Below are 72089 nucleotides of genomic sequence, written 5' to 3' on the forward strand. Positions count from 1 at the left end.
TAAATGAAAACAATAAGAATTCACAAAGAAAACAATGAATTTAAATTTAAACTACAATCTGAATCAGAGCCCAACCAGAATGGATATTTATTTACAATGAGACACAAATTGTCTCAGATGTATTATCAGAAAACATTCATACAGGAATATGAATTCAACTTTTCCATGTCATAATAAAGAATTCAGAATAAAACCAAGCTCACTGATTAAACAGTGGAGAATTCCAATGACTTAATTCAAATGAAAATGTATTTTTCAGATTTAAGGGGGACATGAAGGTAAAGGGGATACAAATCTCACTTTTTGAGCTTTTCCTTCTTTTACCAGCGTGTGTGACATGTCTGTGAGCCATGCACATGTTATGAGCGGTCTGAAAATGAAAATGAGTCCTTCCGTGAGCCATTTTAAATTTGACTAATTATTGATGTAACTAGTTCGCTCTGTCCTATCAGTCAATGGTCCCTACATGGCTTCAGACTGCCTCCTCCTTCCTTGTACATAGGTAGAGACAACGCTAGCGAAGACACATTTAGTTTCAGCACATCAACCACATCAACAGGTAAAGACCTGCTGGTCTGTTTCAAAAACTTTTCCCTTGACTGTTTGACCAACTGTGGCCAATACGATGCTATTTTTCAAGACACTGTGAGATAAATAGAGCTTTTATGGGTCAGCCGTATGGACTGATGTAGCTGCCGTACTCGTACTCTAGCCACATGCTGAACTGTTGCCGAGGCAATCATGAGATTCTGATTAGTTTGTCAATAAAGTTGTTAGGGGGAGCTAACTGACGTACCAGCCTATTGCCAAAAGTACGCACGCAAAACACCCGCGGGCCAATTCTGATATAAAATATTGTCTTGAACGAGACTAAACATTTCTGGTAACTGCTGATCAGTGGTCTACAGCAGCTTGGAGGAATTTTAGCCCATTCCTCAGAACAGAACCACTTCAGTTCTGAGATGTTGGTGGGTTTCCTCACATCAACTGCTTGCTTCAGGTCCTTCCACAACATTTCTATTGGATTAAGGTCAGGACTTTGACTTGGCCGTTCCTAAACATTCATCTTGTTCTTCTTTAACATTCATGTCGACAAAACAACAATTTTTATGATCACAATACAGCCCAGTACACATCTATAATGATCCTGTTTATCTCTAACTGATCTGATTCACTGGTAATATCTTCAGTGGGACTTTATCCCCATTGTTAATGTATGGAAACATCCTCTCAGTGAAAGTGTTTCTGAAGGTTTTTATGTGTTTGTTAGTATCAAGATTAGAGAACGACAGATTTCCTCTGTTCCAGTCCAGATTCACTCTGATCCTCTGGATCTTCTTCTTTACTGAGAGATCAGTGGAAGGAGATGGTGGTGACCATGTTGAGTATTTACCTTTAAGGAACATTATTCCCCACAATCCAGACTCTATGTCTCCCTTCCTGTGGACAGACTCTGCTAACACACCCAGTGCCCATCCTGCGTTATCTCCAACCTCAACATCCCAGCTGTGAGTCCCTGAGTTAAAGCCCTCAGAGCCCAGGACAGATAGGTACTGATCAAACCTCTCAAGATTATCAGGAAGATGTTGTTCATCTTCTCGTCTCACACTGGTCAGATCTTCAGACAGGATCAGTTTTGGATGAACAGTGTTTGGATCCAGAATGACAGGAGTGTAGGAGACCATGTCCTTCATGTTGTTCCAGATGTTGAAGGTCAGGTTTCCCAGATGTTTGGCCTGGTCTATCAGAGCTCCTGAGGGCAGCTGTGGATCATCCAGCAGGAGGCAGCGCTGGACTCTTTCCACTGCAGCCTTGAAGTTGTCCAGGAATGAGACGTCTTCAGCTCTCAGCTCCTCCTCTGTGGCTCTGACTGTGTCTGAAAGAGCTGCTATCTCTCTGCTCAGAGTCTCCATCTTCTCCTTCACCATCTGACTCTTCTGCTCCTCTTCCTCCCTCAGTGCAGCCATCCTGGCCTCCTCTTCCTCGTTTAGAAACTGGTGAAGCTTCTTGAACTGCTCCTTAATCTGCCTCTCTGTGTGTCGGGCCTGAACCTTGATGTGTTTTTCTGTTTCATCAAACTTCACTTTAACTTCTTCACTAACCTTTAACTTCTTTTTTAAGGGCTTCAGCTTTCCCTGAAGGTTCTTCTTGAGCTGTCGTGCAGCTTCATCGATGGGGCTGAATCTGTGGTTGGAGTGTTTTTCTGAATCTCTGCAGACGAGACACACTGGCTGGTGATGGTCCAGACAGAAGAGTTTGAGTTTCTCAGAGTGCAGACTGCAGAGAGACTCTGGAGATCTCTGATCTATCTCCTGTAAGAAGGACTCACACAGGTTCCTCAACACCAAGTTTAAAGGTGGATCATCTCTAGAAGATCTTCTGTTACAAACTGGACACTGGTGTGTTGGTTTATCTCTCCACCAGTTCTTCAGACAGACTTTACAGAAGCTGTGGCTACATGACAGAAGAACAGGATCTCTGAAGACGTCCTGACAGACCGGGCAGCAGAGATCCTCCTCTGATCTGGAAGATCTGGAAGATCTGGAAGCCATTTAGTCTCTGAGTGAAGCTGAAACACAGCAGACACAAAGTACAGTCAGCCATGGCTCTCCTCCATCTTCTACTAACTTCCCTGAAACTTCCTTTGACTTTGAGTCCTGTTTTTGGTCAAACTCACCTTCAGTGTGTGGAGAGTCAGCAGCTTGAAGCAGCAGTGTTGTAGTTTTCCACTTTTCTCTCCTGTAGCTTGACTCACTCAGAGGAAGGTGTTAGTTTGGTCTGAAGGTGAATCTGATCGTCTGTGTCTCTCTTTAGTCTCACACAATAATAAACTGTTTCCTGGTTTGTCTCAGATAAATCAGGTGTGGGGGCGGAGGTTTATCCGAACTCATCTGATAAATGTTGTTGGGCCGGCTGGTCAGGGAAGTGTTTCAGTCTAAAGTATTTTATCTTAGACGAAACGTCAGTTGAAGGTATTTAAGTTGTGTATTGAGATAAACAGCTGCTTAAAAGTTTTTGCATCCTTCAGCGTTTTCTAGATTTCTTCATTAAAATGTCTCAAAACATTGACCACAACAAACGAGAGAGGGCTGCTGGCAACCGGCTTCGACTGTGACACATGAAACACTGGGTGGTCTCATGGACAAAGAGAGAGACATCTTGACAGTCATGGGATTAATGATCTTTACTATGCGACAGGGGCCAATGAAACGATGGAAGAGCTTGCTGGAGTCAGTCTTGAAGGAAATATTTGTTGTGGAAAACAGACTGACCTACTGTGTACTGCGGGGCAGGAGTCCTGTGATGGTCTGTAAGGCAACGATTGTGGTCAGTAATGCGTAGAAGGGCTCATTGGGTCATCCTCCACATGCGATGACGATGAGGTAGATAATGCTGAACTGAAGGCACCGCAACGTCATCTTCCTGAGAAAGGAATGGGGTGTTAGGTATTCCAGAGAGGCTATAAAGAGATATACCTGTGGCAGTGGGGGACACCCTCCCCCACCTGGCTGTGCCTAGAAATTCTGTCCAAAACAGTTATGAACAGAACCGGTGACAAAGGGCAACCCTGGCGGAGTCCAATCGGGAACAGGTCCGCCTTACTACCAGCTGCACGCACTCCTTTGGTACAGGGACTGAATGGCCATTCACCCCATACTCCCCGAGCACCCGCCAAAGGATGCCTCTAGGGACAGGGTTGTAAGCCTTCTCCAAATCCACAAAACACATGTGGACCGGTTGGGCAAATTCCCATTTCCCCTCCAGCACCCCAGCGAGGGTAAAGAGCTGGTCTATGGTTCCATGTCCAGGATGAAAACCGCATTGTTCCTCCTCGATCTGAGGTTCAGCCATCGACCAGACCCTCTTTTCCAGCACCCTGTCATAGACCTTGCTGGGGAGGCTGAGGAATGTGATCCCCCTATAGTCGAAACACACCCTCTGGTCCCCTTTTTTAAAGATGGGGACCACCACCCCGGTCTGCCACTCCAGAGGAACTGCCCCAGATGCCCACGCAATGTTGCAGTGGCATGTCAGCCAGGACAGTCCTACAACATCCAGAGCCTTGAGATACCCAGGGCAGATCTCATCCGCTCCCAGAGCTCTGCCACTGCAGAGGTTGCCTCTGCAACTTCTGCATCAGAGATTGGACGATCCAGCCCCAGGCCCTCTGGCTCTGTTTCGTCCATGAAATATGTGTTGGTGGGATTGAGGAGCTCCTCAAAGTATTCCTTCCACTGCCCAATGTTATCCCCAGGTGACGTCAGCAGCTCCCTGCCCCCACCGAAAACGGTGTGCCGCCCACTTCCCCAGAGGCGCAGACAGTTTGCCAGAACCTCTTCGGAGCTGATCGATAGTCTTCTGCTGGGGTCTCCTCCCATGCCTGAGTTTTTGCCTCAGTGACTGCCCCGGCTACCGGCTACGGATCACCTAGCCATCCGGTACCGGTCAGCTGCTTCAGGAGATCCACAGACCAACCATGACCTGTAGGCCTCCTTTTGCAGCTTGATGGCTCCCCTCACCTCTGGTGTCCACCAGTGAGTTCGGGGATTTCCGCCGAGACCAGCACCAGCAACCTTGTGGCCGCAACTTGCAACAGCCACCTCAAGAATGGCGGAGCCGAACATGGCCCATTCTGACTCACTCGGGTTCAAATCAGGCAGGTCATTCCTCCCAATCATGCCCTTCCAGGTCACGCTATCATTGCCCACATGTTGAAGTGCCCCAGCAGGACAACGGAGTCCCCAGTTGATGTGCAGTCCAGCGTCCATCCTAGGGTCTCCAAAAAGGGCGGGTACTCTGAACTGCTGTTTGGCACATAAGTGCAGACAACAGTCAGGACTTGTTCCCCGAGCCGAAGGCGCAGGGAAGCAACCCTTTCGTCCACCCGGGAGAAGTCCAACACGCAGGCAAGACAAGACAAGACAAGACAAGACAAGGCCTTGCCATTTCATTTAATCTTGTGTAGTTCTGGTCTAGACTAATCTAGTCTATCCTGGTCTAGTCTAGTCTTCTCTAGTCTAGTCTAGTTTGCTCTGGTCTGATCTGATCTAGTGCAGTCTAGTCTGGTCTATTCTCGTCTGATCTGGTCTATTCTATTTTAGTCTAGTCTGGTCTGGTCAGGACGTATCCTGTTTAATCCTGAATATATGACAATAAGAAACTTCAGTAAAGAATAAAATGTTTAATTTCAGTTATTTTATTTTATTTTATTTTATTTGACTCAATGACAAACATTTTATTAATGATCTGACTAAAGATTTAAAAGTAGAGCGGAACCAAAAGTCAGCCTCGGTTCTCCGCCGGACCGTGACGGCGGGACATCCGGCGGAAGTGTTTCGTTTTGAGGGGCCGTTAGCTGTGTTGTGTTTGTGTGTGTGTGGACTGAGCTGGAGGACGTTGTGTCGTCGTGTCGCAGATAAATCTCTGAGCTGTTGAAGGAACGATGTCTTCAGCTGAGACAGAGACGTCCAGGTCCAACGCTCATGTCCTCAAAGGTAACATTAGCGCTAGCATTAGCCGCTGTTAGCCTAGCCACGCTAGCCAGTCTGACTAGTAGAAGACAGAGACGTCGAGCCTCCCCGTTAATACTCGGATTGTTTCTGTGTCCGTGGACCATGAAGACACTGTGACAGTGTCAGGACCCACGGGGCTGTCACATGGATGAGTCAGCTGACTGACCGGCTGCTAGCATCATGCTATGCTAGCTTGATGCTACAAGACGCTCCCGGGTCAATTTCTGGTCTGGTCTGGTCTGGTCTGGTTTAATCTAGTCGAGTCTGGTTTAGTCTAGTCTGGTCTGGTCTGGTCTGGTTTAGTCTGGTCTGGTCTGGTCTGGTCTAATCTGGTCTGCTTTAGTCTAGTCTGGTCTGGTCTGGTCTGGTTTAGTCTGGTCTGGTCTAATCTGGTCTGGTTTAGTCAGGTCTGGTCTGGTTTAGTCTGGTCAGGTCTGGTCTGGTCTGGTTTAGTCTGGTCTAGTTTAATCTAGTAGAGTCTGGTTTAGTCTGGTCTGGTCTGGTCTGGTTTAGTCTGGTGAGGTCTGGTCTGGTCTGGTTTAGTCTGGTCTGGTCTATTCTAATCTGGTCTAGTCTGGTGTGGTCTAGTCTAATCTGGTCTAGTCTAGTCTAGTCTGGTTTTGTCTGGTCTAGTCTGGTCTGGTCTGGTCTAATCCGGTCTAGTCTGGTCTGGTCTGGTCTATTCTAATCTGGTCTGGTCTGGTCTGGTCTATTCTAATCTGGTCTAATCTAGTCTAGTCTAGTCTAGTCTAGGTGAGTCTGGTCTGGTCTGGTCTAGGTGAGTCTGGTCTGGTTTAGTCTGGTCTGGTCTATCTGGTCTGTCTGGTCTGGTCTAGGTGAGTCTAGTCTGGTCTAGTTTAGTCTAATCTGGTCTGGTCTGGTCTAGGTGAGTCTAGTCTGGTCTAGTCTGGTCTGGTCTATTCTATTCTAGTCTAGTCTAGTCTAGTCTAGTCTGGTCTGGTGGTCTATCTGGTCTAGTCTGGTCTGGTTTAGTCTGGTCTGGTCTGGTCTGGTGTGGTCTATCTAGTCTAGTCTAATCTAACCTAGTCTGGTCTGGGTGAGTCTGGTCTGGTCTAGGTGAGTCTGGTCTAATCTGGTCTGGTCTGGTCTGGTCTGGTCTATCTAGTCTAGTCTGATCTGGTCTGGTCTGGTCTATCTAGTCTGGTCTAATCTAGTCTGGTCTGGTCTGGTCTGGTTTAGTCTAATCTGGTCTAGTCGGGTCTGGTCTGGTCTAGTCTAGTCTGGTTTAGTGTAATCTGGTCTGGTCTGGTCTAGTCTGGTCTAGGTGAGTCTGGTCTGGTCTGGTCTGGTCTAGGTGAGTCTGCAGATGTTTTTAAAGTGAGTACATCGGTTCCACAGAGACCCTGACTCTTGTCATTGTAAATAGTTTTATTAGATCGTAGTGAAGAGGTCCAGGAGCAGAGTCCTCCTCTCCTCTCTGAGACCCGGCCAGCCTCAAGCTGATGGGTCTGACCCGGTTCTGAAGGTTTCAGACTCTGTTTCAGTCCTGAGAGTAGACAAATAGAACCCAATAGAACCCAATAGAACACATAAACATTAGACTAAAGTGAGCCAATATTACATATCAGTTCCTCCTTGTGTCCAGTATCAGCTGTGACCTCCTTGTCACTAAATGTTTCTGGTAACTGCTGATCAGTGGTCTACAGCAGCTTGGAGGAGTTTTAGCCCATTCCTCAGAACAGAACCACTTCAGTTCTGAGATGTTGGTGGGTTTCTGTCAAAGGTTCTTAATTCTTAACGTGTCCCCCAGAGACGTCACAGCATCACAGTCTTAACGTGTCCCCCAGAGACGTCACAGCGTCACAGTCTTAACGTGTCCCCCAGAGACGTCACAGCGTCACAGTCTTAACGTGTCCCCCAGAGACGTCACAGTCTTAACGTGTCCCCCAGAGACATCACAGTCTTAACGTGTCCCCCAGAGACGTCACAGCGTCACAGTCTTAACGTGTCCCCCAGAGACGTCACAGCGTCACAGTCTTAACGTCGACTCTTTCCTGTGATAGAAATAATAGAATAGAAGAGGAATGTTGTTGTGGAGGAACGCTGTAGCTGAGACGTGTTTAGTGTTCTCTGAGGAAAGGTTGATACCACTGAGACATTTATTTAGTTTGACACGTTCATGTTCTGTCTCTTTGTTCCTCCAGATCTATCACAGCAACATGTCTGCAAGGAGGAGGAGCTTCTCAGTGACCTGGAGAGGAACTCCAGTCTGGACCAGGAGGAACCAGAACCTCCACAGATTAAAGAGGAACCAGAGGAACCTGGACCTCCACAGATTAAAGAGGAACCAGAACCTCCACAGATTAAAGAGGAACCAGAGGAACCAGAACCTCCACAGATTAAAGAGGAACCAATTCAGAAGAGTTGTCACAGTAACAACGTAGACATCTCTCCCATGTCAGAGAGTCAGTGTGATACTGACTCAGGTAGAAAGTCTGTAACATGTGACGTCTGTGGAAAAACCTACAAGCATGAATACACACTGAAAGTCCATCGCAGAACCCACACAGGTGAGAAGCCGTACTCCTGTGGAACGTGTGGGAAACGATTCAGACAGAGTCGTACGTTGACCGCCCACACGAGGACTCACACGGGAGAGAAGCCGTACTCTTGCAAAATATGCGGTAAAAGTTTTAGTCAACGTGGGAATTTGAGTGTCCACGTGAAAACTCACTCGGAGGTGAAGCCGTACTCCTGTCAGACGTGTGGGAAACAGTTCAGCGTCAGGGAGTATCTGACTGCCCACATGAAGATTCACTCAGACGAGAAGGCGTTTGGTTGTGAAACGTGTGGTAAACGTTTTAGATCAAAGTACGACTTGAAGGTCCACGGGAGGACTCACACAGGTGAGAAGACCTACTGCTGTCACATGTGCGGGGAAATGTTTTTTGACTGGTCAGTGTTCACGAAGCATAAAACCATCCACACAGGTGAGAAGCCGCTCTGCAAAGTATGTGGGAGAGCTTTCAGTCGCATCAGTAATTTGATCCCACACATGAGAACTCACACTGGAGAGAAGCCTTACTGCTGCGACACATGTGGGAAAACGTTTCGACAGAACGGCCAGCTGACGCTCCACATCAGGACTCACACGGGTGAAAAACCCTATTTCTGCAAAATGTGCGGGAAAACGTTTAGGCACATGCATTCCTTCAAAATTCACGGGAGAATCCACACGGGTGAGAAGCCGTACCTTTGTAAAGTCTGCGGGAGGAGGTTTTCTTATTCGTCATCGATGAGAAACCACACGAGGATCCACACGGGTCTGAAGCCGTACCGCTGCGGGACATGTGGGAGACGTTTTACTTTTTATGGGACTGTGGTCGTCCACATGAGGACGCACACGGGTGAAAAGCCTTATTCATGTAAGACGTGTGGTCGAAGCTTCAGCCACAGCTACGCCTTGTTCCAGCACATGAGGACTCATACGGGAGAGAAGCCGTATCGTTGTAAAACGTGTGGTCAGAACTACAGCCGCAGCTGTGCTTTGCTGCTGCACATGAGGACGCACACGGGCGAGAAACCGCACTGGTGTGAACGCTGTGGTAAAAGCTTCAGGCAAAACAAACATCTGACCGTCCACCTGAGGACTCACACAGCTGAGGAGTCGTGGTCCTGAAACGTCACTGGTCAAATATGATGAGTAAAAACTGGAAGCTGAGAAAAAGTGCTGGAGTCACTGATGTGAACATTAAAGGACATTTAAAAAACATTTTCACCAGCAAATACAAGGAAAACTGATTTCATCCTGAATGTATGACAACATGAAACTTAACAAAGAATTAAATAATAAAAAGTTACATTTCTGCTCAGATACATTGTGTGCTTGTTTTTTTATGAAGTGACTCAAATACAGTGACTTTACAAGGAGAGCTGCAGAGGACTGGAACAGGTTCCCTGTGGAACTCCAACATTTGTCTGGGAAACCAGTCACCAAGGCATGCTACATATCAATGCTAAGCTGCTACATATCAATGCTAAGCTGCTACATATCAATGCTAAGATGCTATATATCAGTGCTAAGCTGCTACATATCAATGCTAAGCTGCTACATATCAATGCTAAACTGCTACATATCAGTGCTAAGCTGCTACATATCAATGCTAAGCTGCTACACATCAATGCTAAGCTGCTACATATCAGTGCTAAGCTGCTACATATCAATGCTAAGCTGCTACATATCAATGCTAAGATGCTACATATCAGTGCTAAGATGCTAAATATCAATGCTAAGCTGCTACATATCAGTGCTAAGCTGCTACATATCAATGCTAAGCTGCTACATATCAGTGCTAAGCTGCTACATATCAATGCTAAGCTGCTACATATCAGTGCTAAGATGCTAAATATCAATGCTAAGCTGCTACATATCAGTGCTAAGCTGCTACATATCAATGCTAAACTGCTACATATCAGTGCTAAGCTGCTACATATCAATGCTAAGCTGCTACACATCAATGCTAAGCTGCTACATATCAGTGCTAAGCTGCTACATATCAATGCTAAGCTGCTACATATCAATGCTAAGATGCTACATATCAGTGCTAAGATGCTAAATATCAATGCTAAGCTGCTACATATCAATGCTAAGATGCTACATATCAATGCTAGGCTGCTACATATCAATGCTAAGCTGCTACGTATCAATGCTAAGCTGCTACATATCAATGCTAAGCTGCTACGTATCAATGCTAAGCTGCTACGTATCAATGCTAAGCTGCTACATATCAATGCTAAGATGCTACATATCAATGCTAAGATGCTACATATCAATGCTAAGCTGCTACATATCAGTGTAAAAGTCTCAGTAAAACATGGCTGTAGTGTATTATCTGTAGTACCACCATCAGGCCACTAGATGGAGACAAAGGACTATGAATGAAACTGAGGCCCAGGTCTCAGATTCAGGTTAAAGTCAAAATTCTTATATATATAATTCATATACTGGTCCTAATGAATACAGATCAATGCCTTGATGAATAATTAAATAATAATGAGAATTCTGTTTTTTGTGTCAGAACTGAAAACTCCTTTTTTTCCTTTTGTATGTGGAGGAGGATGAGCGATCATGTTAAAAGTCAGGGATTACAGCTGACTTCTTTGAATTGAGAGGAAAAAAATCAGAAAACCTTAATGGTCTTCCATAGACCACTTCTATCTTTTGTGTTTTTTTTTTTTTGTTTGTTTTTTTTGTGCACAGTTTAATGATTACATAAAAAGATGAGCGCCACTTAAAAACAAAACAAAAACACAATTGACGGTTATGTTTGACGGCAGGCGTTTTGCACAGTCACTTTAACTCTGCTGTATATTGTTGCGTTTTCTATTGCGTATATTTCTATTACTTTATACTTAGTTAATTTTATTCTATTTTTTATACTTTTACCTTTACTGTGTCTGCTTCTTCTTCCACCAGGACCAGGGTAACTCATGTTGTTCCACCTCATGTACCAACATGTGTTGAAACGACAATAAAACTCCCTGAATCGTTGGAAAAATTAAACATAAAAGACTTTTTTAAATTTAGATTCGTATTTTAAAAATAAAATATGAAATTTTGACTTTAATTTTAGAATTCTGACAAAAGTCTCAAATCAGAGACTCGATTCAGAATTCTGCTTAAGATTTTTTTTTTTTATAGTGGCCCTAATAAAGAACAAATAAATAAATCAGAATCTGACTTTTAAGTATTTCTCTCATAAAATGTCAATCTCAAAAAACAAACAACAAAAAAAATCTAAATTAAAAAAAGATCTGAAAATAACTCATAGACCACTACAGGAAGCGATGTACACAGTAAAACATGGCTGTGGTTTATTATCTGTAGTACCACCATTAGTCCACTAGATGGAGACAGAGGACCATGAATGAATCTGAGACACAGGGCTCAGATTCAGGTTAAAGTCCTGAATAAAAAGTAATAACTTCATTTTTCTTACACTGGTCCCAATGAATACAGTTTAATTCCTTGATAAATAATTAAATAATAATGAGAATGCTGAGAAAAATTATGATTTTTATGTCAGAACTGAAAAAAGACCTTTTTCCTTTTGTATGTGGAACAGGATGAGGAACCCTGTAAAATAATGGAGGCTATGATTATGACTGCTTTGAATTCTGAGAAAATAATCCACTTTTATCTTTTGTGAGTTTTTACACAACATAAAACAATAAAGGCCTGGTGTGGTGGTTAGCACTGATGCCTCCCAGCCAGAAGGTTCTGGGTTCTAATCCAGGTCCACTGGTTCCTTTCTGTGTGTAGTCTGCATGTTCTCCCTGTGTCTGCGTGGGTTCTCTCCAGGTTCTCCAGCTTCCTCCCACCGTCCAAAGACATGCTGGTTAGGTTCATTGGTGATTCTAAATTGGCCGTAGGTGTGAGTGTCTCTCTGTGTTAGCCCTGTGATAGACTGGAGACCTGTCCAGGGTGGACCCCCCCTCTAGACCAATGACAGCTGGGATAGACTGGAGACCTGTCCAGGGTGGACCCCCCTCTAGACCAATGACAGCTGGGATAGGCTGGAGACCTGTCCAGGGTGGACCCCCCCTCTAGACCAATGACAGCTGGGATAGGCTGGAGACCTGTCCAGGGTGGACCCCCCCTCTAGACCAATGACAGCTGGGATAGACTGGAGACCTGTCCAGGGTGGACCCCCCCTCTAGACCAATGACAGCTGGGATAGGCTGGAGACCTGTCCAGGGTGGACCCCCCCTCTAGACCAATGACAGCTGGGATAGACTGGAGACCTGTCCAGGGTGGACCCCCCCCTCTAGACCAATGACAGCTGGGACAGGCTCCAGACCCCCATGACCCTTAACAGGACAATTTTTAATTCTCAGAAAAAGCTGTAAAAAGTAAAATATGAAATTTTTAATTTAATTTTAGAATTCTGAGAAAATAAAAGTCACCAATCAGAGACTAGAGTCAGAATTATTTCAAGGAGTTTTATTGTCGTTTCAACACATGTTGATAAATGAGGTGGAACATCATGAGTTACCCTGGTCCTGGTGGAAGAAGAAGCAGACACAGTAAAGATAAAAGTATAAAATAGAATAAAATTAACTAAGTATAAAAAAAATAAAATAAAAATAGACAAGTAAGTAATATAAACATATAAAATAGAAAACACAACAATATCCAGCTGAGCTGCTTCAGAATAATCTTTTATTTTTTAACAGTGTCCCTAATAAACAAACAGTGAAGAAATAAATCGTAATTCTGACTTTTTACTAAAAGTATTTCTCATAATTTTCCCAGAAAGAAATGTTAATTCTAAAAAAAAAAAGGCTGAATTTAAACAAATCTGAAAATAACTTTCATATTTATATTATATTTATTTATAACTTTCATATTTACATTTAATTTATTTTCTACAGTGCTCCTTGTTTGCGTTTAATGAAACTAAAGTAAAGTAAATAGATGGTGTTCCAGTGACCCCTCAGCAGGTGACTGTGGCGTCTACTTCCTCCAGGACTCCCTCCTCCCCCTCCTCCTCCCTCCCCCCTCCTCCTCCTCCCCCCTCCCCCCTCCCTCCTCCTCCTCCCCCCCTCCTCCCCCTCTGAGGCCCTGTGTGGGTCAGACAGGAACAATATGGCGCCGGGAGGAGCGTTAGCTTCTGGACCAGTCGTTGTCTGAAAGACTGGCGATCCGGCAGCATGAACCTCTGCGCCCAGTACCTACGGTAAGCCTGTCGCCGTGTCCTCCGCCCGGACCCCCGGTGGTACCGGAGCACCCAGAAGCGGACGCTTTAACCCCGGAGGTGGATTGTTTTGTTCGGCTGCTAGCCGCGGAGCTAGCTGGTCTGGGGACCACCCCCTTAGCTGAACGTTGGCGCTAGCTAGCTAGCTAGCTCGCTGCTAGCTAGCTGCTAGCTTCACATATCAACAAACAGCCGATGCTTCAGCCTCGTGCCGCCGCCTCACACACAGTTAGCCTCACACATGGAAGAGAAACAACACGTTTGATGTTTATTGTGATGATTTAAATGTAAATGAGTGTTTACCCGCCACACAGACGCCTTCCCCCGTCTGTTTTTGCTAGTTAGCGTTAGCTCGCTAGCGTCTTTCTGCGTATGTCAGGTTAGCTCCGGCTAACTGATGCTGCTACATGTCACATTCGTGTGATTCTGGTTAATCAGTTACACATCAGCCCGGTTCATGGTCGGTTCCCGGTTATTTATTCGTGTGTTTAATGTTGAATAGTTTATTCCATCGGTGTAATTAGCGGTGGGGGCTCGGTGCTAGCTAGCTAGCTAACGAGTCGGTGTCGGAGCGAGCTTTATTGTTGCTGCAGATAAATGTTCTGAGACTTTCTTTGATCCGTGAAGTAGACAGAGCCCGACATCAGCACCCTGCCCTCACACCGACACCTGATAGCAGCCGGTAAATGATTTAACGGTGCTACCGGCAGGGCGCGAGCTGTTAGCTCGGTTAGTCTGTAATGAGGAAGTGCTGCTGTGGTGTTAGCATGTTGCTCTCGGTCCTGTCTAACCTCCTCTCCTCTGTTTACATCCGAGCAGACAGGCAGAGGCCCTGAAGGCTGACATGACAGGTAGGTCTGCTCCACCAGAACCACCAGAACCACCTGGACCAGACCGGTCTGCTCCAGAACCTGGACCAGACCGGTCTGCTCCACCACCTGGACTAGACCGGTCTGCTCCACCAGAACCACCTGGAGCAGACCGGTCTGCTCCACCACCTGGACTAGACCGGTCTGCTCCACCACCTCCACCAGAACCACCTGGTCCAGACCGGTCTGCTCCAGCACCTGGACCAGACCGGTCTGCTCCACCAGAACCACCTGGTCCAGACCGGTCTGCTCCAGCACACAACCTGGACCAGACCGGTCTGCTCCAGCAGAACCACCTGGACCAGACCGGTCTGCTCCACCACCTGGACCAGACCGGTCTGCTCCACCACCTGGACCAGACCGGTTTGCTCCACCACCTGGACTAGACCGGTCTGCTCCACCACCTGGACCAGACCGGTTTGCTCCAGAGCCTGGACCAGACCGGTCTGCTCCACCAGAACCACCTGGTCCAGACCGGTCTGCTCCAGCAGAACCACCTGGACCAGACCGGTCTGGTTTGTTATTTACATGCATGCTAAACCGGCCACTTCATTGTGTACACCAGTGTGATCAGTCCTGCTCTCTGTCAGAGTCTTTCCATCCTGAAGAAAAGAAAAGTATAAACCACCAAACCTTAACGTTCTTTAGACCTTATGTTCCACCACAGAGAACTTTACAGACGTCTCAACTTTACCCAAACAAACAAAGTCATGTTTTCAGTCAGGAGCTGTTTGTGTTATGATTGTGTTAATCCGTCTCTGTGTTCAGACTCGAAGCTCGGGGCTGCAGAGGTGTGGACGTCCCGGCAGGCGCTGCAGGACCTCTACCAGAAGATGCTGGTGACGGACCTGGAGTACGCTCTGGACAAGAAGGTGGAGCAGGACCTGTAAGTCTCTCAGACTGGACTCGACACCGACTCCTTAAACACGTTTGTTTGAGGGTTTGATCCTGAGCCACGCGTCTACGTCGTTTACTCAGATCCGTTTACATTAGAACTGTGTGGTGTCTCCTGGTCCCGTCTCGTCCTGACGCTGTCCCCCGTCCTCCCGCAGGTGGAATCATGCTTTTAAGAACCAGATCACCACGCTGCAGAGCCAGGCCAAGAACCGAGCCAACCCCAACCGCAGCGAGGTCCAGGCAAACCTGTCGCTGTTTCTGGAGGCGGCGAGCGGCTTCTACACTCAGGTGGGATTCACCAAGAGAAATCAGATTAAGGTCCTGTTCTGATGATTAGAACAAAAATGTTCTATTTCCTCCTGGCCCTGGCTGGTAAACCTGTAACGAAGGTTTTTATTATCAGACTGTGGTTGCAGAACGTCGTCATTTTCTTCTGGTTTAGTGAAGTTCAGCCTTAGAGCTCTTCTTCTGCTCCACGGTTCCTCGTTAAAACTCCTCAAGTCGCTGAGAGCGGGAGCTTCGTTTAGAAGAGCTGATAATGACGATAAAACTGGAACCAGGTTTCAGTTCCTAAACAAACTCATCTGGACTTGTTGTGTTTGTAGAAGACGTTTCCTTCAGCTCTAAAGGTCTGGAGGAGAGTTTAGGTTTTTATCAGGAACATCTGAAACGTCTGGTGGAGGCTCTAGACATTAATGCACCACCAGAGAACCACTGATAGGAGACAGGGTCAGACCAGGTTCCTCCAGGTCCAGGTGAGTATCAGGTCATTGTCAGACTCCCCACCATCATTTAGAGCTGAACACTTGGAGGAAACGTCCACATGAGTTTGTCTCAGCTTCTTCTTTAATGTACATCATGACCTGAACCTCTGAGAAGGTCGTATTAACGTCCTGTCGGCCCTGTTCTGTCGGGCCCGGTTCTGTCGGGTCCGGTTCTGACGGCCTCCTGCTGCGTTTTGTTCCAGCTGCTGCAGGAGTTGTGCACCGTGTTCAACGTGGACCTGCCCTGTCGCGTCAAGTCGTCCCAGCTCGGCATCATCAGCAATAAGCAGAGCAGCACCAGCGCCATCGTCACCCCTCAGCCCAGCTCCTGCTCCTACATCTGCCAGCACTGCCTCGTCCACCTGGGGGACATAGGTGAGGACGCTTTACTACACTGAACCAATGATCTCGCTCCACTCTGAACACGTACAGTAAGTCTTCCTGGATGTTATTCTGTGTTTCAGCGCGTTATCGTAACCAGACCAGCCAGGCGGAGTCTTACTACCGACACGCTGCTCAGCTGGTTCCTTCTAACGGTGAGTCTGAGAGGTCCCCTCCAACGTCGTGCTAAGCTAGGCTGAACGCTATGGGACATTACTCCACACAGTCCTACGTAGAACGTCTAGAGGCAGATTAGACTTGGTTTGGTTTTAACTCTGTTTGGGGAGTTTTGTTCTGAAAGACCATTTCTGGAGTAGAGAACACAAGGTACCAGCTACCCTCTCCACACTACATTAACTTTGACAGAAAGATTTATTGGACTGAATCCAGTCCACTCTAGGAGAAGACAAGGAAGACAAGGACAGACTTTAGGAAGACACAGGAGACCAACTCTAGGAGAAGACAAGGAAGACAAGGACAGACTTTAGGAAGACACAGGAGACCAACTCTAGGAGAAGACAAGGAAGACAAGGACAGACTTTAGGAAGACACAGGAGACCAACTCTAGGAGAAGACAAGGAAGACAAGGACAGACTTTAGGAAGACACAGGAGACCAACTCTAGGAGAAGACAAGGAAGACAAGGACAGACTTTAGGAAGCTACAGGAGACCAACTCTGGGAGAAGACAAGGAAGACAAGGACAGACTTTAGGAAGACGCAGGAGACCAACTCTAGGAGAAGACAAGGAAGACAAGGACAGACTTTAGGAAGACACAGGAGACCAACTCTAGGAGAAGACAAGGAAGACAAGGACAGACTTTAGGAAGCTACAGGAGACCAACTCTGGGAGAAGACAAGGAAGACAAGGACAGACTTTAGGAAGACGCAGGAGACCAACTCTAGGAGAAGACAAGGAAGACAAGGACAGACTTTATGAAGACGCAGGAGACCAACTCTAGGAGAAGACAAGGAAGACAAGGACAGACTTTAGGACGCTACAGGAGACCAACTCTAGGAGAAGACAAGGAAGACAAGGACAGACTTTAGGAAGACACAGGAGACCAACTCTAGGAGAAGACAAGGAAGACAAGGACAGACTTTAGGAAGACGCAGGAGACCAACTCTAGGAGAAGACAAGGAAGACAAGGACAGACTTTAGGACGCTACAGGAGACCAACTCTAGGAGAAGACAAGGAAGACAAGGACAGACTTTAGGAAGACACAGGAGACCAACTCTAGGAGAAGACAAGGAAGACAAGGACAGACTTTAGGAAGCTACAGGAGACCAACTCTAGGAGAAGACAAGGAAGACAAGGACAGACTTTAGGACGCTACAGGAGACCAACTCTAGGAGAAGACAAGGAAGACAAGGACAGACTTTAGGAAGCTACAGGAGACCAACTCTAGGAGAAGACAAGGAAGACGAGGACAGACTTTAGGAAGACACAGGAGACCAACTCTAGGAGAAGACAAGGAAGACAAGGACAGACTTTAGGAAGACACAGGAGACCAACTCTAGGAGAAGACAAGGAAGACAAGGACAGACTTTAGGAAGCTACAGGAGACCAACTCTAGGAGAAGACAAGGAAGACAAGGACAGACTTTAGGAAGCTACAGGAGACCAACTCTAGGAGAAGACAAGGAAGACAAGGACAGACTTTAGGAAGCTACAGGAGACCAACTCTAGGAGAAGACAAGGAAGACAAGGACAGACTTTAGGAAGCTACAGGAGACCAACAATAGGAGAAGACAAGGAAGACAAGGACAGACTTTAGGACGCTACAGGAGACCAACTCTAGGAGAAGACAAGGAAGACAAGGACAGACTTTAGGAAGCTACAGGAGACCAACTCTAGGAGAAGACAAGGACAGACTTTAGGAAGCTACAGGAGACCAACTCTAGGAGAAGACAAGGAAGACGAGGACAGACTTTAGGAAGCTACAGGAGACCAACTCTAGGAGAAGACAAGGAAGACAAGGACAGACTGTAGGAAGCTACAGGAGACCAACTCTAGGAGAAGACAAGGACAGACTCGAGGACGTTTAGGACCAGATCAGGGTTAATAAAGACTTGATGAGGACGTCCTTGTCCGTGTCTCCTGCAGGTCAACCCTACAACCAGCTGGCCATCCTGGCCTCCTCTAAGGGAGACCACCTCACCACCATCTTCTACTACTGCCGCAGCATCGCAGTCAAGTTCCCCTTCCCAGCTGCGTCCACCAACCTGCAGAAGGCCCTGTCCAAGGCTCTGGAGAGGTGAGGGCCTACAAACACACCTGTCCATTAAATAAAGAGTCTTTAATAACCTCAGAACTAAACCCTCCGTCCTCCCTCTGTGTCTGTGCAGTCGTGACGAGGTGAAAACCAAGTGGAGCGTGTCTGATTTCATCAAGGCCTTCATCAAGTTTCACGGTCACGTCTACCTGAGTAAGAGTCTGGACAAACTGGACGGGCTGAGGGAGAAGCTGGAGGAGCAGTTCCAGGTAGAACACAAACACACCTCTGTCCTCTGTCTGTCCACCCGGGGGGTGTGTCCTCGGTTCAGTTCTGACCACGTGGCTTCTCCTGTACCTGGTGTTTGTGCAGAGGCTGATCCTCCAGAAAGCCTTCAGCTCTCAGCAGCTCGTCCACATCACCGTCATCAACCTGTTTGAGCTCCACCACCTCCGGGACCTGGCGGCCGACGGCGGAGAACAGAGCTACAGCAGCGAGCAGCAGATCAGCTGGTTCCAGCTCCTCGGCCTCTTCAGTAAGACACGCCCACAGAACACCTGCTTCCTCTTCTTCTTCTCCTGGTTCCTCTTCTTCTTCTCCTGGTTCCTCTTCTTCTTCTTCTTCTTCTCCTGGTTCCTCTTCTTCTTCTCCTGGTTCCTCTTCTTCTTCTTCTTCTCCTGGTTCCTCTTCTTCTTCTCCTGCTTCCTCTTCTTCTTCTTCTTCTCCTGGTTCTTCTTCTTCTTCTTCTGACTGACTTCATTTTCCAGAGTAAAACTTTCTACTATCAGCTGCTGACGTCTTGTCTTCCCTCCCGTCTTCCCAGTGTCCTTCCTGGGTGTGATGTGCAGCCGAGTCCTGCTCAACAAGAACCGTGGGGAGGAGATCCTGGGGGAGTGTCCCCTGCCGGCCATCAAGGTGTCTCTGGACTGGCTCAAACTGAGACCCAGCGTCTTCCACGAGGCCGCTGTCGACCAGAGGCAGCAGTGAGTCTCTTCTCTTACTCTTCAGCTCTTTCTAATCAGCACTGGGAGGACATTTGTTCACCTCCTCTTCCTGTCTCCTCAGCATCTGGCCCTGGCTGGTGTCCATTCTCAACAGTTTCCACCCCAAAGAGGACGACCTGTCCTGCTCCTCAGGTGGGACGACGACAGATATTAACTCACGTCTACATCAGCTCAGTAGTTTCATTCCTTTAGTTCTTGATCTGTAACTAGGAAATAATTAAACCGGTACAAACCATCTACAGCGTTCATTATAAGTATTTAATTTACTGCTTTAATTTAATTAAGACGTATTAAACTGATCAGCCCGGTTCAAACTATCGCTGCAGCTTCTTTATTTGTGTCAGTGAGTTATAACCTGGGAACCAAACAAACGTGTCTTTAAATCAAGCGGTGTGTGTTTTCTCCTCAGTGACGCCCCTACCAGAGGAGTTTGAGCTCCAGGGTTTCTTAGCCCTCCGTCCTGCCCTCAGGTACTGCCCCCCCCCAGTCATTGAACGTCACCCATCAGACCTTCTAACGTCTCGTTGTGTTTCAGGAGTCTGGACTTCACTAAGGGACATCAGGGCATCCTGGTGGACAGGGACGGTCTGCTGGAGCACACCCGCCACCAGAGACTCATCAGTCTGGGCAAATGGGTTTCTGACAACCAGCCGGGGTGAGTGTTGGACCTGGTCTGGTGACGGGACGACGTCTCAGATCTGGTCGACGTCATGTTTGATGTATTTAGGACTTTACATCTTAGAAACTAGTCGACAGGGACCATCAGCAGATGATGGCGTTGCTAAGCAACGGTACACATTCTAGCCCTCTAGGCTAACGTTAGCTAGCATGCTAGTGTAGACGGTTAGAGTCTCACCTTCATCTGTCTTCATCATCTCGTCTTCTACCTGTTTTTGTTCATCTTATTTGTCTCATCTTCATCACGTTCTTCATTTACTCCTCCTCCTTTGTCTTATTTGTCTTCGTCTTTTACTAGTTTGTCCCGTCGTGTTCTTTTTCGTCTTCTACCATCGTCCTTGTCCTTCATCTTCTTCATCTTGTCTTTGTAGTAGTTTCTCTTTGTCTTCTTCATCTTTGTCCTCTCCTTGTTTGTCTTCGTCTTCATTCTTCACACTCTTCGTCTTTTCTCTTCTCGTCTTCGTCCTCTTCGTCTCCCGTCTTCCTCCTTCTCTGATGGTTTTAAAACTAGAAGCTACTGAAGAATATTCCAGGTTATCGTTGTCAGACGTCGCTGGTCTCTAACAGACGTCCCTACATCGTGTCCGTCTCGTGTCCGTCTCGTCTCTACAGGCTGATCCAGTGCAGAGTGAACGAGAACGGCGTCCTCGTCTTCATCACTGAGATCCCAGAGCAGGCCATCGAGGAGCCGCAGGAGAAGGAGGCGCCGGTGCTGCAGGAGTCGTCCAACGGCGAGCAGACGCCCAACGACGGCGGCAACTCCGGCCTGAAGTCGGTGCTGTCCGTGGGGAAGACGCAGAGCTCGTGGCCCGACGGCAGCGACCGGCCCGTCGTCACCTTCAAGGAGAACATCAAACCCAGAGAGCAGAGCCGCGAGCCCACCAGAAACCACCACCTGAAAGACGGCAGCAAGGAGCGCCGGGACTTCCCCAAAGGCAACGGGGCGGCCGGGAAAGGAGAGCTGAAGAGGGACGGCAAGAGGAAGAGCGAGCCGAAGAAGACCGGACACGAGAAGACGAGCGACGCCGGGAAACAGGTGGAGATCCTTTTAGACATCTGGAGGTAACGTTTGTAAACCGCTGCTCGGCCGCTCAGAGTTTAATTCCTCTCTTCAGGTGAAGGCGCAGACGGAGCTGAGGAAGACTCCGGTCTCTGAGGCGAAGAAGAGCCCCGTCACTCAGACCCAGACCACCTGCTCCTCCCAGTTCATCCCCATCCATCATCCTGGAGCCTTCCCCCCGCTGCCCAGCAGACCTGGTAGGTGTCTAACCAGGACCAGAACCAGGACCAGAACTGTTCATTGGCTGAGTGATGAGTCATGTGACAGGAAGTAGATCATGTGACGGTTGTTGTGAAGTCCAGAATCAGATCTTCTAACTTCTCTGCAGGTTTCCCGCCCTCGGCCTACGTCATCCCTCCCCCGGTGGCGTTCCCGGGGCTCCAGGTGAACCCGGGCTTCACCTTCTCCACCGGTGTCTCCGTCCCGGGACCTTTCCTGCAGCCGGCCGTCCACACCCAGTCGGGCGCCCAGGTCCAGGCCGGGAAGCAGTCCCACATCCCCTACAGTCAGCAGAGGCCCTCGGGGCCGGGGCCAGGTCAGGGGCCGGGGTCCTCGGGCCAGGGTCCCTCCCAGGGTCAGCAGTCCCAGGCCCAGCCGCCCTCGCAGCAGTCGGTCCAGCTGCAGGTCCAGGTGGGACAGCAGCACCAGCAGTCGCCCACTAAACCGGTGCAGGTGGGGATGGGGAAGAGTCCTCCTCACCACCCGGGGCTGCAGCAGGTCAGACCCAAGTTCATGCTAACGAAGCGTCGCTAACACCTCAGACTAGAACCAGACCAGAACTAGAACCAGACCAGAACCCCAGAACCAATCAGTGGTCGTTATGATCTCAGCTCGTTAACAAAACATAAAACATGACAGAGTTTAGTCCTGGGACAGTCTGGGACTATATTCAGACTTTAATCTGGATCATGTGTCTGGCTCCGTTCACACCTGGTCTTAATCTAAATGTGTCTCCACATGCGTCCCCAGCCAGCACTTGAGATCTGATCTCAGTTTGTGTGTCTGTAAATCAGCAGCGCCATCATGTGGTCAGTAGAATATTGTAGCAGCTGCTGTCTCTAATGGATCTCTACCTACCGCTGGATCAGAACCATCAACAGCTGCTGGTTGACTTGGAGACATGATCCAGATGTTTAATGCCGCCCTCTAGTGGTGGTCAGAGGTACGACGCTCTCCAACACTTGATGATAACGATGCTTCTGTCTTGTCTGGTGTCTGGTGGGACAGTACATGCAGGTCCAGGACCAGTCGGCTCAGATGTGGAACCAGGCCCAGGCCAGCCTCCAGAAGATGTCCCCCATGCAGATGAAGCAGCCCCAGCCCCAGCAGCAGAGCTTCTACATGGCAGCTCAGGATCCTCTGAAGCTCTACGAGCATCAGCTGCAGGCGCCCGCTCAGCAGCAGCTGTCCAGCATGGACAAGAAGATCAAGTACCCCGACGTCAAGATCCAGGACTTCTACTGGGAGCCGTCCTACAGGATGGGCGACGGCCTGGCCGTGGTGGCCGACAGGATGAGGAGGCCTCCGCCGGGGGGCATCTGCTCAGAGCAGGACGCCCCCGCCGGGCCCCGGGGACCCCCGTTTGAGGTGAGCTGCTCTCATGAGGGGGGGTCTGTCCCGTCTGCTTTCAGCGTCTGTCTCGTCTTTTTCCTGAGTTTGTCAGAGTCCGGTAGAAGTGGCTCCTCGTCAGCTTTAGGATATTTAAGAAGTGAGACGACTCTCAGAAACCGTTAGAGTAACATCAGTGAGAAAACGTTCAGAGTAACTTTCCTTCTTTCCACCTTTGTCTTACTGGCGTGCCTTCTTTCTTCTTCTCTTGTTTTTTATTCCTCCTCCTCCTCCTCCTCCTCCTCCTTCTTCTCTGCCTCCATCTCTCACCAGGACAACAAGAGCTCGCCTCTTCTACCTCCCGACCTGTTAAAAACTCTAGCAGATTTTGAGGAGGAGGAGGAGCTGGTCTTTTCTAAGCCTCCTGATTTCTTCCAGGCCTTGGCCGGTCCTCTTAGCTCTGCTCCTGGACCAAATATATTTGTATGTAGCCTTCTGTCTTCTTCTTCTTCTTCCTCCTCCACCCTTACATCCCTCACCTCCTGCATACGGTCTAGGGCTGAACGATATATCGTTATCACATCTATATCTAGATATGAACATTCAAGATATTAATATCGAAGAAGCAACGATATAAACGATTTAGACCAATGACAAACATATGAGGGCGGGAGAGAGGGAGACTGAGACGCACACACTACACACACACTACACACACTACACACACTACACACACACACACACAGCGGAGAAATTAAAAAGAAAGAAAGTAAAGTGAGCGTGGAAGATAATGCGGCCGGTGGCGGTGCAGAATAGAGGGGGACAACTTTTCGGGACTCCCGCGGGTCACTGTATTCCTGCGGGAGTCTCGCAGTACGGGAGTCTCAGTTTCACTGTTGGTAACGTGACAGGGACGGGACAGAGCAAATAATCAACGGGAGCGGGACGGAGCCAGAGATTAAATTAAAAAGTGACGCTGCAATGCGGTGAGTGCACCAAACTTTAGACAACAACACAAGGAGCAGGACGGGATTAGAGTCTTTCTCTCTGATTTTGCGGGACAGGATTTTTGTTGGGGGGGGGGCAGTCACGTGATCGGGATATGACGGGAGTATTTTTGTGGGAGCGACAATTGATTCCCGTGTCACTAGTGCAGAATCTGATTTGGTGCCAAAACATGAATCATCTTCCATTATTTGGAGGTATTTTGGATTTAAACATGATGATGTAAACCAGAGAGAGGTGTTGTGATGGTCGCTTGGCGAAAATTGTGACGAAGCACAAGAAACATGTTTCACCACATGAAACAACACCATCACCTGCTGCTCTAAGAGTGTAATGAGAGAAACACTGGGGACGTCTCAGTCATCCCAACAGAAGCCCAATCAAAGTTTGATTGCTGATGCGTTCAGTAGCGTTACACCGTATGAGTCCACGTCCACCAGACATGAACACATGACAGACGCTATAACACACCACATGGTACCTGTTACACAGTCTAGAAAGAGGGCTTTAAAAACATGGTATCGATATCAAGATATATGGCATAATTATCCAGATATGAAATTTTGTCCATATCGTTCAGCCCCTGCATACGGTCCCATCCCAGGCTTTTTATAGCACTAAGAACCGTCCGGCCTGAGGAGAAGGAGCTGCTGGGTGACTTTCAGTCTAAGGTTTGACATTAATGATGAAAGTGGAGCGGCCGTCAGACGATGCAGCCGTCCTGCCATTTAACTCCTGACATAATGTATATTTAAATCGTTCTAAAGTCATTTCACAGTGTTAATAAATATAAATGATTCATTAAACATAAAACACAAGCAGAGGAATAAGTAGAGGGGCATATAAATCTAGAAGGAGTTGAGGTGTGTTTCTACAGAGACAGGTGACTCTAATCACAAGCTTCATGTCTCCTGCTTATTTTCTGTGGTTCCTTTTAATTATGTTTTTATGACTAATGGTCTAATGTGTTTTCTGTATTATTTGTTTTAATCCTTGTTATCCCCTGTACAGCACTTTGGTCAGTTTATGCTGTGTTTAAATGTGCTTTATAAATTAAATTTACTTTACTTTACTTTACTTTAAACCTGAAACACGGAGCAGAATAACAACAGACCCTAAACTCTCCTGTAACGTCCCCCTCTGGTCCCGAGGACCCACTTTAGGAACCAAAGGGATGAGTTTGATGAGTTTGAGCAACTGATTGCTAAAAAAACAACAACAGGGATGTAAATGTTTATTGAACAGATCAGTTTGACGTTAAAATGATTCCTGGAGACGTTTTTTAGAAACTGATCCGTTGTTTCTCTGCAGCTGCCAAACCAGAGCAGGATGGAGAGCGGCCCCGAGGTCCTGGGACAGTCCTCCTCTCTGCTGCCCATGTCTGGCTTCCCCATGCAGGTCAGACCTCCTCCTCCTCCTCCTCCTCCTCCTCCTCCTCCTCCTCATCACAAACACATGTTCTTTATATCAGTTCAAGCTGATCCAGAACAAATGTGCTGAGAAGCTGTGACTGATGGAAGCTCTCAGACTGAAATGAGTCATTATACAGTTTAATATGATTCTATATTCATTAGTATTATTATTAGTTATTTATTTAGATCCTTTATTTATCTCATGTGAACTATGAATCACAGTAAAAACTAAAAAGTCTAGAGGCAGAAATATATTAAAAGTAAAGTTTTATCAGATCTGTTTTCTCTAGTTTCTGTAGATAAATATATTAATAATAAATATTATAATGAGTTTAATGAGACGCTGCTTCAGTTTGGGATCAGTGAGTTTATTATAATCAGACTGAAGACAGTTCAGTGTTGAGTCCAGCAGGGGGCAGAGTGGACTGACAGAGTCTGGATGTGTTTGATTCTGTTTCTTCTTCTTTGATGAGTTAGTTGCAGCTCAGTGATGTGAAGTGGTTCAGAGCCGTCAGTGACTGTGTGTTTGTGTCCAGGAGTTCAACCAGAACAGCATCTTCAGTCAGGCCTACGGTAAAAACCTGCCGCCCAGCTCCAAGCCCGACGCTCCCATGATGCACCAGGAGCCGTCCCTCTACTCTCTGTTTGAGGGGACTCCGTGGTCGCCCTCGCTGCCGGCCAGCTCAGGTACGTCTCTGCCTTTCTGTTTAACGCTAAACTGGTGAACGTGTGTCTGACGGACGCTGCGCTCTGATTGGCAGACCACTCCACCCCGGCCAGCCAATCCCCTCACTCCTCCAACCCCAGCAGCCTGCCGTCCTCCCCGCCCACACACAACCACGGCGCCATGCCCTTCTCCAACTTCGGGCCCATCGGTACTCCGGACAGCCGGGACCGCCGGGTGGTGGACCGCTGGAAGGCCGATAAGACGGGTGAGTCCCAGAGTCTGAGGACACGGACTCTATCAGCTGACGTCCTCCTCCACATGACCACGTGTTCTCGTCTTCCAGGAGCCGTCAGCGGGTTCGGTCTCGACTACCTGCCGGCCGCCGCCGCCGCCGCCTCTTCAGCGTCGGACACCAGCTGGCACCAGGGCGGGTCGACGGGCAGCTCCTGGACCAATCAGGAGTCTCCGATGGAGGAGTCGTCCTCCACCGTGCTGCTCGACAGCCTCAAGGTCCGTCTTTAAGGTTTAACGTCGCAGCCGTGTGGTTTCTCTAGACTGTGACTCTCTCTCCCGTCCTTCTGTCCTTCTGTCCTTCTGTCCATCTTCATCCTACGTCTAGTGTAAACATATATCCATATAAGTCTTAAACCCATTAGAAATGCTCCAGGCCTGGAGCTGGGGGATGTTCTTAGTCTGGACGTCCCAAAGCAGAACATGAATCAGGAACAGGAGGAGGTTCCTGGTTCGTCTGATCAGCTGATGTCCTGTTACGTTTGCAGACAGATTGTCCTCAAAGTGAAACGTATTCTCACATATTTATAACCCCTCCCCCTCCCCCCACAGTCGATCTGGTCCAGCTCCATGATGCAGCCGGGCCCGTCGGCGCTGGAGCAGCTCCTCCTGCAGCAGAAGCAGAAGCAGCAGCGAGGCCACGGCGCCATGAACCCGCCCCACTGAACGGCGGCCGGGAAGGCGGCGCTTTGTGTCCGGACGTCAACAAGAACCCACCACCAGGAGAAAACGTGAAAGGGGGGAGGACAAAATAAGAGAAACCAGAGAAGTTTGACGGGCTCCAAATAAAACGGGATATTAAACGGTGGAGGCTGGGGAGGCGACGCGACCCCCCGACGAGGCTGAATCACCACCACCCCCTACGACCACTCCCCCCCTCGGCTGTCGAGGAGCGGTGACGCCCCTCCTGGATCGGAGGGCGCGGGATCTCATCCGCCGGGTTTCCTTCAACCCGCGGGAATCTGAACTTTTGAGGAACCCCTCACCACCACCGCCGCCGCCGCCGCCACATCTCCACCACTCCTCTCTCATCTGGAAGGAAAGAAAGAAAGAAAGAAAGAAAGAACTCCTTCCTTCCTGCTTTTGGTCAGAACATTAAAAAAATAAAGACGATGAACGACCTCCCGGACGTCTGCTCGGTCCGGACGGGGCGCCGGTTTTTAGCGCCTCGTCGCCGCAGACTGGATCGGGTCCCGGGTCGTCATGTGTGGGAGAGCAAGGACGGAGCGGTGGTTGGGTTTCAGGTGGGAGACCATCGGGGGTGGGGGGGTCACATAATGGACTGGATTTCTGATCTCCATTCACTCATTACTGAGGAGGAGGAGGAGGAGGAGGAGGAGGAGGAGGAGGAGGAGGAGGAAGGCTCTCTGTGGTTGGAGGCAGGGCGAGCAGAGTTTAGTACAGCTATATAAATATATAAATAAATATATATTGCCATAGTTGGACTTTAAATGGACCTCGTGTCTCAGCCGAGAACCGAGACGTCGTCTTTTGAAGGAAGAGACGCCGGCGAACGGACAGAAGCTGGAACGGCGTGGGAGGAGGGGAGGGAAAGGGGGCGGGGCTAGGAACAAAAAAAAAAAGCAACAACCCTGTGGATCTTAGGGTAGTATTACTGTTAGCTTCAAGAGACGCAGATATTAACAAGAAACTGTACTTTGTGATTTGTTCGTAGCAGTTTTAGCGCTATTAGCTTCCTGCTTTGCTATTTTCGGTGTTCTTCTTCTTCTACTACTACTTCTTCTTCTTCTTCTCTCCTTAATTTATGAAGAGGAAACTAAAGGTGTAACCCTGCTTGCTTAATTAACTGCATTTACTCTTTTTTTTTTGTTTTGTTTGGTTCATGTTCTGCCTTTTTACTGGTTTTAAGCAGCTCTGTCGACGCCTGCTCCCCGTCCCACCGCCGCAGACCGGACAGGTGTGGACGGACAGGTAGGGGCGGAGTTTTATGAGCGGGAGCAACTTTTAATTGAAACTGAAGCCTGGAATCTGAACAAAGAGCCGCAGCAAACAAACAAACAAACAAACAAACAAACAAACAGGAAGTCAGAGCCTCGATTCGTGCAGGAACTTTTTCCCCAACCTTTAAAAGGAGGAAACAGAAATGTGTTCTGCAGCTGTTGATTAGTTTTTAGCATCATTTCATCTCGACAACGTTTTTGTCTTTGACCAGATTGTTAATTATTCATTTTTAATCTGACACAGAATCCAGAAATATTCAGTTTTCATAAAAAGAACTAAATAAAAAACAAACGGCACTTGATGAATCAGTCGAGGATGAAACCGGTCGACTGATCTAAGAGATTCATTCTGATTCATTCTGACATCTTTTGGTTATTTATTGGTTCGTCTGAACAGAATCCGTGTCGATGAAGAAGCTTCTGGACTGAACCCAGCTCAGATGAACGATCGATGGGTTCCTGCTCCGTCGTAAAGTTCCTGCCTCGGCTTTTATTTCTCTGCTTTCAGCCTTCGCTCGCTGTCCCGGTTGTTTGTCAGCTGACCTCTGACCTTTTTAGGCTTCAGGCTTTAGCGGCAGCAGCAGCGCTGTCCGGTCCCAAGAAGAAGCAGGAAGTGGTTTTCTGCTGCCGTTCAGCTCTGAGGGAGACAAAAATAAAAGCCTGTTTCTATTTTTATTTCTTTTTTTTTTCTGTCGGCGCAGACTTCAGAAAGAGACGTGTCTATTTTCTGTGTGATCGTGCTTTTCATGTCACATTTACGAGATGTATTTGAAAAATAATAAAGATAAACTATTGTTGAACGTACGTGAGGACGACTTTGGGCCAGAAGCATCGAGGACTCGAGTCCAGATGTGACTTTGACTTGGAGGCTTTTTGTGTTCCTGTCTCTCTGTAGACTTTCAGAATCAGCCTTTAAATAAACGTTAACGGTGACTTGACTCTGTCCTCGTCTTTCATTTGGTCAACACTGATCTGGTCTCTAGAGTCCAGGTTAAACAGGTCCAGGTGTGAACACTGATCTGGTCTCTGGAGTCCAGGTTAAACAGGTCCAGGTGTGAACACTGATCTGGTCTCTAGAGTCCAGGTTGAACAGGTCCAGGTGTGAACACTGATCTGGTCTCTAGAGTCCAGGTTAAACGGGTCCAGGTGTGAACACTGATCTGGTCTCTAGTGTCTAGGTTAAACGGGTCCAGGTGTGAACTCTGATCTGGTCTCTAGAGTCCAGGTTAAACGGGTCCAGGTGTGAACTCTGATCTGGTCTCTCGAGTCCAGGTTGAACAGGTCCAGGTGTGAACACTGATCTGGTCTCTAGAGTCCAGGTTAAACAGGTCCAGGTGTGAACACTGATCTGGTCTCTAGAGTCCAGGTTGAACAGGTCCAGGTGTGAACACTGATCTGGTCTCTAGAGTCCAGGTTGAACGGGTCCAGGTGTGAACACTGATCTGGTCTCTAGAGTCCAGGTTGAACGGGTCCAGGTGTGAACACTGATCTGGTCTCTAGAGTCCAGGTTAAACGGGTCCAGGTGTGAACACTGATCTGGTCTCTAGAGTCCAGGTTAAACGGGTCCAGGTGTGAACACTGATCTGGTCTCTAGTGTCCAGGTTAAACGGGTCCAGGTGTGAACACTGATCTGGTCTCTAGAGTCCAGGTTAAACAGGTCCAGGTGTGAACACTGATCTGGTCTCTAGAGTCCAGGTTAAACAGGTCCAGGTGTGAACACTGATCTGGTGTCAGTCCACATGTGGAGGTGGTCTGGGACACATGTGACCTCCTTCCTTTGGTAGTGTGAACACACAATGAGTCCTGGGTCACATTAAAGACCACCTATTCAACAGGGCTGATCTGAGGAAGAGGAGTTTAACTCATTCATTCAACCACTAGTAGAAATGATCACATGAATCAGTGATGTCTGTTCATTAGTAATGAGAGCCTTTTAGAAGATTCTTGCCTTGGAGCTGAGAACCAAACTAAACTAGAAACTAATCCTTCTTTTCTTCTGATTTAAAGAAATGAATTGATAGTCATCAGGACGTCCATCAGTACAGAACAAACAGGAAGCGTTTTCATGTTTGTCGTCCACAAAATTAGAAAGTTTCTGTCCGGAAAATGACAGAAATCAACCGGTCAACAAGATGCCAGGGTTCAGGAAGTCTCTGCCTCTGGACCAGGAAATAGTCCGGTCCAAAACCTTCCTGCAGAAAATGAGACAAAACATGAAAATCAGTGACAAACGACAAAAATAACAAGTTGTTATTAATGCAGTCAATATGGTAATGAGTGAACATCGTCTTTATTTTTAAACTCTGACTGAATTCAGCTTTAATTATTTGTTGATTTCCATTTCAGCATCAAAGTAAAAGTTCTGACGTCTGCCTGATGTTCATTCCCATCAGATAAGAGCTGTCGTATCTTCAAACAAACCACCGAGGGTTGATGGGGGGAAAACCTCAAGCCACGTTCAGCTGCCGTTGTGAGTCTTCCATAGAGAAACAGTTCAACAGTTTTTGTACGAGTGTTTTTCACCGTGTCTACGTACGGACCACAGTGACTGAAGTCAGTCTGACACCCTGACAAAAACCTCCAGAGACCTTCCAGCTCTGAATCCTCCACAAATACATCACTGAGTTTGTTCTGGTGCTGCTGAGGTTTAGTTTACAAACCCCAGGTCCAGTGATGTTGGGACGTTTTGTCAAACACAAATAAAAACAATAAAATCAACTGAATAAACTACAAAGATATTTAATGATCAAACTGAACCAGCTTCTCTGTCTGACTATGGTGTCCTGTAGAGGGTGGTGGACATCGTTCATGATGGACCAGAGTTTATTCAGGGACTCCAGCTCTGTCCCTACCACAGAGTCCTCCTTCTGGATCAGCTTGTCCAGCCGTGAGGTGTCCTTCTTCTTCTTAGTGCTGCGTCCCCAGGACACCACAGCGTAGAAGAGGACACTGTCAACGATAGTCTGGTAGGACATGTCCAGCAGCTTCCTGCAGATATTAAACCACCTTAGCCTCCTGAGGACATAGAGACGGCTCTGACCTTTGTTGTAGACTGAGTCTATGTTAGCCCACCAGTCCAGTTTGTGATCCAGATGTAGACCCAGGTCCTTATAGGTCTGAACCACCTCAACACACTCCCTGTTGATGGTTACAGGCCGCAGGAGGAGCCTGGACCTCCAGAGATCCACTACCGTCTCCTTGGTTTTAGCTGCATTGATCAGAAGGTGGTTCTCTCTGCACCATGAGATGAAGTTGTTCACCAGATTCTTGTCCTGCTGCTCCTGTCCATCCCTGATACACCCCACAGTTACAGAATCAGCTGCATATGACATGACTCTGTTGTAGTTGAAGGTGTTCAGGGTGAATAGGACAGGGGAGAAAGCTGAGGAATGATCAGAAACACCTGTTAGGATCCTTCCACAGGTGAACAGGTTAACTGGGAACAGGTGAGAGTCATGATTGGGAATAAAAGGAGCCTTTTACGCCATCCTGAGCCTTTCAGGGAGCTGTGTGATCCTGGCATGGTAACGACCTCTCACTATTCAGAGGACCTTTGACAGGTGCCTGTTTTCTGCCTCAGATTCTGGTTGGTAGATAACAGCGGTGATGTGGACCCCTAGGATTGGCTACTTTGGGGCCTCGTCCATTTAGATGGTCTGATCTGTCGACGGCTGAAAGGGTTGTGATGTTCTTCTGGAGCTGCATTTTCCTTTGTCACTTTGTTTAATGTGTAACTTCAGTCCTGTTAGCTGAGTGCGTCTCATAGCGTTAGCCAGCCGGTAAATATTCTGTGGAGAACTAGAACAAAGCCGTTACTGAAGAACATGTTTGTTCTGTCACTGTTTTCTCCTGTTTTTACCAGAGGAGGGAGTTAGTGGTTTATTGTTCAGTAAGTGGTTCTGGGATTAAGGTAGCTGCTGTTTGTTGTTTTGGCCTGAGTTCACCCTGAAGCTTCACTTTGTATATAAATCACTTGTCACTAATTGTGTTTCAGGATGTAAATCAAAGGTTCACATTTTCTGCACATCTCCTTCCTCACCTTCTTTTTTATGTTACATCCTCGAGGCCCTAGACCGGGATGTGACAATGACTCTCACCTGTTTCCAGTTCACCTGTTCACCTTTCCATTCCTCAACTCTCTCAGTCTTTTGTTGACCCTGTCCCAGCTTCTATGGAACGTGTTGCAGGCATCAGATTCAAAATGAGTGAATATTTACAGAAAACAATCAAGTTGATCATTAAATATCTTTGTAGTTTATTCAGTTGAAAAAGATTTCCTAATCATTGTGTTCTGTGTGTGGTGGTCATCACTGATGGATTGGCCTGGATTAAAACCCAGAAGGTTCTAGGTTCTAATCCAGGCCAACTGGTTCCTTTCTGTGTGTAATCTGCATGTTCTCCCTGTGTCTGCGTGGGTTCTCTCCAGGTTCTCCAGCTTCCTCCCACCGTCCAAAGACATGCTGGTTAGGTTCATTGGTGATTCTAAATTGGCCGTAGGTGTGAGTGTCTCTCTGTGTTAGCCCTGTGATAGACTGGAGACCTGTCCAGGGTGGACCCCCCCTCTAGACCAATGACAGCTGGGATAGACTGGAGACCTGTCCAGGGTGGACCCCACCTCTAGACCAATGACAGCTGTGATAGACTGGAGACCTGTCCAGGGTGGACCCCACCTCTAGACCAATGACAGCTGTGATAGACTGGAGACCTGTCCAGGGTGGACCCCACCTCTAGACCAATGACAGCTGGGATAGGGTCCAGCCCCCCATGACCCTTCACAGGACATGAGGTTACAGAAGATGAATGAATGAATTGTTGTGTTTTCGTACTTGTCAAATTCCTTTGCTGTCCATTGGTTACACCACTGTCACAGTTAATAAACTGTGATTGAATGATTGTTCACCCCTAGAACAGATTTGTTCATGGTTCTGAAACAGCGGCAGATAGTGATCCATGTTAATATTCTATTGATCAAATTATATTTATTTACATGCAGACAAACTGAGATCTGGAGATTCATGTTTGTATCAGGTGTGAACGAGGCCGTATGTTGAGTTCAGTGCTGTGTCTCTTTTTTGTGAGTTTGATCAAATCAAATGTGTTTTTGTCATGTTGTGTTTTATTACTTGTTGTCTCCTCTGCTGTTTGACTGACTGTGATGCTATTACATCATTTGCAGAATTCTATATTCTTCTTGTGAGTATCTCTGGCCTGGAGTGGTGTGTTTCCCGTGGAGCTCTATACTACATCTGTTGTCGTGGTCTCATCAGCCTGCCTAGTCTTCATGGAATCCTGCAGTTATCCACTCCTACCTGAATGAACAATTCTCCAACCTGCCTATGATTCCTCTTACATTTTCAAACTGTCATGTAACATCATCAGTTTGTATCATAAGATTCCACATGTACGCTTTAGTCAGATATGTGTATCTATGACAGATGTATGTTTATCTTGCTGTTCTCTTCTCTCTTTCTTCTGTCTGTACCCGGCTGGCCTTAGGCAGATGGGTTCCTCCATATGAGCTGGTTCTGGTTCTGGTTCTGCTCGAGGTTTCTTCCTGTTAAAAGGGAGTTTTTCCTGCCACCGTTGCCTTCAGGCTGCTCTGGGGGTTTCAGGCCGGGTTTTTGTAAAGCGTCTTGAGACGATTTGTATTGTTATTGACGCTATATAAATAAAACTGAATTGAATATATTTCATAACTTATGTAGCAAATGATACTATAATTACAAATTATATATCATGTATATATATATATTTATAGACACAGTATTTATATATCTTGTATAGTTTCATACATACTCTTCATGTACTATTTACTTCTATACATTTGTATTTAACCCCTATATAAGACATTTTATTTACACATGCACACAATATATAAATATATCTCTTCTATATTCTCAGAGTATTTACACGTGTATATCCTATTTGGCCTATATTTTATATCCTTCTCATATATTGTATATACATATTATATATTTTACATATACATATACTTCTATACGTTTCTGCCTCATTCTGCTTTTTAGTTTTGCCTTTTTATTAACTTGACTTTTAACGACGCCACTGGATACCAAATTTATGAATCATATAATAAGACAATTTATTCTTTAAAATCTCAATAATGGTGTGAACAGGTCAAAGTGTGAGAGAAAGTGAGCGGAGCAGCTTTTGTTCGTGGCGGCAGCGTTTCCTCCTGCAGCTGTGACAGGTTTTTGTACGAGGGTTTTTCACAGTGCTGGGTGGGGTACCACTACGACTGAAAGTCTACCCAGAGCTGAACAAAAACCTCCAGCCTCGTCTGAAGAGTCAGTTTAGAACCATGGATCAATTCAAATCAGTCCAGACTCAATGACAACACTAAGAATCAAAGGTGAGTCCTCAGCAGATGATTTTCTACATGTCAACAGTCTCTTTTCTTTATTATCGTGACTCTGAAGTCTTTGCTTTGCTGCTGTGTCTGCTGCTGAAATCTGTCATATTTCCACATTTACCAGAAAAAAACTCAGCTGTCTCTCTTTGTTTGCTCCTCTAGGGTTCACAGTTCACCTTGAGTCAGGTGGAAATGGATTTTTAACCAGTTTCAGCTCCTCTGACAACAAATGACTGCTCACAGGTTTTTGTACAGCTCTGTACAGACCTCCCCTCTAGACCAATGACAGCTGGGATAGGCTCCAGACCCCCATGACCCTTCACAGAATGAATGAATGAATGAATGAATGAATGTATTCTGTTTTACACAACGTCATTGGGACTGCCTTTGTAGTTCATTGGGAAAATGTCTAAATCAGGTCATTACCAGACTCTAGTCATGTGACCTTAAGGTAATAAAAACCTAAACTCTCCACCATCATTTAGTTCTGAGGACTTGGAGGAACCGTCTTCTTGTCCACGTCTTGTCCAATTTTTTAATTTATATCATGACCTCAACAACTGAGAAGCTTCACCGACATAAACCACAAAACGTTTTCTCCACAAATCACAAACACAATCTCTTGAGACTTAGAGTGGGTCAACAAGAACATCAGCGCTCTGTAACGGTGGTTCCTCAATCTGAACAGTTCTTTTCTGATGAACATCAGACTTGACAACATCAACCCGAGGGTGTTCCAGCATCTTTTGTTCACCCTCGATGGAAATAGGTCTCTACCAGAAGTTAGCTGTATCAGAGATGACAAGGAAGATGAGAACAAGGACCTACAAAGAGCTTCAGGTCAACACAGAGAAGATGAAGGAGCTGGTGGTGGATGTCCAACACAGTAATAGTGAGGAAGAGGTAGTGGAGACAGTGGACACCTACGTTCAGGCACCATGAAGACAGGACTAAAACAACTGAGTTCACTAAACAGAGCTGATCATTATCTGCAAATTAAAAGAACGAACAAAAAGTCAAACTGCTTTGACCAAACACACAGAGCTGACATCAACTAATGACATAGTGTTCAGGCACATACTGTGTACATACAGACAAAATAAAATCTGATCTTGAAACACAAGTTAATAGGAGGTGTGAATGGGGCCTTTATGTTCAGAAATGTTATTACTTTAAACTTATTGAGTTGTGCACCTCTTGATCAAATCTGTTCTTTTAGTCTTGTTGTGTTTTCGTACTTGTCAAATTCCTTTGCTGTCCATTGGTTACACCACTGTCACAGTAAATAAACTGTGATTGAATGAGTGTTCACCCCTAGAACAGATTTGTTCATGGTTCTGAAACAGCGGCAGATAGGGATCCATGTTAATATTCTATTGATCAAATTATATTTATTTACATGCAGACAAACTGAGATCTGGAGATTCATGTTTGTATCAGGTGTGAACGAGGCCGTATGTTGAGTTCAGTGCTGTGTCTCTTTTTTGTGAGTTTGATCAAATCAAATGTGTTTTTGTCATGTTGTGTTTTATTACTTGTTGTCTCCTCTGCTGTTTGACTGACTGTGATGCTATTACATCATTTGCAGAATTCTATATTTCATAACTTATGTAGCAAATGATACTATAATTACAAATTATATATCATGTATATATATAAACATTCATTCATTCATCTTCTATACCCGTTTAGTCCTGTTAAGGGTCACTGGGGTCTGCTGGAGCCTATCCCAGCTGTCATCGGGCGAGAGGCAGGGGTACACCCTGGACAGGTCTCCAGTCCATCGCAGGGCTAACACAGAGACAGACAACCATTCACACTCACATGCACATTTAGAATCACCAATGAACTTAATGAGCATGTCTTTGGATGGTGGGAGGAAGCTGGAGAACCTGGAGAGAACATGCAAACTCCACACAGAAAGGCCAGCCGGCCCATGGATTCGAACCAGTGACCTTCTTGCTGTGAGGCATCAGTACTAACCACCTCGCCACTGTGCCGCCCATATATATAAACAGTATTTATATATCTTGTATAGTTTCATACATACTCTTCATATACTACTACTACTACTTCTATACATTTGTATTTAACCCCTATATAAGACATTTTATTTACAATATATAAATATATCTCTTCTATATTCTCAGAGTATTTACACGTGTATATCCTATTTGGCCTATATTTTATATCCTTCTCACATATTGTATATACATATTATATATTTTACATATACATATACTTCTATACGTTTCTGCCTCATTCTGCTTTTTAGTTTTGCCTTTTTATTAACTTGACTTTTAACGACGCCACTGGATACCAAATTTATGAATCATATAATAAGACAATTTATTCTTTAAAATCTCAATAATGGTGTGAACAGGTCAAAGTGTGAGAGAAAGTGAGCGGAGCAGCTTTTGTTCGTGGCGGCAGCGTTTCCTCCTGCAGCTGTGACAGGTTTTTGTACGAGGGTTTTTCACAGTGCTGGGTGGGGTACCACTACGACTGAAAGTCTACCCAGAGCTGAACAAAAACCTCCAGCCTCATCTGAAGAGTCAGTTTAGAACCATGGATCAATTCAAATCAGTCCAGACTCAATGACAACACTAAGTATCCAAGGTGAGTCCTCAGCAGATGATTTTCTACATGTCAACAGTCTCTTTTCTTTATTATCGTGACTCTGAAGTCTTTGCTTTGCTGCTGTGTCTGCTGCTGAAATCTGTCATATTTCCACATTTACCAGAAAAAAACTCAGCTGTCTCTCTTTGTTTGCTCCTCTAGGGTTCACAGTTCACCTTGAGTCTGGTGGAAATGGATTTTTAACCAGTTTCAGCTCCTCTGACAACAAATGACTGCTCACAGGTTTTTGTACAGCTCTGTAACACTGTGATGCACTAACATTTGGAAAAGCTATCAGCCTCACCGTCCTGCCTCGAGGTAAGAAAACATGATTTCTGCTGGTTAATACTGTGAGAACTGGAAATATTTACAAGGTGTGTTTAGTCCTGGAGCTGAGTTTTTAGGTTTTAAAGCTTAATATTGAGTTTAACTTGAGTCGTGATGTGAAGGTCGAGCTGCTGAAGAAGTAGAGCTGAACTCGTCCTCACGCAAACAAAACGTTGATTCTTGAAAGAAAAGATGGTAAAGGTTTGAATCAGGGAATCCTGAAAGTCCTGGAAAAGTCCCAAAATGTTTTAAAGATGTTTTCTGTTCATTTAAAGCCTGAAATCATCTAAAGTCAGTCAGTCAGTCAGTTTTAGGTCCTAGATTTACTCTGTTAATGCGCTGGAGGCTGCTGTTAATGACATAGAATTAATGGATTTAATGATGCTCAATCTTTGCATAAAGTCTAAAACAAAACTGTCACAAAATAAGAGTCATGAAAGCTGAGATTATAAAAACATCAAATAAGTCAAACGTTTTATTGAAGCTAAGTCTGTAGTCAAGTAAAGAAATCTACAGATAAAAGTTGAAACACTCGAGTCATTTAAAATAAATTCAGTCAAATTAAAACATTTAAATCTTAAATTCTAAATCAAGTTAAATGTTCTGTTTTTGTAGTTATGTGTAGTTTATGTGTTGAGTCCAGTTCAGATGGTTAATGAGACATTTTAAAATATTTAAAATAATTATAATTATAATAATAAAACATAAATGTTCTCCTAAAAAAAAAAAAAAATGAATAAATAAAATATTAAGTAAGAACTCAATCTGTCCCGAACAATACGAACGTCTTAAATTAATATTTGACTGTCTGAACTGAGGAAGTTAAGTTATTTTAAAGGAAACATATTTTAATTCAGTTTAAACTCTTTGAAAGGTTTTAGTGTCTGCTGCTTCTGTTCATGAGAATCTGATCATAACAACATTCATATATTTGATAAGGAGACATATTTTCCATCTAGACAGGAAAAGTTCTGGAACAAATTATAACAAGTTATTTTACAAGTTTTATTACAAGTTAAACAGTTTAAGTCATTTAAACTAATTCATCTCACTGAATTGTATTTGCTCTTAATTTAGTTGTTGAATAAAAATAAGAATTTGTAGAATAAACACAGCTCATTGTGGCGACTGGAGAACTTGAGTTTTGTTTTAAGTATAATGATTTTTGTTGTTTTATTTTTAGTGGAGAATTTACTCCAACATTTATGAGTACTACTATTATTAAAGCTATTATTAGTACTACTTCTACTGCTAATAAAATAATAATAACAATAATAGTAATAATAATGATAATCATCATCATCATCTGTGTAAATTGTGTTTTTGTAGCAACGTTTGCAAATGAAATAAAGATCAACTCTAATACACTAAAACATGAACATAAAGACAGCTCCTAACTTTCCAGTAATAACTGAACAATATATTCAGTATAGTCGTATAAAACAGTATCGTCTGCATATGGATGAGTTTTCCAAATGTACAATAAAGAAACAGAAGAGGACCAACAATAGATCCCTGTGGAACACCTTCAGTAAATAAAATATCAGATTAGTTTCCAGAATAATCATCTAAGACTAAAGTTTGACTCAATAAGGTATTTTCTTACAATTGTAAATATCTTAATGTTCAAACTCTTTGTAAGGGCTTTGATTTGCTTTAAAACCAAGCTTCAGATCTATGGCTTTTTAATCCAGTAAAAAGAAGTAAATGTTTCCCACATTTTCTCTGAGACATTCATCATAATTTCCAAAGAGTTGTAAATTAAAACTGATTAAAGTTAATAATTTGGTAAATACGCTTACGTGAAAAACAATGTCAAACACTGTGATCTAATAGAAAATGATCCCAGAATAGACAGGTCAGTCTGTGTTTGAGTTTGAATGACTTTAATTTGATCAATGAGTATTTTAGTAAATTGTGATGAAAGTTCCCGAGAAGTTTAAAATAAAAAATGTGAAAAAATAAAATGATACCAAAGTTACTGTCGATCGTAAATCCACCATTTATAAAGGAAATGCATTCATCAGTGATTTCTAGATAGAAGAGACAGAGAGACAATCTGAAATTCAAGTTTTTCTAGTTTATGACTAATGTTGTTAGTTGCAGGTATATATTTATTTTATATAAATTATATGACCAAAACGTTATGTATCTTTTTAAAATTCTCTAAAACAACTCCACTAAATTGTCTGAAATAATATTATTGTGGCATGTTCCTATTTTACATTTTTTTTCTTCTATTGTGTTTTATTTGTCTGAACTGAGCAGTGGAAGATGAATTCATTTCACATTTAGTCAAGAAAAACCTATTAAATACAGGAGTCATCTAACTTCATTATTCATTAGTATATTAATTAATGAACTGATTGACTGAGAACAGAGTGGAACCTCCGAGCTCAGATTGAGTCAAAACATTTGATGCAAATCATTGACCGCTCATCTGGATGGATGGAGGCTGAAGTCACTTATAAATGTTTTATTAAACCATCAAATAATTACTATAACACATATTTATAATTTAAGCATCTGATTAATTATATTTTTAATAATTGACTTGGGCCCTCTAAATATTAATATATTCTATTTTTTAAAGAAATTGATAAATAGTTGAAAAATGTTTATTAATTGAAAATATATAAAAAACTAATGTAAGGTCATGTATGGGTCTGTGTATAGGTGTGCATGTTTGTGTCAAACTTTTTTGGGAAAAACAGGAAATTGTTTTTTTTTTTAAGATTAAGAAAACTTATATATATATCAACATTTCTGGATACTGGGTCGAAACATAGATCCATCTACACAGTGGTCTTGAGAGAAAGATGTTGCTGAAACAGTTTTATAAACCTTTTGTGCGTCGGAGTCGGTCTGAGTGCAGCTGTGTTTCACTAACAGCTTCAGTGAACATTGACCAGGACCTAAGATTACATTTCTTTTTAAATTCAAACTTTTAAAATTTTAAATATCCTCTTAAAGCATTGTTGCTAGACTTAATGTTACTCTACCACTTCACACTGACAACCTCAGACCAATAGAAACTACTGTTGTAGCAACACTACAGCAGTAGTTATTGTGACTGGCTGACCCTTGACCCTCCAACCTTACCTGAAGATCCATTTCATAGTGCTGTACATAGGAGCTGATTCAGTTCTATGATGTTTCACCTGTAACGTTAGCAGTAAGTGAAATAGCTCCTGTTAATTTAATGAAACCTTTGCTGTGAAAGATTCAGATACGTCCCCTGTGGACCCGGCCTTGTTCATCCTGAGTCCCCTGGTGCCTCAAGGAGTTTCTGAGACTACTGAGAAACCGCCGGGTCCAGATGTCTGTCTGGCCACCGGCTTCCGTCCAAAGCAAGGTCAAATGGTTCTGAACACGACTGGTGGTCCGTTCACGATCCCCACAGAGAAAGCCGTCCTGTCCACCAAGCAGAAAACCTTCTTCTTCGTTGGATACAGCGACAAGGCCATCCATTCCTGCAGGCTGCATGGCTCGTCAACCACCAGAACCCAAGAGAACCCAAGAGAACCAGTGGCTATGACGCTGGCTGGGCCCAAACCACAACCCTGCCCTACAAACACTTCAAAAGTGTCAGGTGTTAAAACATTTTTAAGACTATCAGATGTAAAGAAATGTTTTGACTCGATAAATTTTGAACACTTTAAATGGTTTTCTTGTGAAATATCTTTGATCCTGAATCGGAGATCAGAGATTAATGAATATGTGACTTGAAAGGTTAAAGGTCTGGGCAGACTGTATGAGTCAGTTCAGGACGTTAGAAGAATAAACTGACTTGTTTCTGTCTCCTAACAGATCCCAACACCGACATCTATCCAGGTGAGTCACCTGAACACGTTTATCACAATCAGACTGATCAGACTTAGACTTAGACTTAGATAAACTTTATTCATCCACAAGGGAAATTGCTTGGTCACAGTAGCTTAGTTGTACATAAAAAACACTCTTAAGAACTTCAGATAAAAAAAGATTAAATAAAATAAAATAGAAATAAAAAATAAGTAAAATAAAATCTAGTAAGATAAAATAAAAATAGTATAAGCAAAAATAAAAATAGTATAAGCAAAAATAAAAATAGTATAAGCAAAAACCACACTGATCCACACTGAGTTTAAACCTTTCAGATTCAGCTTCACAGCTCTGCCCTTCATCAACACTGAAACGTGCTCAAATATGCAGTAGAATGTTTTTGAATCTATTTAGGTTATAACATCTGACCACGGTTTAAATTAAAGTAGTTCATCTATTTATCCTTTATTTTATAGAATAATATTTCCAAACCAAGCAGGAATACAAAAAGTTAAAACAGATTTAATAAAACTACAATAAAACAGTGTCGTGTTGCTGAACATTGCAGCTACCCTCAGATATTAACCAGTAACTCCCTGAAACAGACAATCTTGATAAACCCTTACAGATTTTATTCCTCAAACTTCATATTTATTCTTTAACACGTCGTTTTGTTTCTCTTCCTCCAGAAAAAGCCAAGCTGAACTTCTACCTGCTGGTGATGAACGGAGTCAGAGTGGTGTTCACCAAAGCTCTGGCCTTCAACACCATCCTGACCATCAGAGCTGTGCTGTTCTAGCTCGGATCAGATAGAACCCAGTAGAACCCAGACTGGTTCTGTCCTCCATCCACAATACTGTCAGTAATTCAGCCTTGCTTCTATTATTGGGGGGGGGGGGGGGGGGGGGGGTCTGAATTTATTATTAAATTCAGAACCATGGCAAACATAGAAATATATTTCAGCTTCTATTTCATTATTTTGTCTAATATATAAATCAAATGCTTGTAAAATCACGTGTTAAAAATGTTCTGCACATTTTAAATTTCTGCTAAATCTAAATTACAATTATGACACAAATCCACAAAGAAAAAAGCTTTACACGTCATGTTTGAGACAAAAATGCCACATTAACAGTAGACTGAAATGATTCTCGTGAATCTGAACTTATTCAGTCTGTACATGTCAAACCTGTAAATAATCCGTTGCTCATATATATATTTAAAATATTGTGTTTTATCTGAGCTGCTTTACTCTTCGTATTATTTTATCTTCTTCCATGTTTGTTTCTAATAAAAACTCAGCAGCTGTGATTTTCTCATGTTTGCATTTTATTTTTCTGTGGAGTCACGTCGACTGATTTTTTATTGTAGTCATTCTGAACGAGAACATGTAGACTAATCATCTGTTTTAGATAAGAGTTTGTTTTATTTCACATTCATTACAGTCTTTACAACTCATGGAGTTCCCTGTGGTTTTATCCTGGGACCACTGTTGTTTTATTTCATTATTTGTTATCTGGAGATAATTTTTATTTCTTAATGTGAGCTGTAACTTTATCAGCCTGCTCTGCTCTGCTCTGTTTGTCAGTTTTCAGCGGTTGAAACCACATTTCAACAGAAAGCTGAAACCAGAGACAGGTTTCACATCGACAGGAAACTCCCTGGTTACAACAGCAGCTCTGTTTGCTGCTTGTTTGTCACGTTTACCTCATGTGACACATTCAGATTCATTTCCATGTCTTTGTAATTGTCTGCTCAATATTTGTGGGTTTATTCAGTATTTGAACATTTTGCAGCAGAAAAATTGCAACATACAGGTGCACAAATACTGAAAGATTGTTAGAAAACTATGTCAGTGAGCATTAAAATGGCAGCATATATTTAACATAAATTCATTCAAACATATTCAAATACATTTTTAAAATGTATTTCAAAAATAATTCTAGTTCTAATTCGAGCTTTGTCTCAAAAATAACAAATGTCAGGGCAGAGATAAAGAAAAAACACAAAATACTTCTGTTCATGGTTCTGATCCAGTGGTATGTAGAGTCACAAAGAATCTATACTATTTTTATTTTATCTTACTAGATTTTATTCTACTTGTTTTTTATTTCTATTTTATTTAATTTAATCTTTTCTTTTTATCTGAGGTTCTTAAGAGTGTTTTTTATGTGCAGCTAAGCTACTGTGACCAAGCAATTTCCCTTGTGGATCAATAAAGTTTATCTAAGTCTAAGTCTAAGTTCAATAGTTCTACAAAATGAAAGAACAGAAAACACATATTTATATGTGTTTTCTGCATTAGTGTTGAACTGACATGTGTTCCTAATGTTTTGACACAGTGGATAGTAGGCTAAGCTAAATAACAGAAACACTTTAATGTTTAATTGAGTCCAGTTTTACAGCACCACAGTGATCATCCAGGTCAATCAGCACCTTTCTGATTCTGTTTAACATCAGCTAAACATCATTTAGACAAGAATGCATTCACTAGTGTACCTAATGAAGTGGACAGGGAGAGAATATTGTACAGTGAATGTATTTTTCTGTCCATCTGTCAGTCGACTCACACTCAGGGAGGATGGTGCTTGTCTGTGTCGTCTGATGATTCATTAAAATGCTGAAGCTCTTTCTGAAGCTGACACCACTCCAGCCCTGGATCGTTAGTGGAAGAGAAGGGACATATTCAGGAGACCACTGAGTCTGGCTAGAAAGTAAAAACTAAAATCTATTTCTTTAGTTCCTCTCTTTTCTGATCCTTACGCTGAATTCATGGTTTGTTTTTAGTGCAGCAGAGAAAACAAACGTGTCTCACGCTGCCTTCAAACTGATCTAATGAGTTGAGGTTTGTCATGAACATAAAATGTTTGGTTTCAAGTGGAATCATCAGCTGTAGGTCATGAAAACACCACTGCTAGGAAATTACTAGCATCTAGAAGCCACCAAGGCTAACAGTTAGGAAGCTAATGACAACGTTAGATAAAGTCACACTGTAAAATTAAGATTCCATACGACTAAATTATAATCTTATCATCCACCATTTCTGAATACGTCAGCTAACATGACTCACCTGGTAGTGTGGTCATTAATACATGTGAACATTAACATTTCAGTCTAAACATGTTAAAGAATAAAATGAATCCACTTCAAAGAATCATTGAAGGCAGCGCCACACAATCATACTGTCTGGTGTCTGTGGCTCTGGTGAAGCATCATGGGAGACGTAGTTTTGGATGAACACTTGTCATTGTGATTTTATATTTTACTGACTGGACAGTAAATTATTTGTAAAATTATAAACCAATTATTATTACATATTAATGATAATAAATTAATGACACGTTTATTTTCTTAGCACAGAAATGAAATTCTTGAAACAAAAACATAAAAAGATCAATGATTCTACCTTTTAAAGAGATTCAACAAAAGTTAAAGTTGTGAAGTGAATGTGAGCATAACGTAAACTATGATCAGTAATTATTATCATCATGTAACAGAGAACATGAGGTCAGATTAATACTGGTAAAGCTCTGCTGCCACCGTGTGGTATAAAAACAGGACAATCATTTTAATTAACGTATTCAGAATTAATACTTTTTATTTGATCATCATACCAAACTGACTCGTTTGACATTGTAGTCAGTGGGCTAGGCTAAGTAATGGAAACATGGGTTTAATTCAGTCCAGTTTATTCATTCATTCATTCATCTTCTGTAATCACTTATCCTACAGAGTGTTGCAGTGAACCTAACCAGCATGTCTCTGGACGGTGGGAGGAAGCTGGAGAACCTGGAAAGGAACCAGTCCTGGATTAGAACCTGGATTAGAACCCAGAACCTTCTGGCTGGGAGACATCAGTACTAACCACCACACCACTGAGCCGCCCCAGTCCAGTTTAACAGCAGCACAGTGATCATCCAGGTCAATCAGCACCTTTCTGATTCTGGTTCTACATCAACTAAACATTATTTAGACTAGAATGCATTCACTAGTGTACCTAATGAAGTGGACAGGGAGAGAATATTTTACAGTGAATGTATTTTTCTGTCTATCTGTCAGTTGACTCATACACATTGAAGATGGTGCTTGTCTATGTCGTCTACATGTGATTCATTTAAATGTTGAAGCCGTTGTAAAGCTAATGCCACTCAAGCCCAGGACCCCGCCGTTAAATGAACCACAGGTAAAACATTTTTTATTTTTTTTTATTTAACCTTTATTTAACCAGATAAAAGCCCATTGAGATCAAGATCTCTTTCACAAGGGTGACCTGGCCAAAAAGGTCAGCAGCACGAGGCACAACAGCAGCACATGTCAACACAGACCACAAAGAGCAACAGACAGAACAAAATATGCAATCCTAGAGATGCAACAGCAGTCCCAGTCAGAGACGTGGGAGCAGTAGCACAACAAACAAATCAAGATTTGAAACACAGGCACTGTTCAATGAATTTCTGCTGCCTGTCTTTCAGGATAGAGCGGAATGCTCCAAGTGAAATCAGTTTAGAAAGTTTTAGCTCAGTCTGTAGAGTATTCCATGCCAAAGGGGCAACATAAAGTCCAGGTCCAGAGCCTGGATCCACAGCTGGGGGGACGTTGGTGGAAGAGAAGAGAAATAATCAGTCTGGGTAGGAAGTAGAAGCATGCTAGGAATCAGCAAACTGATGCGTTAGCACCAGTGCCTCAATGTAACCAGAGATGGACTTTGTGAAAACCAAAACAGACTTCCATGGAGCATGAGGTCAGATTAATGCTGGTGAAGCTCTGCTGCCATCCTGTGGTAGAAAAGGAAGCTTGTTCATTCCCCTCAGATCAGAGCTGTCGTCTCTTCAAACAAACCACAGAGGATTGATGGGGGAAACCTCAAGCCACGTTCAGCTGCTGTTGTGAGTCTTCCATAGACAAACAGTTCAACAGTTTTTGTACAAGTGTTTTTCACCGTGTTTACGTATGGACCACATTGACTGAAGTCAGTCTGACACCTTGACAAAAACCTCCAGAGACCTTCCAGCTCTGAATCCTCCACAAATACATCAGCTGAGTTTGTGTCTGTGAAGGTTCTCAGTCATCCAGGTCATGGTTTATCCAAAACATGTTTAAAAAAGGGAACTAGACTGGTAATACGCCCAGCTGCCTTATTTAAACACTGTTTGGATATCAGCAGAGATTGTTCTGATGCCCCTGAGGGATCATGTTCTTTCCTCAAAATAAAACCAGACACTCTTTATACTTCAGGTCATTAAACCTCTAAAGTCTAAACTTTAGATTTAAAGCCGTCGTGCATTGAGTCAACCCAGAAACCTTGAAGAATACATTCAGGATTTTCTGTTTTTATGTGAAATCTTAATCTGAAATGTAACAGCGTGAAGACTGAAGCAAATGTTGGACTGATCATCACATGGCTTCATCAAATCAGACATTAATGTGTGTTTCTGGTCATACTGATCTTCTGGCTGTCCATCCATCACCTGTCAGGACTTCAGGAGTTTCTTGCTCCCAAACTCAGGAAGTAGTCTGGTCCAAAACCTCCTGTAAAACCACAACATGTTGTTTTTACTGGCACATTTATATAGAGGGAATAATTTACTGTAAGAGACAACAATATTAAAAAAGACAAAGTATATAAAAGTCAGTTTTCAACAAGATATATAACATATATAAGAATGTGGAAAAAATAATGATCATGTGGATGTATGTAAAGAATCCATGTAGAGTTACTTCCTCAATAATGAGCAGTGTCTTTATTTTTATTTTTAAGATAAGATAAGACATGTTTATTGGTCCCACGTATGGGAAATTAACTTGTCACAGTAGCACAGAATTTGTCAAAAATATATACAAAACAGTGACGACTTAAAAATTACCGGGGGAATAAAAAACACAAGTACTGATTGGAAAAATATATACAAAAAAATAACAACAAATATATAAAGACATTCTGTATATACACTGTGGTGGTGGAATGAAAAATTTACAAATAAATAGATTGCTAAAAACTTTAGGAAAAACTATAAGTGGGCGGCACAGTGGCGAGGTGGTTAGCACTGATGCCTCACAGCAAGAAGGTCACCGGTTTGAATCCATGAGCCGACTGGTTCCTTTCTGTGTGTAGTCTGCATGTTCTCTCTGTGTCTGCGTGGGTTCTCTCCAGGTTCTCCAGCTTCCTCCCACCGTCCAAAGACGTGCTGGTTAGGTTCATTGGTGATTCTAAATTGGCCGTAGGTGTGAGTGTCTCTCTGTGTTAGCCCTGGGATAGACTGGAGACCTGTCCAGGGTGGACCCCCCCTCTAGACCAATGACAGCTGGGATAGACTGGAGACCTGTCCAGGGTGGACCCCCCCTCTAGACCAATGACAGCTGGGATAGACTGGAGACCTGTCCAGGGTGGACCCCCCCTCTAGACCAAAGACATGCTGGTTAGGTTCATTGGTGATTCTAAATTGGCCGTAGGTGTGCATGTGAGTGTGAATGGTTGTCTGTCTCTGTGTATGGCCCTGCGATGGACTGGCGACCTGTCCAGGGTGTACCCCTGCCTCACGCCCGATGACAGGGATAGGCTCCAGCAGACCCCCGTGACCCTTAACAGGACTAAACGGGTATAGAAAATGAATGAATGAATGAAAACTATAAGTTGGTGAGGTAGTGGTTTGTGCAAAAAGGCAGATTTATTTGTGCAAAATGACAGTTATTATTATTATTATTATTATTATTGTTATTGACTCAGGCTGGTGTTGTCTCAGTTGGGATGAAGGACCTGCGGTAGCGTTCCTTTTTACAGCGTGGATGCAGCAGTCTGCGGCTGAAGGAGCTGCTGAGGTCTCCTACAGTCTGATGCAGTGGGTGAGAGTACTTAAATATACTTACTTAAGTTTCTTTTCCTAAGCATGAGCATACAATGAAATAAATCATACTGAAGATTTCAAGCTGTTTTCTCAAAACAATGGATCTCTACCTACCGCTGGATCAGAACCATCAACAGCTGCTTGTTGACTTGGAGACATGATCCAGATTTTGGAACAAGATGGAAAGACTCTCACATGATAAGATCTGATTTATTTTAGAGACAAAGACTCAGATTAGACCTGAACCCTGGAAGCTTCATCCTCAGAGGAACCAGGTCGCTGCTGAGAAACAAACATGTCTGATAATGAAGGGAATACAGTCTTAAAATACACAAAGAATATATACAAGGTCTGGTTTTAAACAGAGAGAATCTGATATGGCTCTGAGTTTCATTTTTCCTGTGACCCTGTTATTATTATTATTATTTTCTTTCTGTTTCCTGTTTTATTGTAAAGTGATTCCTTGGTGTTATCTTGTGTCACTTCCTGTGTTTTCCTCTTTTGATCATTTCAATGGTTTCTCCTTGTGGCTCCGCCCTCATTAGTTTCACCTGTGTCTCACCCCTCTGCCCACCTGTGTATATATAGCCCTGCCGTTCTCTGTGTTCTCTGTCACGTTGTCTGTCATCCTTCTGTATTTGTGTACGTACTTCGAAACCGAAGCATTGAGAACTTTGCAAGTATACAGGCAGTTTATTTAAAAAGGAACACAGTACCATTCGCGTCTGGCTCGCATATCCAGGCGGGCGCCATCTTGGGGAAACTGAACTGTCTGTTGCCGGAAGAAAGCACTGAGAGCATAGAGAAGCACTGAACGAAGAGAGTTCAGTTTCCCCAAGATGGCGCCCGCCTGGATATGCGAGCCGGACATGAACGGTACTGTGTTCCTTTTTTAATAAACTGCCTGTATACTTGCAAAGTTCTCAGTGCTTCGGTTTACATGTAGAGACCCTAGTTATGCTACCGTGTAAGTGTGGTGATATTGTGAGCCTTGTTAGTGGTATAGAAATAGCGATTTCTTTTTATGTGTCGGTGTGCCCCGAAGGCTAGCGTTATACGCTAAATAGCGGTTTGCAAGAAAACTGGTAAAATATGACTAACAAAACAAATGCATGAAAACAAATACCAGAGAACGGTCGAACTCGGTACACATGTTATTAACCCCAGGTTCATTTTCGTGTTCTGCATTTGGGTCCTACCTCACCACCAATCTGTGACAGTATCTGGTTGTATTTATAATATAAATAGTGAGGAGGTCAGAACTGATTATTTATTAGAACATCAACTTTATTTCCAAAGATCAAAGGTCGAGCCTAAGAACCCTAACCCAGCAGACCAGAGGCCTAAAGCAAACACAACACTCCTCCTGGTCTAACCAGACCGTGTCACTATGTAATAAACACAACCATCTGCTAACTGTGGTTTTGAGACAACTTGAATAATATTTAGGAGCCTGTCACATGTGAAAGATTTTTAGAGCGCTGCTTAAAATCTAATCTAATCTAATCTAAAATGATGCAAAGGAACCTAAATGTGTGTTTGGGTTAGGGTTGTTTCAGCTTGTTCCCTAATTTACACCATGACCTGGATGACTGAGGAACCTTGGTACATGGTTAATGACTTGATTTGATGATTTATTTTGTGCTTTTCAACATCTTGGTAGTCACTTGTTAGTTTCACAGACATGTAATCAAAGAAAGCTCAAGAATAAATTTTGTAAAAACCACAGAGGCTTGATGAGGAGAAACCTCAAGCCACTTTCAGCTGACGTTGTGTGAATCTTTCATTGAGAAAAAGTTCAACAGTTTTTGTGCGAGTGTTTATTGTCAGCGTGTGTCTACCTGTATACGAACCACAGTGACTGAAGTCTGTCTGATGCCTCAACAAAAACCTCCAGAGACCTGCCAGGTCTAAATCCTCTTCAGAGACATCAGCTGAGACTGTTCTTCAGCTCCTGAATATTATTTATTTATTTTAACAAGAATACAATCAAATCAGGTCATAACAGACTCTAGTCATGTGACCTTCAGATGTTCCTGATAGAAACCTAAACTCTCCACCAGACATTTAGAACTGGACACCTGGAGGAGACGTCTTCTACAAACAAAATGAGTCCAGATGAGTTTGGTTCTGCTTGTTCTTTAATTTATAACATGATCCAAATGGCTGAGAACCTTCACAGACATAAACCTGAAACTTCTCCTCCACAAATCACAAACACAATCCCTAAACTGTCGAGATTTATAGAAAATAATTATTTGGCTGTCCTATAAATATCCTGTTATTGTCTCAGTTTTTTAAAAGTCAAGAACATTAAGCCGTGAGTCAACAATGATGATAAAGCTTCGTCATGGTGGTTCCACAATCTGGACAGTCTGTTCTTTTCTAATTAATGGACAACAACCTCTCTGTGATGTGAAACACTCTGTCCAAGAACAGACGTCCCAGTCCTCTCAGGGACTTCAGGCCTGTGGCTTTAACTCAACTGAGGGAGTCCACGTATCTTGAGGTGCTGTTCATGAGTGATGGACAAAGCTTTCCATTTATCAGTCTATCATCGTTCCACTCCTCATCTATGGTCATGACCTGAGGGTAGTGACTGAATGAATGTCATCACAGTTACAAGCAGCTAAAATGAGGTTCCTCTGAGGGATGGTTGGACTCAGCGTTAGAGATAGGGTGAGGAGCTCAGAGATTCAGACGGAGCTTGGAGTAGAACCGCTGCTCCTTCACATCCAAAGGGGTCAGCTGAGGAGGTTTGGGCATCTTGGGCGCCTTCTTTGGGAGGTTTACTGGGCACGGCCAGCTGGGAATAGACCCCAGAGTAGACCGAGAACTCACTGGAGGGATCACATATCTCATCTGGCCTGGGAACGCCTCAGGAAGAACTGGAATTTGTTGCTGGGGAGAGGAACATCTGGAGATCCTTACTGAGACTGTTGCCACCGTGACCTGATCTTGGATAAGTGGATGGAAAATGAATGAATGAATGTTATGAAGACTTTAGAGGGTTTTGGTTGGCCACTTGTCAAACCTCCAGATTGTTTGGACAGTTTGATGACCAGGATGACATCACTGTGGAAGATCAGACTCCAAGATGGCTGCACCCACCAACGCTGTGGCTGGCTGCTCCTCCTTTAGGTGCTTTGTTTACCTCAAGGACGACCTGATCTGGAGCACCAACACAGGAGCCATCGTCAAAAAGGCACAGAAGAGACTCCTCACCACCCTCTATACAGAGGGTGGTGAGGACAGCGGAGAAAATCATCGGGTCTTCACTTCCTTCCATCCAGGACATTGCTAAGAGACGCTGTCTGACAAGGGCCCCAAACATGACCTCAGACCCTCACACCCCCAACATGGACTGTTCTCACTGCTGGCCTCTGGAAGGAGGTTTTGCAGCCTACAGAGTAGAACAGCCAGGTTCAAAAACTGTTCCCCCCTCCTCACCCACCCACTCCTGTTACCCTGCAATTAAAATGTGCAATAATATTTATTTCCATTTTTAAGTTTTTATATGTATATTTATTCTATTTTGTATATACTGTTCCTGTTCAATATTCCTGCTGTGCTCTGAGCCATTGTACTGAAATTTCATTTTGATGGAAATCTAAATGACAAAGTCTGTCTAAGTCTACGTCTAATAATTTGCGATACATCCATCCAATAATTTCAAATGTGCAAATGTGCAATAATATCATGTGATGTGCAATAACAGTGACTTCCTATGTGTGAATGGTGTTATGTCATGTTAGTGTTTATAGTTTGTACATATTTTTTATTCTAGCTTTTTACATTTCCTTCACTTTTTTATTTATTTTTATTCCAATTCTTCTGCAGCAGCTAAGGGGGACCTCAGGTAACCTTCATTTTGTTGTACCTGTACAATGACAATAAAGACATTCTATTCTATTCCATTCTATTCTATTCTATTCTATTCTATTCTATTCTATTCTATTCTATTGCATGCTCTACCTGCTCCACAGAGCTAACATTCACCTGAGAAGATCTGTGAGGATCATACTCTTCTGAGAAGCTCCCTGTGGTTCAGGTTAACCAGGACACGGTGGACAAAGAAACAACAGACTGAACTTTGTAAACGTCCTCTTGGTGGAACAACGAGATGTTTATAAGGATGTTGAGGAATAATTTATTCAGTTTTTCTTTTAATTTTTATCTCATTGGCTAATCCATGTCTGAAGGTTCCACTCACGCCAAATCCAAAATGATCACACCTGTAGATGTGATGCTCTTTGGGCGTTTATCGATGTCCTTCTTGTATATTCTTGTGAATTGTCATCGTCTCTAAGATCTGACCCAGTTCAGTCCAGATACCCGTTCTGTCCTACCTGTTTTATTTATTCAACTGATGAAATAGTGTTGGTGTTTATTTACACACAGAGGAAGTCAGATTTGATCTGGACACATGTTAATACCAGCTGTCAATGAGGCCGTTACGTTCACAGATGTTAAGGTCTAGTTATTGTTTATTGTTTAATCTCTCAGGTCACACAGCTATCACTGGACATGGATCACTTCCTGTCCGTTGTCCTGGACGTTGTGTTATAATAAATAAATAAAGCATCAATTATTTTATCACGTGTCTTGTTTCAACACTGTTATTGATGAGATGTGTTTAGTTTAACCTGATAAAGTTATGAACTGAACACTTCTTGTGTCATCTGATCTGATGCTAAAAATGTTTTTTTCATATAATTCGTCATTATAAGTATGTGTATATATGTATAAGTATGTGATATAAGTATGAGAGAAAGTGAGCGGAGCAGCTTTTGTTCGTGGCGGCAGCGTTTCCTCCTGCAGCTGTGACAGGTTTTTGTACGAGGGTTTTTCACAGTGCTGGGTGGGGTACCACTACGACTGAAAGTCTACCCAGAGCTGAACAAAAACCTCCAGCCTCATCTGAAGAGTCAGTTTAGAACCATGGATCAATTCAAATCAGTCCAGACTCAAAGACAACACTAAGAATCCAAGGTGAGTCCTCAGCAGATGATTTTCTACATGTCAACAGTCTCTTTTCTTTATTATCGTGACTCTGAAGTCTTTGCTTTGCTGCTGTGTCTGCTGCTGAAATCTGTCATATTTCCACATTTACCAGATAAAAACTCAGCTGTCTCTCTTTGTTTGCTCCTCTAGGGTTCACAGTTCACCTTGAGTCCAGTGGAAATGGATTTTTAACCAGTTTCAGCTCCTCTGACAACAAATGACTGCTCACAGGTTTTTGTACAGCTCTGTAACACTGTGATGCACTAACATTCGGAAATGCCATCAGACTCACCGTCCTGCCTCGAGGTAAGAAAACATGATTTCTGCTGGTTAATACTGTGAGAACTGGAAATATTAATAAGGTGTGTTTAGTCCTGGAGCTGAGTTTTTAGGTTTTAAGGCTTAATATTGAGTTGAAGTTGAGTCGTGATGTGAAGGTCGAGCTGCAGAAGAAGCAGAGCTGATTTTGTCCTCACGCAAACAAAAGTTGATTCTTGAAAGAAAAGATGGTAAAGGTTTGAATCAGGGAATCCTGAAAGTCCTGGAAAAGTCCCAAAATGTTTTAAAGATGTTTTCTGTTCATTTAAAGCCTGAAATCATCTAAAGTCAGTCAGTCAGTCAGTTTTAGGTCCTAGATTTACTCTGTTAATGCGCTGGAGGCTGCTGTTAATGACATAGAATTAATAGATTTAATGATGCTCAATCTTTGCATAAAGTCTAAAACAAAACTGTCACAAAATAAGAGTCATGAAAGCTGAGATTATAAAAACATCAAATAAGTCAAACGTTTTATTGAAGCTAAGTCTGTAGTCAAGTAAAGAAATCTACAGATAAAAGTTGAAACACTTGAGTCATTTAAAATAAATTCAGTCAAATTAAAACGTTTAAATCTTAAATTCTAAATCAAGTTAAATGTTCTATTTTTGTAGTTATGTGTAGTTTATGTGTTGAGTCAAAGTACAGTTCAGATGGTTAATGAGACATTTTAAAGTATTTCAAATAATTATAATTATAATAATAAAACATGAATGTTCTCCTCAAAAAAATGAATAAATAGAATATTAAGTAAGAACTGAGTCTGTCCGAAAGAATACGAACGTCTAAAATTAATATTTGACTGTCTGAATTGAGGAAGTTAAGTTATTTTAAAGGAAACATATTTTAATTCAGTTTAAAACTCTAAGTTTTAGCGTCTGCTGCTTCTGTTCATGAGAACCTGATCATAACAATGAAAAATATTACTATTCATATATTTAATAACGAGACACATTTTCCATCTAGACAGGAAAAGTTCTGGAATAATTTATAACAAGTTATTTTACAAGTTTTATTACAAGTTAAACAGCTTAAGTCATTTAAACTAATTCATCTCACTGAATTCTATTTGCTCTTAATTTAGTTGTTGAATAAAAATAAGAATTTGTAGAATAAACAGCTCATTGTGGCGACTGGAGAACTTAAGTTTTTTATTTGAACTATAGTATAATGATTTTTGTTGTTGTTTGTTCTGCTAATAAAATAATAATAATAATAATAATAATAATAATAATCATCATCATCATCATCTGTGTAAATTGTGTTTTTGTAGCAATGTTTGCAAAAGAAATAAAGATCAACTCTAATACACTAAAACATGAACATAAAGACAGCTCCTAACTGTCCACTAATAACTGAACAATATATTCAGTAAAGTCGTATAAAACAGTATCGTCTGCATATGGATGAGTTTTCCAAATGTACAATAAATAAACAGAAGAGGACCAACAATAGATCCCTGTGGAACACCTTCAGTAAATAAAATATCACATTAGTTTCCGGAATAATCATCTAAGACTAAAGTTTGACTCAACAAGGTATTTTCTTAAAGTTGTAAATATCTTAATGTTCAAACTCTCTGTAAGGGCTTTGATTTTCTTTAAAATCAGGCTTCAGATCATCTCTTTTAAATGAGACATACATATGAAATATGTCTTTTTAATCCAGTAAGAAGTAAATGTTTCCCACACTTCCCCCGCTTCAGAATTTTCCAATTACGAGCTGTTAATTAAACTGATTAGAGTTATATTTATCTGGTAAATAATGTCACAGTGCCAAAACTTTGATGTGATATGGAAAGATTCAGGTCAGTGTCTGTAAATCAGATGGAAATGTCTTTGTTAGTTTAAGTAAAGTGAAAAGTTTGATTTGTCGATCAGTGAACTAACAGTTTCTCCAAATTACCATCAAATTGTGCTAGACTTTCTTGGAAACAATCCTGTAACGTAGAGATTTTATTTTTGAGTAAATTGCGATGATAATTCCCAATAAATTTGAACTATGACAGAATATCAGCATTGAAAAATGTATACAGCGAATGACACTAGTAATACAAAACATACAATTCATGAAATAGCTGAAAAATATTTATTAATATTTAACTGAAAAAACACAAACTGAAACTGAAAAAATAAAATTTTCATTTTTAAAGATTTGAAAATATATATATATAAAAAGTTATAAAAAGCATTTTAGGTTTTATGGTGCACAGTCGAAGCCAGAGATTAAGACGCCAATGCTCCATTAAAGTCGTCTTGGCGTGAAAAATGGGAAAAACTGTTGTTGAGATTTTGTTTGGAAACTGTTTTATAAAACTTTATTTCTGGTCACAGTTTGCGTGTCGGTCTGAGTGTGGCCATGTTTAGCTAACAGGTTCAACTAAACTTTGATTAGTAACCTCAGAATATAACCTCAGACCAATAGAAACTACTGTTGTAGCAACACTACAACAGTAGTTATTGTGACTGGCTGACCCTTGACCCTCCAACCTTACCTGAAGATCCATTTCATAGTGCTGTACATAGGAGCTGATTCAGTTCTATGATGTTTCACCTGTAACGTTAGCAGTAAGTGAAATAGCTCCTGTTACTTTAATGAAACCTTTGCTGTGAATGATTCAGATTCGACCCCTGTGGCCCCGGTCCTGTTCGTCCTGAGTCCCCTGGTGCCTGAAGGATTTTCTCCGACTCCTAAAAATCCATTGGCTCCAGAAGTCTGCCTGGCCACCCACTTCTATCCAAAGGAAGGTGAAATGGTTCTGAACATGAAGGAAGGTCCGGTCAACATCAGCACAGAGAACGCCGTCATGTCCACCACGCAGAAAACCTACTTCTTCGCTGGATTCCACAACAGGACCATCTACTCCTGTGAGATGAACGGCTCGTCTGCCAACAACGAGAACGGTACTGACTGGTTCTGACTGTAGCTGGGTCCAAATCCCACCACAAACAAAGAGCGTTACACGTTCCAACTTGATTAACATAGAACACTTTGGATCCTCAGAGATGAATCAGTGTGTGACCTAGAGGTCAAAGGTTAAACGCTGTTAGAATAATAAACTGACTTGTTTCTGTCTCCAAACAGACGATCACTGCTCCAACTTCTATCCAGGTGAGTCACCTGAACACATCTATCATGTGTTTAACTCTCCCTACATCTTTATAAAAGTCTTGGTTTGTTTTATGAACATGCAGTATAAAGTTTTTGAATGTATTCAGGTTGTTGAGGAAAAAGAAAGACTGAACATCTGATCATGGTTTAAAGTAAATTCTGCAGAAACGTGACATCATGATGATCAGATCTGAACCTTTATTGTCCCATCAGGGAAAATTAGTCATGCAGCAAATGTTCCACATATATACCTGTCTATATGTATGTACATATAGAAACTCATAGAACCATATCAGCCCACTAATGTTCTGTCCTCCTGGTGGTTCCTAGAGGTTCTAAAGTAGAATGGGAGGTAGAGCCTTCAGCTATCAGGCTCCTCTCCTGTGGAACCAGCCCAGTTTGGGTTCAGGAGGCAGACACTCTCTCTACTTTTAAGGTCAGGACTAAGACTTTCCTTTTTGATCAAGTTTATAATTAGAGCTGGACTGAACCAAGTGAATACAGGACGCAGAGCATCAAAGTCAGGACAAGGACTGGGAATACATTAATACCAGTTAATTATGCATGTTACCATTTGCTAACCTAACTGCTGTTGGTATGAAGGATATGTGCAGTCTGTTTGTCCTCCAGCCAGGAACCCTGAACCAAAAGGTTCTGGGTCATAAATAACCCTGAGCTGGGCCAGACTTCTTCATCACAGAGAGTAAGATGCCTAAACCAAAACCAGAAAACAGTCAAAATAAAATAGTGTTGTCATTCCAACCAAGGTATTAAAAAAAGAATGTTACTGAATGTTGCAGCAACCCTCAGATTTTATCCAGTAACTCCCTGAAACTTGATTAAATTTGTGTGAAAACTCAAACTTTTATTTATTCTGAAACACGTCGTTTTGTTTCTCTTCCTCCAGAAAAAGCCAAGCTGAACTTCTACCTGCTGGTGATGAACGGAGTCAGAGTGGTGTTCACCAAAGCTCTGGTCTTCAACACCATCCTGACCATCAGAGCTGTGCTGTTCTAGCTCGGATCAGACAGAACCCAGTAGAACCCAGACTGGTTCTGTCCTCCATCCACAGTACTGTCAGTGGATATTAAACCTGTTTGATTTTAATGTGTTGGATTCTGCAGCTGAGACACGTCAGAAATGTTTTAACCCCTTTTAGGATTCAGTTCATATTTCTCTTTAGACATCACAGATATCTATGTTTTTATATTTAGTTTTTTATGTGTTGGATTCAAAACATTTGATGTTTTTATTATAAATATTTAAAAGATTTCAACTTTACACTAAATTTATGAAGCATCACACATTTGGGGAAAACACACAGCTGATAATTTGAGAACTATAATGTATAAATATTTTTCTGACATGTCAGAGTACATCATGGTACATTAATTAAATGTTTCCTGTGACTCTGAACACATCCAGTGTGAACCTTTTAAACCTGTAAATAAAGCCGTGGCTCTGTCTGAAGTATTGTTTTATCTCTTTTAGCTCTTTCTCTTTATAGATTCTTTTACTTCCTTCATAGTTTGTATTATTTGAACGTCGTTCCTGTTTGTTTCTAATAAAAACTCAGCAGCTGTAATTTCCTTGTGACTGTGTCTTTATTTTTTTTTTTCTGCTGTTCTGCACAAGAAGATATAAATCAACCTGAGCTTGTTTTACTTCACATTCACTTGAGTCTCTGCAGCTCGTTGAGTTCCTCATTTCATCCTGGGACCGCTGTTGTTTTATTTCTTAATTTATTATCCGGTGACATCTTTTATTTCATAATGTGAGCTGTGACTTTACCAGCCTGCTCTGCTCTGCTCTGTTTGTCAGTTTTCAGCGGTTGAAACCGCATTTCAACAGAAAGCTGAAACCAGAAACAGCTGAACGTGAAGCTGCAGATAAAAATCAGATGGTTTCACATCAACAGGAAACTCCTTGGTTCCAGCAGCAGCTCTGTTTGCTGCTTGTTTGTCACATATACCTCATGTGACACATTCAGATTCATTTAAATGGTAGATATTTAACTTCACAACCTCAATTATAGTTTTAACTTGTACAACTAACTTTGTCCCAACATACAGCTGCAAAAACTCTAAATGATTCACTGAGAGAATTATCCCATTAAACACAAACACTTCACATCTGCAGACCTCAGCTGAGCTCACAGACGTCTGGAAATTAAATCCTAAATTTGCTTTCAACAACAGGATTTCCTCCTGCAATTATTTCCTGTGGCTTGTTGCTAGTCTTTGTTTTATAACCACCTTCCTACTGTAGTGCAGGACCTGATCCGTGGAGACCCGGACTCCTCTAGACTCTGAAGGTATTCTGTGACGTCAGCATCAGATCCTCTAAATCCTGCTTCAGGTTCAGAGGTGGAGCCTCCATGGATTCTGCTGGAAGAGGCCTTCAAGGATCCTGTCGCCATGAGAGGGTGGACATGGTCTGCAGCGATGCTGGGGGAGGAGCTACGAGTCAAAGGAACATCCACACCATCTGATGGTCTTCAGACCAGAACCTCCTTCCTCCAGGTCTCCCTGGTCCAGTTTTGAGCTTACATCAGAGGTCAGAGGGCAGCATGGACACCATGACTGGTCTGAGATCCACTGAATGTTCTGACTCCTTTCTATCAGAGCCAGAACCACACGGGTCAGACTCAGTGATCCTTGGATCCCATGACCTCTGGCTCTGGTTCTGATCCACTATAGACCAGGATCCTGGAGATGTTCTGACCCAGAGTCTGGTTCTTTTAGTCAGAGTCACATCATTTAACTGGAACATTTTTCTGCTTCTAACATCAACTCTGAGGACAAAAGACTTTGAAAGTGATCGTGATCTTGTTCAGGTTCCTCTTTTGAAGCTGGACGATGAAACCTCCTCGTGACCCATGATGTCATCACTGTCCTGCAGCACTGAACAAAACTGAACCATAAAGAGAAGACACATCCTCCTCAGTGTTTCATGACTCAGAACAACACACTGGAGGTTTTACACTCACTGGCCAGTTAATTAGGTACAGTAGTGAAACCGGTCCTGCTCTGACTCTAGTCTCTTTGAAGGTTCTGGTGTTCAGCTTTAGTTTGTTGATTCAACTGGGTTTTCGTTGTTCTTAATATTTTAATCATCCAGGTGAATCACCACCTTTCTGATGCTGTTTCAGCATCAACTCAGATTGAGCTGGTGGAGCTTCAGAGCGACGCTGCCACTTGGTGGACAGCAGAGAGAATATCACTTTAAGTATGAGGTAAGATCTGCAAACATCAACCCAGACACTGAAAATATACAGTGTTTAGAAGTTTTAATGTTTTACATTTACTGTATAAAAGAAATAAAGTTTTTTGTTTTTCAAATGAAAACATGCTTACCATAAACCTCCAAGGATGAAACATGATACAGTTCCTTTAATATCCACTAGGGGCGCCCTCCCCCTTTGGCCATTTCTGTATGGGAGTCATGATGGAGACACCACTCTGAGCTCTAGAAACTTCAGGAAACATATGGTTTGTCCATCTTTATCTAATGCTATCTTGTTAGCATGTTTACAAAGCAGCATTAGGATGCTCCACATTCAGTCTATGGATGGAACTCATCTTGTAGTCTTTAGGTTAGCAGGAAGTGACTGGGTTAACATCATGATGTTAACACAGCTTTGATTCTGAATTTCAATGCTCTGTTAGCATTCATGCTAACACGACAGTACCTGTTCATCTGACTCTGGCAGCTTTTATCTGATTGAAGAGAGCAAAAATAGGCCCTGAGAGCTGGAGTTCCTGCTCAGTTTTTAGGCCACAGGTGACGTTTGGTTGAGAAACAGGTCACATCAGTTGGGCCTCGGCCTTCCTGTCGGCTCCACAAACTATAAATGAACTGGAGGAGGTTTGATCGGAGAGGAGACGATGAAGAGGAGCTCTGAGCCTGAGGAGCACCAGCAGGGATCCAAGAGACACCAACAGGTACTGCTACTCAGCTCAGTGTATGCTAACAGATAAGAGCATGCTAACAGACAGCAGCATGCTAACAGACAGCAGTCCATGTAACTTTAAGTACTGTACATCCAGGGTGTGGGTCAGAATAAGACTGTAAAACCTTTTAGAAGATCTAATTTAGTTTTCTGCCTTTGAGGCCACGCCCCATTTCTGTAGAGTGAAATGGATTGTGGGATATTGAGGTTAGTTTCATGAGTTTGGAGTGGACAGCTGGTTGTTGGACTCTGAGGTCAGAGGTGAGTTTAAACTGAGACACAAAACGCTTCACTTTAACAAACTGATCAGAAACTAATTAATAGAGTTTAGAAAATAAAACCAGGATTTATCTCCAGGGCTATTTGTCATTTTTAAAACCTGTCGATAAGAATTAGTTCTTTCGTTTTATTTGAGTTTATTCCAGTTTGATGGTTTGATGAGACCTGGACTAAAAACAAAGATCTTAAAGAGAAATAATTACTTTTAACTCTTTTTAACATGAATTATTCTGTTAAAAACACTCATGGAGGCAGCAGAGTATTTGTCACAGTGTGAGTTAATGTGTGAATCAGGGAGGAAACTACAAACTGTACTTTGGTGGAGGAACCAGACTGACTGTAGAAAGAGGTGAGATTAATGTTTGGACTTGCTTTAATTTAATTCAGATTAAATTACAGATTTATTTTAATGAAAACTGAGAAAATATCAAATTAAAATCTTCATTTCAACAGTTAATGTAAAAATATGTAAACCAGTCAAACTGCTTTAAAAAGACATCTGAGTGTCAGACTGAAGTTAAACCCATCTATAAACTGAACACTGACTTTAATGATCGTATGAACTGATAAATATAGAAAATGACTCGTTAAATGTAGAATGAAAAGGTTCAGCAGTATTTGTCACAGTGTGAGTTAGTGTGTGAATCAGGGAGGAAACAACAGACTTTACTTTGGTGGAGGAACCAGACTGACTGTAGAAACAGGTGAGATTTAACTTTATTAAATGTGTTTTTATTTATTTAACTGATGCAGAAAAGAGTGAGACATAATTAATAATGAGTTTAAAGGATTCAAACAGAGTCAAACTGTAAATGTGAACAATGTGCAGGAGCTGGAAGAACAAACACGTCGGCAGATAAATGAAACTAATCACATGATGAGTGTAATATGTTTAATGTCATTAAATGTGTTTCAGTCAGTTTTTTGATTGATTTGTTTTGAAAATCAACAAATTCAAACCAAACTGAATCAAAGTGCTTTAAAAGCTGCAGGAGACTGAACTTCTCTCCATCTATAAACTAAATTCTGGCTTTAATGATCTTATAAACTGGATTAATAAGAAAAAAAGACGTGAAATGTAAATTAAAGTGACAGCAGTATTTGTCACAGTGTGAGTTAGTGTGTGAATACTCAGGGAGCTAACAGACTGTACTTTGGTGGAGGAACCAGACTGAACGTAGAAACAGGTGAGATTAATGTTTGAATTTATTCTAATTAAAATGATCCTTTTTAAATGAAAATATCTCAAATATCTAATTAAAATCTTAACTTTAATGGTTCATTTAACAAACCCACCCAAACTGAATCAAACTGCTTTAACATATATTCACTAATGGATAAATAAACTGAACTTCTAGCTGCAAAAATGTAGATTTTAAATATACACTAAAGACGAGAAGAGTCCGTCAGTATTTGTCACAGTCTGAGTTAGTGTGTGAAGAATCAGGCAGGAAGACTTTACTTTGGTGGAGGAACCAGACTGACTGTAGAAAAAGGTGAGATTTAACTTTATTAAACGTATTTTAATTTATTTTAACTGACGCAGACGTAATTAATAACGAGTTTAAAGGATTCAAACAGAATCAAACTGTAAATGTGAACAGAGACACATTTAGATCATTCCAACACTTTATGCTCTAAATCCAAATCAACCTGAATTAAACGGAGTTAAAATACATATTAACAAATGAATCCAGATGAATGGAAGAATAACCTGAACTTTAAACTGTTAAATGTAAACGAAGGTGAATCAGTATTTGTCACAGTGTGAGTTGGTGTGTGAATACTCAGGGAGGAAACAAGGTTTACTTTGGTGGAGGAACCAGACTGACTGTAGAAACAGGTGAGATTTAACTTTATTTTTGTTATTAATTAATAATGAATAGTATAAAAGATAAGAGACATCTACAGGAAAGGAAAGAACAAACATGTCGGCAGATAAATGAAACTGTTCATATAATGAGATCAGTGTTTGACAGATTAGTTTGGATGAAAAAATATCAAATTAAAATATTAACTTTAACAAATCCACCCAAACTGAATCAAAGCTTTAACATATATTCACTAATGGAATCCAGACTAATGGATTAGCTGGTTAAATGTAGATTTTAAATATAAACTAAAGACGAGAAGAGTCCGTCAGTATTTGTCACAGTCTGAGTTAGTGTGTGAATAATCAGGGAAACAGACTTTACTTTGGTGGAGGAACCAGACTGACTGTAGAAACAGGTGAGATTAATGTTTGATTTATTTGATCATTTTAGAATCAAACTGAAAATATATCAAACTAAAATCTTCATTTCAACAGTTCATATTTTAAAAATCTAAACCAAACTGAGTCAGACTGAACTTATGTCCATCTCTGAACTAAACACTTTACTGAGCTGATAAACTGGATAAATACATGAAATGAAGACGTAGATGGTTGATCAGTGTTGGTCACAGTCTGAAGAATCAAGCAGCAGGAAAACTGGAGGAACCAGACTGAAGGTAGAAACTGGTGAGATTAGATTTTATTCATCTTTAATTAAAGTGATGCAGAAAAAGAGCTTAAGTTACGTTTAACTTCAGGCTGCGGTTATTCTGGATTTATGAAACAATCCTGAACAAACGTTTGAGAAGTCTGTTTGAAAGGAGGTTGACGTCTGGGTCGGAGGTCGGAGGTTTTTGTTGAGCTGTTTGTGTCGGTGTGAGTGGACAGGGAGGATACAGGACCCAGTTTGGACCTGGAACCAAAGTCAGCGTTCAGACCAGTGAGTCGACATCTGCTTCAAATAAATTCACATTTAGTCAAAAAGTCATCAAGCAGTGAAACCAGCAAACTCTGAGAAATGAGACCATTTTATTAGTTTAAATGTTAAAACAGCTCAGAACATATGTCACAGTTCAACCAACAAATAAAATAAAAGCTAAAAAAAGAATAAATAAAAATACTGAATATTTGACAAGTTTAACGTTTTAATGAAGAAAGCTGATTTAAACTAAAACGTGTCCTGAGAGTGTGAACACAACAACATGAAGCTTCAACTTTCTACCTGAGAAACTTTACTAAAAGATACTGAGGATTTAGTTATCATCAATTAAGGAACAGAAAGTAAAAATAAAACATTTAGTTTTAGTTTGCACTAAGAAGCAGATCAGATGTTTTATTAAGATGACTGATCGCTGGTTGAGTTGAGGCTCCTGGAGGTTTTCTGTCAGCCGTCAGTCACAGTGTGACTAGAGGAAACTCAGAGAAGCTGGTGTTTGGGAGAGGAGCTCGTCTGATCGTCAACTCAGGTCAGAGACAAACTAAAGTTATTAGAAACCAAACAATACCATCACAATGGTCTCCAGATGATCCTGCATCAACGAGCTTCTTCTGACCTTTAGAGACTTTTCTGTTTTACACCGTTCATTTGTCTTTAGCATTTAAACATTTATTCAGAGCCTGTTCTGGATCCTCTGTCGTTGGTGCTGCCTCTGTTTCTGTGTTCTCCTCTCAGACGTTGTAGACGCTGTGCTCTGTAGAGTTCTCTGGACCGCCACAGAAAACGTTAGATCAGGTCTTTACTGAAGTTAAACAGACGTGGAGGCAGTGTTCAGTGTTTCTGGTCATGTTGTGTCGATGAACCGGTGGAGATCTTTGGTCTGAGCAGCACAAACACCAGAAACTTTAGTTTTTAACTCACTGAAGCTCAAAAAAGATAAAAACTAAAGCTTTAACGTGGTTCAGCTGCAGTTTGAGACAAACTAAAACCTTCAACTTGAACTAAATCCTGGCAGGAGGTTTTGAGTCGGCCGTCAGTCACTGTGTGACTAGAGGAACCGACAAGATCTACTTTGGAGACGGAGTTCGACTCTTTGTTGAATCTGGTGAGAAGATCTGACGTCAGGTTTATAGTTCAGATGTGAATGATGGCGGTCTACGTTCAGTCTAAAATGTTATTGTTCTATCATCCTGCTGTTATCCACAATGATCAGCTGTTTCAAACTGTTTCTAAAAACTATAAAACCAGAGAACAGTGCCAGAGATTCTCAGACTCGCTGTCAGTCCATGGTTTCTACAGGAGATGAGATCTGGTTTGATGAGTCCGACCGTTTGTTGAGTCGAGTCAGAAGTTTGTAATTCTTCATTAAATCCAGAAGAAGGTTTATTAAAGTTTAATCAGGTTCAGAGTCTGGTTGTTGTTGAGGCAGTCGACTCATGTCGGTGTTAAAACCTCAGCTCACATCTAAAGTCAAATAAATTCAGCTCTGAAACTGTCGTTGATCCAAGATTCACATAAAACTGATTTAAACAGTTTCTGAGAATAAACCTGTAGAAAATGTGAAAGTCAACAAACAGCTGGGTTACATTTCTACAGCTCTTTTGATTTATTTGACTTTAGCTCCAGATTTCGGACAGAAACAGTTCAAGCAGCTGCTGCTCAGGTTTTTGTTCTGACCTTTGTTGCTGTGTGAAAACTGGAGGCTACGAAAAGATCCTGTTTGGCTCCGGAGTCAAAGTGACGGTCGAGTCCAGTGAGTTTGTTAAAGGTTCTACGTTTAACGTCAGGACAGTGATTGATTCAGCAATTTAATCAACAGCGTCATGAGTTTGAAAAGGAGGATAACTTAAATCACATAAAGATTAAAAAAGTGTAAATAATAATAATAATAGTTTGACTTCGTTAACGTTGATCTGAAACATTTAAATGGAAAAAGAATAATTCCTGTTTTACGGCTGAAACATGACAAACACAATCTGATCTGTAATCTGACAATCTGATCTGTAATCTGACATTAAACGTTAAAAAGATAAACTAATTCATCATCTCCATGTTTAGGTTTTATTTCTATTCTATACTGATTAGAAACCATATTTGACAGTGATAATTCAGTCAAACATATAATAATAAGATAATGTTTTAATAAGAGGAAATAAATTGGACACATTTCATTTAATTATTGATGTGGAGCTGATTTTTAATGGAATGGGCAAAATTTAGACAAAAGTCTGGTAAAAATTAGGATTTTTTCAATGGAGTCTGGTTCAGTTTGTGTCATGGAGCGTCATGTTGTGTGACTGATGGCGGTGGATTAAAGATGATCTTTGGAAGTGGAACCAGATTAACAGTAGAACCCAGTGAGTACTGATACTAATCATTAATGTAGTTTTTATGGATCATAATTAAAATGTTTACGTCTGAACTATTTATTCCATTAATGAACCAGAGGAGTCAAATATGTCAAAAACTCTCCATATATTTCATCTACATATAAAACAAATATTCTTAAATGACATTAGTTAATCAGTCATTTAGTCCGTGTAGACTTCTGTAAAAACAATGTTTTTCCAAATGGAGTCTGGTTCATCTCATGCTGTTCAGTTTGTGTCATGGAGCTTCATGTTGTGTGAATGCTGGTGGTGGAACTAAGATGATCTTTGGACGTGGAACCAGATTAACAGTAGAACCCAGTGAGTACTGATACTGATCATTATTATTGATGTTGATTGATCAGCTTTAAAACAAACTATTCTGATGGAATCATTCATAAAATCCTAATTACTGTCAGAAACAGTGAATTAACTGCTCGCTAAATTTTAATCATTCAGATAAAATCAATGATTATATCATGAGATTGTGGAAAGTTGAGATTAATTTTGTGTTTTTTTGAATGGAGTCTGGTTCAGTTTGTGTCATGGAGTTTCATGTTGTGTGAATACTGGTGGTGTGAATAAGATGATCTTTGGACATGGAACCAGATTAACAGTAGAACCCAGTGAGTACTGATACTGATCATTAATATTATTTTTATGGATCATATTTAAAGAGAACATGAGTTCATGGACCAGTACTGGACCAATGGTCTAATATGTCAAAAAGCTTTTATGAATATAAAGGAAATATTTCTCACTCATTTAGTCCGTGTAGACTGGAGCATATGAATTCTGTAAAAACTACGTTTTTCTAAATGGAGTCTGGTTCATAGCTTGTTCAGTTTATGTGATGAAACTTCATGTTGTGTGACTGATGGAGCATATAAAATCATCTTTGGAAGTGGAACCAGATTAACAGTAGAACCCAGTGAGTACTGATACTGATCATTAATTAATCAGCGTTACAACATTTTACATGAAATTTAACTTTACAGTTAATGATTTAGAGTTTAATCAAATTTTACGTGTACGAAATTTCCGTTGAACTGAAACATATCTGACGCTGTAAAGTTACTGTTAGTGAAAAATCATCTTATTGTGATTAAACAACCACACGTCTCAGATAGAAAACTAGTTTGGAGATGATTTAAAATGAAATTTGATAAATTTAAACAAGTCTCAGTTGTAAAAATGGTGTTTTTTAAATGGAGTCTGGTTCAGTTAGTGTCATGGAGCTTCATGTTGTGTGAATACTGGTGCTGGTGTGAATAAGATCTTCTTTGGACGTGGAACCAGATTAACAGTAGAACCCAGTGAGTACTGATACCATTAATATTGATGTTGACTGATCAGCTTTAAAACAAACTAGTTCTGATGGAATCATTCATAAAATCATAAACACAGTGAATTAACTTCATTCAGTAAAAATCTACTGATTATATTAGAAGATGGAAACATTTAAATCACGTCTGGAACTTCTAGATTAATTTCTTTGTTTTTTAAATGGAGTCTGGTTCAGTTCATCACTGTTGAGTTTATGTGATGGAGCTTCATGTTGTGTGACTACTGGAGGTGGAGGTTATAAGATGATCTTTGGAAGTGGAACCAGATTAACAGTAGAACCCAGTGAGTACTGATACTGATCATTAATGTTCTGAAGGATCTATAATAATAATCTCTACAGCTGAACTTTTCTATAAACAGTTGTAGAAACATCTGTTAACATCCATGTATCTGCTGATTTAGATTTTAAGTCTGATCTAAATTTAACTTTTACTTCTCTATATTGTTATGATAAAGACATCTATTTCTAAATTACAGATATAAGACAGAGTACAGTCAGCTCCTTTTACTGAAGAAAAAAACTGTTTGACAGGAAAATAATAATTTAGTCAAACAGTGATTATAGAAAAGGAAATAACTGGACATGTTTAATTTATTATTGACCTGGAGCAGATTTATAATGGAACATGTAAAATTTAGACGAATGTCTGGATTGTAAAAATGGCGTTTTTTTAAATGGAGTCTGGTTCAGTTTGTGTCATGGAGCTTCATGTTGTGTGAATACTGGTGGAGCTGCAAATAAGATCATCTTTGGACAAGGAACCAGATTAACAGTAGAACCCAGTGAGTACTGATAGTGATTATTAATGACTGGTAGTGATCACGATTGTCAAGATAAACACATGTTTAAGCCATTCAGACAGAATTAAAATGCCCTCTGTAAACACCTGAGATAGAAAATTGATCACCCTGACTGAATCAGTTGGAGTCTCTCAGACTGTTAACTGTTAAAAATAATTAGAAAACAAATCTGGTTAAAATATTAAAAAACGTAAAATCAACATTTACATTTCAATCTGAATATAAAGTTAAATATACAAACAGCAGCTTGTTTATGAGAGTCTCATGTAAAAATGAGGATTTTTAAAATGGAGTCTGGTTCAGTTTGTGTCATGGAGCTTCATGTTGTGTGAATGATGCTGGTGGATTTAAGATCTTCTTTGGAAGTGGAACCAGATTAACTGTAGAACCCAGTGAGTACTGATACTGATCATTAATTAATGTGATTAGATTAGATTAGATTAGATTAGATACATGTAGAGTAGATTAGATTTGATACTTTATTTATGCTGTGGGAAGTTCAGTGTCCAGAAGCTTCATCACATAGACACAGATATAAATATATTTAAGTTATAATAATAATAATAATATGAATATATAATTGTGTGTCATAACTTTACAGTAAATGATCTAGAATTTACTCAGATTTTACATTTACGAAATTTCCGTTTAACTGAAACATATCTGACGCTGTAAAGTTACTGTTAGTGAAAAATCATCTTATTGTGATTAAACAACCACACGTCTCAGATAGATAACTAGTTTGGAGATGATTTAAAATGAAATGTGATAAAGTAATTTTGCGCTAAAGTCTCAGTTATAAAAATCAAATTTTTTCCAAATGGAGTCTGGTTCAATTTATGTCATGGGGCTTCATGTTGTGTGAATAGTGGAACTAAGATCTTCTTTGGACGTGGAACCAGATTAACAGTAGAACCCAGTGAGTACTGATACTAATCATTATTATTATTTTTATGGATCATATTTAAAGAGACAATGAAATGTGTCAATCTGATAAATGAATGGACCAGTAGAGTTTAATAAGTTAAAAACTCATAACTACCTAACTCATAACTAAAATATCAGGAGAGGTCAAACAGAAAAACTACAACAACAAAGATTTAAAGAAATTTTATGAACATCATAAACCTTAGAGTGTCATTCTGTAAAAACTACATTTTTCTAAATGGAGTCTGGTTCATTTTCAAACTGCTGAGTTTATGTCATGGAGCTTCATGTTGTGTGACTACTGGCGGTGCATCAAAGATGATCTTTGGACGTGGAACCAGATTAACAGTAGAACCCAGTGAGTACATCCAAACGTGTGTTAATATAAATGTTTTTGCTGACTTAGATTTTAAATGTGATCTAAAGTTAGCTCTTCATTATTCTCTCAGTATATTATTCTGATAATAACATGTCAATCAAACATATCCATCAATCCTCTACCTGCTGCTTGTTGCTGTAGTAATCATTGACTAAAACGTCTCAGATATAAAACAGTGTTTATAGAAGAGGAAATAACTGGACATGTTTAATTCATTATTGACCTGGAGCTGATTTATAATGGAACATGGAACATTTAGGTAAAAGACTAAATTTAAGATTTTCTAAATGGAGTCTGGTTCAGTTTGTGTCATGGAGCCTCATGTTGTGTGACTGATGGAAGTGGATATAAGATCTTCTTTGGACGTGGAACCAGATTAATGATTGAATCCAGTGAGTACTGATGATTATAATTAATATTATTATGAAGCTCCATCGATGTTAAAACCTAAAGAGATGAGATACGGGGATCTGATCTCATAGTAGTAAATAATTAGGTGTATTCAACATTGACATTTGTGTCATTGAGTTTTTATGAAACACGTGTTAATCGGTAAAGTCTCATTGATGACTGGAGCATAAATGTTCTGTAAAAACAATGTTTTTCTGAATGGAGTCTGGTTCAGTTTATGTTATGGAGCTTCATGTTGTGTGACTGGATCAAACTAAAATAAGATGATCTTTGGACGTGGAACCAGATTAACAGTAGAACTCAGTGAGTACTGATACTGATCATTAATAACTGGTAGTGATCACTAAGCTAGACGCATGTTTAAGCCATTCAGACAGAATTACAAATGCAGTTTTTTTTTTAAAGGAGCTTTGGTTCAGTCGATCTCTTCCAGCTCTGAGTTTAGTAGTTCTGGTTCAGTTCTGACACCTGAGACAGAAAACTGATCACTCTGACTGACTGAATCAGTTGGAGTCTCTCAGACTGTTAAATTTTAATAATGATCTTTAAAAATGAAAAACTCTGATTAAAATATTAAAAACAGTAAAATCAACATTTACATTTCAATCAGAATATAAAGTTAAATATACAAACAGCAGCTTGTTTATGAGAGTCTCATGTAAAAATGAGGGCTTTCTGAATGGAGTCTGGTTCAGTTTGTGTCATAGAGCTTCATGTTGTGTGAATGATGCTGGTGGAGGTTATAAGATCTTCTTTGGAAGTGGAACCAGATTAACTATTGAACCCAGTGAGTACTGATACTGATCATTAATTATTATTTATATCAAACTGTTGTTGTGCTTTACATTAAGAACCAGAGATAGATCATAAAAATCAAGCCAATCAGAAGTATCCATATATAATATATGATATGATTCTTGATTTATATGATATTTAATAATACAAACTGTTAAAATCATTTTTTCCTAATGGAGTCTGGTTCAGTTCACTGAGTTCAGTTTATGTGATGGAGCTTCATGCTGTGTGAATGATGGTGGTTTGTCAAGGATCATCTTTGGAAGTGGAACCAGGTTAACAGTAGAACCCAGTGAGTACTGATACTGATCATTAATGTTCTGCAGAATCCTTAAAAATAATCTTATAATTTATTTTTTCTGTAAAAAACTCAAGAAACATCCAAACGTGTGTTAACATAAATGTTTCTGCTGATTTAGATTTTAAATGTGATCTAAAGGTCACTCTTTATTATTCTCTCAGTATATTATTCTGATAATAACATTTAAATCAAATATATCCATCAATAAAATGTAAAATTTAGATAAAAGTTTCAGTTGTAAAAATGGCATTTTTCTAAATGGAGTCTGGTTCAGTTTGTGTCATGGAGCTTCATGTTGTGTGAATGCCAATGCTGGAGCAAAGATGATCTTTGGAAGTGGAACCAGATTAACAATAGAACCCAGTGAGTACTGATACTGATCATTATTATTGATGTTGACTGATCAATTGTTTTTTTTTTTTAACAAAAAAAAAATCTTGTTCAGATGGATTCATTTATAAAATCATAAATCCTCTCAGTGAATTTACTGCTCGTTAACTTTAGTCAGCCAATGATTATATGAGGCTCTGGAAAGTCAAGATTAATTTCTTAGTTTTTTAAATGGAGTCTGGTTCAGCTGGGCACTGAGTTCAGTTTGTGTCATGGAGCTTCATGTTGTGTGAATGATGGTGGAAATAAAATCTTCTTTGGATGTGGAACCAGATTAACAGTAGAACCCAGTGAGTACATCCAAACGTGTGTTAATATAAATGTTTCTGCTGATTTAGATTTTAAATGTGATCTAAAGTTAACTCTTCATTATTGTCTCAGTATATTATTCTGATAATAACATTTCAATCAAACATATCCATCAATCCTCTACCTGCTGCTTGTTGCTGTAGTAATCATTGACTAAAACGTCTCAGATATAAAACAGTGTTTATAGAAGAGGAAATAACTGGACATGTTTAATTCATTATTGACCTGGAGCTGATTTATAATGGAACATGGAACATTTAGGTAAAAGACTAAATTTAAGATTTTCGAAATGGAGTCTGGTTCAGTTTGTGTCATGGAGCTTCATGTTGTGTGACTACTGGTGCAAATCAATATAAGATCTTCTTTGGAGACGGGACCAGATTAACAGTTGAATCCAGTGAGTACTGATATTTATTGACAGTCATGAATGATGATGATCATTGTTGATTGATCAGGTTTTAAAACAAACTCATTCTGATGGAATATAATATATAAAATCATAAATCCTCTCAGTGAATTTACTGCTCGTTAACTTTAGTCAGCCGATGATTATATGAGGCTCTGGAAAGTCAAGATGAATTTCTTAGTTTTTTAAATGGAGTCTGGTTCAGCTGGGCACTGAGTTCAGTTTGTGTCATGGAGCTTCATGTTGTGTGAATGATGGAAATCGAAAGATGATCTTTGGAAGAGGAACCAGATTAACAG

General features: G+C 41.7%; 4 protein-coding genes across 4 annotated transcripts; 3 read left to right on the top strand and 1 right to left on the bottom strand.

Annotated features, from left to right (window-relative positions):
* Positions 1-518: 518 nt before the first annotated feature.
* LOC311489727 (zinc-binding protein A33-like) lies at positions 519-2552 on the bottom strand (the record flags this gene model as incomplete). Its single annotated transcript, XM_084546948.1, has 1 exon — positions 519-2552. The coding sequence occupies one exon, from the start codon at positions 2550-2552 to the stop codon at positions 1158-1160; it is 1395 nt and encodes a 464-aa protein (XP_084403074.1). The 3' UTR covers positions 519-1157.
* A 2804-nt stretch (positions 2553-5356) lies between these two features.
* Positions 5357-9348, top strand: LOC311489947 (uncharacterized protein). The gene is made up of 2 exons (XM_084547262.1): positions 5357-5495; positions 7679-9348. Exons 1-2 carry the CDS (start codon positions 5444-5446, stop codon positions 9151-9153), a joined length of 1527 nt encoding a protein of 508 aa, XP_084403388.1. The 5' UTR covers positions 5357-5443; the 3' UTR covers positions 9154-9348.
* Positions 9349-13107: 3759 nt separating this feature from the next.
* On the top strand, positions 13108-27321 carry smg7 (SMG7 nonsense mediated mRNA decay factor). The gene is made up of 23 exons (XM_084546744.1): positions 13108-13213; positions 14051-14082; positions 14869-14986; positions 15153-15285; positions 15965-16136; positions 16226-16297; positions 18248-18398; positions 18490-18625; positions 18729-18891; positions 19180-19339; positions 19422-19492; positions 19770-19830; positions 19896-20015; positions 20651-21074; positions 21154-21295; positions 21427-21815; positions 22326-22685; positions 22980-23129; positions 24963-25049; positions 25600-25750; positions 25825-25995; positions 26074-26240; positions 26574-27321. Exons 1-23 carry the CDS (start codon positions 13188-13190, stop codon positions 26685-26687), a joined length of 3570 nt encoding a protein of 1189 aa, XP_084402870.1. The 5' UTR covers positions 13108-13187; the 3' UTR covers positions 26688-27321.
* A 9397-nt stretch (positions 27322-36718) lies between these two features.
* On the top strand, positions 36719-41969 carry LOC311489049 (uncharacterized protein). The gene is made up of 5 exons (XM_084545949.1): positions 36719-36971; positions 37134-37289; positions 40522-40890; positions 41109-41132; positions 41792-41969. Exons 3-5 carry the CDS (start codon positions 40659-40661, stop codon positions 41899-41901), a joined length of 366 nt encoding a protein of 121 aa, XP_084402075.1. The 5' UTR covers positions 36719-36971; positions 37134-37289; positions 40522-40658; the 3' UTR covers positions 41902-41969.
* The last annotated feature ends 30120 nt before the right edge of the window (positions 41970-72089 follow it).

Source organism: Chelon labrosus (genome assembly GCF_963514085.1).
Source record: "Chelon labrosus genome assembly, chromosome: 6".
Taxonomy (NCBI): domain Eukaryota; kingdom Metazoa; phylum Chordata; class Actinopteri; order Mugiliformes; family Mugilidae; genus Chelon; species Chelon labrosus.

Coding starts and splice junctions, on each gene's coding strand:
- LOC311489049 (XM_084545949.1), top strand. CDS start 40,659: ATGGTTCTGAACACGACTGGTGGTCCGTTCACGATCCCCACAGAGAAA. Junction 40,891..41,108: donor AAACACTTCAAAAGTGTCAG/GTGTTAAAACAT, acceptor GTCTCCTAACAG/ATCCCAACACCGACATCTAT. Junction 41,133..41,791: donor CAACACCGACATCTATCCAG/GTGAGTCACCTG, acceptor CTCTTCCTCCAG/AAAAAGCCAAGCTGAACTTC.
- smg7 (XM_084546744.1), top strand. CDS start 13,188: ATGAACCTCTGCGCCCAGTACCTACG. Junction 14,083..14,868: donor CCTGAAGGCTGACATGACAG/GTAGGTCTGCTC, acceptor CTCTGTGTTCAG/ACTCGAAGCTCGGGGCTGCA. Junction 14,987..15,152: donor AAGAAGGTGGAGCAGGACCT/GTAAGTCTCTCA, acceptor GTCCTCCCGCAG/GTGGAATCATGCTTTTAAGA.
- LOC311489947 (XM_084547262.1), top strand. CDS start 5,444: ATGTCTTCAGCTGAGACAGAGACGTCCAGGTCCAACGCTCATGTCCTC. Junction 5,496..7,678: donor CAACGCTCATGTCCTCAAAG/GTAACATTAGCG, acceptor TTGTTCCTCCAG/ATCTATCACAGCAACATGTC.